The sequence below is a fragment of the Trichosurus vulpecula genome, chromosome 7 (assembly GCF_011100635.1).
Source record: "Trichosurus vulpecula isolate mTriVul1 chromosome 7, mTriVul1.pri, whole genome shotgun sequence".
Lineage (NCBI taxonomy): Eukaryota > Metazoa > Chordata > Mammalia > Diprotodontia > Phalangeridae > Trichosurus > Trichosurus vulpecula.
The window spans coordinates 54,512,277-54,584,365 of record NC_050579.1 but is presented as its reverse complement, the minus strand read 5'-3'; the positions used below and the strand labels follow the sequence as shown (position 1 = coordinate 54,584,365).

Below are 72,089 nucleotides of genomic sequence, written 5' to 3'. Positions count from 1 at the left end.
TTTTCATGAAATCTTTGAAATTATCTTGTTTTCCATCAATTTACTATTTGCCACTAAAGGTGGGGGCAGTCAGGTGGCACAGTGGATAGTGCCAGGCCTGGAGTCAGGAAGACTTGTCTTCCTGAATTCAAATCTGGTCTCAGACTCTTACTAGCTGTGTGACCCTGGGCAAGTCACTTAACCCCATTTGCCTGTTTCCTCACCTGTAAAATGAGCTGGAGAAGGAAAGGGCGAATCACCCCAGTATCTTTGCTAAGAAAACTTCAAATAGGGTCACAAAGAGTTGGACATGACTAGAAAACAACTGAATGATCATAACAACATCATCAGTGGAGCTAAAAGAATTAGGTTATCTTATTAGGTTACCTTATCCATCCCATAAAGAAGGGTGATGGACACTGAGCTCTCTCATTCATAAATACTCTCAGTTAAGAACATCACTGGTGCCATGCTACATCAGGCCAATACCTTAGTCGGTACCATATTTGATCTATCTCTAATGTTGGCACCATTGGCAGAAAATGGTCACCCTCCGTGTGTCATGTCAAAAGCTTCAGGATGAACCACAGCCATCTTATCCAACCTCTAATCATGATTGTGGAGTCCACAGATTTATCTAAATTTTCTAGAAGCTCTTTACATTTTTAACCCGTGTGAATGATCTCTTGGGGGGTCAGTCTGTCAATCAACAAGCACTTGTAAAAAGTGTATTATGTATCAGCACAGGGTACTATGCCAAGACCTGGGAAAAGAGACAAAAGTGCAACAGTCCCTAGTTCTGCCATTACTCTGCCTCGTTTACATTATAATGGGGCGGGGAGGACAACATGCAGGCATGTATAAAGATATACCAAACACACAGAAAGCAAGGATAAGGTAACCTTATTGGGAAAAGCATTAGCAGCTGGGGGGAGGGGGCCCATCAGAAAAGGCACCCTGACAAAGGTGATGCTTGAAGGAAATCAGGGACTCTAAGAGGCAGCTGTGAGGAAGGAGAGCATTTCACAGCACGGTTAAAGCAGTGGAGATGGGAGATGGAGATGGAGATGGAGGGCTCCCTGTAATGAACAGCAAGAAGAACAATATGGCGAGTCAACAAAGTGTATGAAGGAGAGCCATGTGTGAGTAGGCTGAAAAGGGGGGATGGGGAAAGATTACTGAAGAACTTCAAATGGTACATAGGGAGCTACTGGAGTTTATTGAACACATTGGCTTGGAAAATAATGGACTTGGAGACAGAAGCCCTGAATTCAAGTTTCAGCTCCTGCCTAGCATACCTGGGCAAGTCACTTAAAAAAAAATCTCTCTGTACCTCAATTTCCCCATCTGTAAAAAAGGAATAAATTGGCATCACCTAAAAATAAAAATGATTGACAGTCTATTCCTTTAAAGTTTACAAGATACTATATATACTTTGGCCTCAGAACAACCTTGTAAGATCCTATAAGTATCATTAATCCCATTTTACACATGAGGAAACTGAGGTTCTAAGCATTTTAATTTGCCCGTGATCTCACAGCTGGAAAGAGGCAGAGTCGGGATTGTAAATGCAGTCCAATAAACTGATAAGCTGGTAACTAATGAGCCACTGTTTTATGATACCACCGAGTCATACAACTTGGATTATTTTCTCCTAAATGAATTGCTTTACACTTAAATCAGCTTAAATGAGGGGTTCTTACTTTCACGGAGTGCTGGTGGGGTTACAGACCCTTTTTGCACTTTGATGAAACCTAGTTACCCCTTCTCAGAAGAAGGTCTTATTGAAAGAAATGCTAAATTTCAAGTCAGAAATTAGTGAAAATAAAGTAATGATTTTTCTCCCATTCGAGTTCACAGATGCCCTCAAAAGTATCTTCCCCAAGGGAGTCTTTGGATCTTAGGTAAAGAACCTTTGGCTTAAGCTGACCTGCCATCTGTCTGATCACTCACATAACTTCATGAAGCCTTCCCGCCAATTCACCATTAGGGCTTGGGATTTCACTACCCAGACCTCAAAAGGCTCTGCTCTGTGGTAGTACTCTGTTGACCTGGGGTTGGCAGAGATGGTAGCTACATCTAATGGTAAATTCCTAACCATTAGCAATGGTTTTTCTGTCAATGTAGTGAGCTTCTAATTGGTGTCTGTTTATGGCTGACTATCTGTGTAATGGGTTCACTTGAACATTTTTGTCTTGGCTTTAGCATGACTGCTACTTTCCTGATGTCTCTACTTTTTGGCCTTGCATTTGGACAAACGATGTCTTTTTGTGTTCCAACCGAATATACCATGCACATAGAAAGGAGAGAGTGCGCATACTGCCTAACCATCAACACCACCATCTGTGCTGGATACTGCATGACTCGGGTATGCTGGCGCATCGTTGACTACTTTTAAGGAATAATATAAAGGAAGTAAAAAGAAACCAATGTTATTTTTCATGTTGTCACATTTATTCATGTTACATTTCAGAAGCCAACAGATTTTAAGCCTTCATTCTGGTTTGGAAGGAGGTTTCGGAGAAATGACAACTCTGCTGCTTCCAGTAGACACCCAATAGGTGCTCACATTAGACTAATTAGCTACAGCTGGACACTTGACTTGACTTTAGCATAGTATGGCATTTTAGTCCTCTTCAAGAATCAAGGACAACAACCAACCAATAGGAGGCACACATATGATTGTCAATGGTCATAGTTCAGTACAGTAATGAGTGCATATATTGTTCATTTTACATTAGGTGTTACCTGCCTATTGGTATCACTACTAACTAATTGCTAACTCTGTGTAACTTGGGTCAGTGATTTCACTAATCTGAGCCTAGGTTTCCTCAAATGTAAAACTGAGTTAAATTGGGAATTCTCAAGACCCCTTCCAGCTTCATTAAGACTCTAGAATTCCATTTATTTTACTCTTTAAATGAAATTTATAGCATTTAGGACTAGAAAGGACTTTGGAGAGATCACTTCATTCAATCCGCTCCATTTTACCGATGAGAAAACTGAGGTCCAGAGAATAAATAGTAAGCAGCAGAGTCAGGATTTGAAACCAGGTTCACTTATTCCAAATTGAGCACTCTTTCTTGTAATCTTGAGAAGGATGTCTTGAGTGTAGATATTGCCATAAACTAGGCCCCCATATGCCTATAAATGGATCCACATTCCCATTGATACATGTGTCTCCAAGTCCTTTCCTCTTCTCCAAGTCTTATCCTTGTTCCTCCATAAATATTCTGCAGAGAGTTAACCCAATCTACTGAGGTCTTCTCTCGGTTTTTTTTAACCTTGCTTGGGTGGCCTACTTAGCTCTTAACCTTCATTCTTGCTATATCATTAATTCACTTGACACTGTGTTGATGATGATGATCATTAGTGATGATGATGGCAGTGGTTGTGGTGGTGGTTGATGACGGGCAGCCTAGAATAGTGGATGGAAAGGAACCCTTGGAATTAGAAAAACCTGGGTTTTTCATACCTCCAATACAGACTAGCTGTGTGACATTGGTCAAGTCCCTTAGCCTTTCAGTACCCTGGGTAATTCTCTAAGGCTGGAGGTTATAGGGAAGTTGCCATTCTATATTAGAGAGAGGATTTCCACACTGAGAGTTCTCCTACATCGTTGAGAGCACTGGTCCAAGAAGAAGACCTCTTCCTCCCACCCACAGCCAAGACAAAAGAAGAAACACTAGCACATCTGCATACACAATATATTTTCTCATTGGATTCTCAGGACAACCTTGTGAAGTAGGCCAGGCATATGTGATTATTCTCACTTTACGGATAAGAAAACTAATCTTCTCAAAGGTAAAGTGATTTGTCAAGATGTTGCATAGCTAAATGACCCTAACACCCAATTTCTGGTGCTTTCTCCCTCCTCAGATTACTTTGTACTATGTCAGGTTTGCTGATGAACATTTTGTAAGCCATTCCACCACTGCCCCAAGAAGATTATAAACTCATAGAGCACTAGTAAGGTTTCATTTTTGTGTTTGCATCCTCTGCCCTCCACCTTTTGCCTCGGCTCCTGGCATGGTGTTTATTATAGTAGGAACATAAATACTTGCTGAAGTGAATTGTAGAATTGAACCCAGACCTCATTCCTAGTGCAGTGCTCTCTCCAATCTATAACATGAGGAAGTTGAATAACTGTGTTAATCAGGTCCTAAGAGTCTCAGAGTCTGAAAGACCCAGGTTCAAGTCTTGCCTTTGCCATGTGCTGACTTTGTGACCCTGGGCAAGTCACCTAATTTCTTATGCCCACAGGTCATTCTGAGACTGAGTTGCAGGGAAGTCACCAATCTGGGAGCCTATGATATCATAGGTCTCATTAAGAAAAAAGCACTAGGGCTGGGAAGAAGGAGGGTTTTGAGGAATATAATCCAGATTGTGAGGCATGAACCCTTCTTTAACAGAAAGGAAAGGTCTTCAGCTTCCTCATATTTAGAGATGCTTGCTTGGTGGTGCAGTGGATGGAGTGCTGGGCCTGGAGTCAGGAGGATATTTTTCCCCCAATTTTCTAACATTTTTATTTAAAGGTTTGAGTTCCAAATTCTATCCCTCCCTTCCTCTCTTCCCGCCTCCCTGAGACAGTAAGCAATCAGACTGCTTATGTTATATATGTGCAATTACGTAAAACATTTCCATATTAGTCATTTTGTACAAGAAGACTTGAATAAAAGAAAAAGAAAGAAAGCACACAATAGCATGCTTCAGTCTGTATTCAATCAGTATCATTTCTTTCTCTGCGGGAGGATAATATGCTCCATCATTAGTCCTTTGGGATTGTCTTGAATCATTGTATTATTGAGAATAGCTAAGTCATTTGTAGTTCTTCATCAAACAATATTGCTGTTACTGTGTACAGCGTTCTCCTGGTTCTGTTCACTGCATTATGTATCAATTTGTGTAAGTCTTTCCAAGTTTCTCTGAAATCATCCTGCTTGTCCTTTCTTATAGCACAATACTATTCCATTACATTCATATATCACAGCTTTTTTAGCCATTCCCCAATTGATGGGCATCCCTTTAATTTCCAATTCTTAGCCACCAAAAAAAAAGAACTGCTATAAATATTTTTGTACAAATAGGTCCTTTTACCTTTTTTTTGGATGTCTTTGGGATATAGACCTAGCAGTAGTACCACTGCATCAATGCATAGTTTTATGGTCCTTTGGGCATACTTCCAAATTGCTCTCCAGAATGGCTGGATCAGTTCACTACTCCACCAACAATGCATTAGTATCCTAGACAGCTGTGTGAACCTGTGCAAATCACTATAAACTCTGTCTGCCTCAGTTTCCTCATCTGTAAATGGTGATAATAATAACACCTCCCTCCCAGGGTTGTTGTGAGGATCAAATGAGAGAATATTTGTAAAGTGCTGGCACATAGTAGGTGCTATATAAATGCTAGCTATTATTATTATTTATTATCATTATCATATTACTTTCAATATGCTACCACCATTTACGCTTAATTTGTAAAACTGCTGTCAAGTGATGATCACCTTTCTCTTCTCTCCCCAGGACAGTAATGGTAAGCTGTTCCTCCCCAAAAGCGCTCTCTCCCAGGACGTGTGCACATATAAAGACATCACCTACAGGACGGTGGTGATGCCAGGCTGCCCTCGCCATATCGCTCCCTATTTCTCATACCCTGTGGCTGTGAACTGCAAGTGTGGTAAATGTAACACAGACGACAGCGATTGTGTACATGAGAGTGTCAAGACAAACTACTGTACAAAACCACAGAACCCATATTTGGTGGGATTTCCTGTCTAAGAGAGCTATGCGATCTGCTGTCCATGGTTAAATATTAACTCCACTTCACTTATGTCAACCTAACTTAGAACACCCGGTGATTAAAACCTTCTTTATTTCATAACAATTGTGTATGGCTTTCTATTTCACTGCCCCTCCCCCCCAAGCATGCAGAAACATAAGAACTTCAAAGGTTCTTGAAGAAGGGGGAGATGGATTAAGCATTTATTAAGTACCTACTATGTGACAGGCACTGCAATAAATCTCTTACAAATAATCTTGACAACAACGCTTGGAGGCAGGTGCTATTATCATCCCCATTATCCAGTTCAGGAAATTGAAGCAGGCAGAAGTTAAGTGACTTGCCCAGGGTAACACAGCTAGTAAGTATCTAAGGCTGGATTTGAGCTCATCTTCCTGACCCCAGGCCCAGCACTGTATCCACTGCACCATCTTTCTACTTCAGCTAGGTGAGAAAGAGCTTTGGCCATCTCCAAGGAGTTACATTCTGAGAAAAAAAGAGGTGAAGTAATATGGAAGACACAGACAGGAGAGTCCCTAAGAGACAAGAGATCTGCTCATCAGGTCAGCCTTGTGAAGGGAGCTGCAGTGGAGGATTAGGATTTTTATTTTGCGTAGAGGAGGGTGCAGGTCGAACCCACTGCAGAATCCCAGGGAGAGAAGTGCTGTGGATATGCGCAAGAAGGTCACAGCCCTGGAGGGAGGGAGAGGAGGAGCAGGACATCACACCACTGTGTCAGGAGTAGGAATACGACAATGATGTGTGAGGAAGTAGGGCACAGGCAGAAGAAGTAATCCATTACCCTACTTCCTGGCAGGCTAAAACTTCACCCAAGACCAGTAAACAATCTATGAACCATTCTCTCTAATTCCTTTGGTGGGCCAACTGGCCTATGAAAGTTATACCCCAAAAGGTCAATTTACAAAGCTGAGTAAAGAGGCCATGATCATTTTACACGCGGACGTTTAAATCCTTTATAGCCCTTGAGTAACAGGAGATTTTTACCCTCCCCTCCTCCTCCAGTATTTTTATTAAATGAAGCTTGTCCTCTTTTCACTGCTGGTGTCATGAAGAACTCATGTCACTGCGATAGGATTTTAGGGAAAATGCTCAGTAGGAATAGTAAAGTGGCACTACCCTGAATTACAATCTGAACTGTCCTCAACAGTGAAAAATCTTTGCTTAGAACTTGTATTTTCTGTTTGAATACGTCAGGGTGATTGTGCACTCCTTTTTAAAAAATTGTTATGGACTTATCTTTTTAATCCCTAAGACGTAGCATAGTTTTTGTCATATGACAGGCACTTAATAAATGCTTGTTCTAATCAAATGACATAGTATAATAAAAACATTTTGCAAACCTTAAAGCACTATATAAATGTTATTGCTAAATGAATGAATGAATCTGTGCATACATGGAATGAATTAGATGGAGGGATAGGTATTGTGGTGCCTCATCTTCTGTTTCCAGCTCTGATAAAATTATTCTTTCATTCAACATGCATTTATTAAGACCTTACTATATGCCAGCTAAAATGCTGGGGGGCGAGGAGGGGGGAGAGACAAAACCACTCCTTGCCCTCAAGGGACTGGATGGTCTACTAGGGGAAAACATGTGCATAGGTAAGAAAAAGCCAAATGTAGACAAGATAGGGTAGTGGACAAAGTGATGCACTTAGTGGACCTGGATTCGAATTCTAGTTCTTACACTTACAGTAAAATAATAGTGCCTGCCTGCCTCCCAGGGTTGTTGTGAGGATCAGGTGAGATCGTATTTGTGAAATACCTTGCAAACCTTAAATTGCTATAAAATATTAATTATTACTATCATTATTAATATCATTATTGTTATCACACACTGAGGCCCGAGGTCACACAGTGATAACAGTAATGATACCAATAAATAACCAGCATTTTTATAGTAATTCAAGGTTTGCAAGATATTTCACATATATGACCTCGTCCGAGCCTCACAACAACCCAGGAAGGTAGGCGCTATGGTTAGCACCATTTTACAGATGGGGAAATTGAGGCCAATAGCGGTGAAGTTACTTGCCCAAGGTCACTGTAGCTAGTACCTGTCTGAGGCAGGATTTGAACTCATCTTCCTGATTCTATGTCCAGAATGCTAGACTGCCTCTAAGGTCCCTTCCAGCTCTAAGTGTGTCATCCTACGAGCCTAAGCATAACTTGATGGGGGTGGGGAGGAGTCGAGATCAAGAAATGTCTCATGTAGGATGCGGCGCCTGATCTGGGCTTTGACGGAAGCTGAGGAGTCTTAGAAGCGGCAGGAAGGATAGCGGGGCTTTCCAGGTCTCCAGCCACAGCACTCTATTGATTGCACCGTGCTGCCTCTATCAATGACATAATGGAAGTTTACATTCGAGTTTATCTTGATTAACGTGGTTTTCGAATGTCATGAACATATGTGCCAATGGGCAGTGGGGTGGGAGGCAGGATTCAGTACTCAGTTCTCTTCATGAATGTAGAGTCCAGGCTCTTTGGTTTGATTTTCATGGGTTCCAGGCCTGGACTCTTTTGTGAAGAGGAGGCATGCACCTCAGGACCCATCACTGTAGAAGTATTTTCATCGTTAGAGTAACTGTATTAACCTGCGTACCAGGAAAACATGATTTAGAAATTTTCTTTAGGCAATGGCTGTGAAACACCTGCACCAATGGGACGGCTCCTCCAAATTGGTTGCGCAGGCCCTGGCTGATTCTGGCTGGTGATCTCTTTGATGTTATCGGAAACACCTTTAAATGCTTTTACATTCAATCATCGGAAGGTGAAAACCCTCCCATCAAGCTTGATCCAGTCCACACGTGAGCCTCTTGCTTTTGTTTCTTAGGGTCCCGATGTGTGCCAGGAGGTTTCAAAGGGGCTCAGGAGTGATCCTTCAATAGCCCTGGTAAAATGACTCAGGGCCTATGTCCTACCGATGGTGAATTCACATTGACATCCTGTTGTGCAGTCATTCAGTAGTGTCCAACTCTTCATGACTCCCTATGGGCTTTTCTTGGCAGATACTAGAAAAGTTTGCCCTCTCCTTCTCTGGCTCTTTTTACAGATGAAGAAACTGAGGTAAAAAGAGGTTAAGTGACTTGCCCAGGGGCACACATTTAGTAAGCGTCTGAGGTGGTATTTGAACTCAGGTCTTGCAGACTCCCAGTCCTATGCCTATGGCGCCACCTAGCTGGCTTTTACATGTGCTCTTACCACTAGAGCTGCAATATGCTTTGCTACATTGTTACTTGCTAACTCATGTCACCGATGTGGACATGGCCCAACTACAACTTAGTACACGAGTCTTAGGGACCAAATGCTCCACACATTATTTCTTCATCTCTGGGAAATAGGTAATCTTACGGCCATTCCCATTTTACAGATGAGGAAACTGAGGCACATAGCATTTAAGTGATTTGCCCTGGGTCTCACAGCTAGTATCACAGGCAGGACTTGCATCTAATGCCTCCTCTTGTTGCCTCTGTTGACACAATGGAGTAACACATTTACAGCATGTTTATAATTAACAGTATATTGACACACCAAAGTTTGTGTTAATTAACATGGTTTTCGAAAGTCACGAACTTGAGTGTTCTCATCAAACATTCTGGAATGGGATATTAAAATTGTTGGATGGTTCTTGCCCTCCCTTGCCACTGGCTACCAAATATAGATAGACCTTGGCTCATCTTGAAAGATGTGATGAACTGGTGCTGACCACAAGAACTGAAAAGCACTTAAACATATACCTATACACACACGTTTATATACATATACATATATATGTGTTTGTGTGCATATGTGTGTATATGTATATGACTGGGGAATATAAGGAAGCCCGCTGTCAATTCCTCTTGTTTAAGTACCACAATGCATTAAATGGGTGGCCCCCACAGGAAAAAAATGCTAGAGACGGACCTCAGAGGTTACTGCCATGTTCCCCCTACTTTCCAATAATAAATATATAACAAGTTTTTTAAAAGCTGCATTTTCTTTTATTGAGTATAATCCACTCATACCAGCATCAGCTAGCTTGCATTGAATGATTTCCCAATATGGGGTTGCCTAAGTTGAATCCTTGAGGTGAAGAGGATACTTAAGCTAAGAAGTTGCCACTTTACTGGGTAGAACTCAACGATGACTATTAGGCAATGACTGTGAACACCCGCGCCAATGGGAAGACTCCTCCTACTCAACACACCAGAACAGTGTGCTGGGGCTAAATTCAGTGCTCGTTTAATCCAACCTCATTATCTATCCAGTCCAACAGTGACAAGAAATAGCTACTGTGCTTCATAGGTTACAAAGCACTACCTTTACAAAAACCCAGACACATGGTACAAGCATCATTAGCTCCACTTGACATATGAGGAAACTGAGGCTGAGAGGGTTAGTGATCCGACTGAAGTCCCCCGTGCTGGCACATAGTAAAGTGCTTAAAAATGCGTGTTGCCTACTTGCCTGAGTAGGTGATTGGTGAAGCCAGAACCAGAACCCAAGCCCTTCTGACTCCCCAACAGAGCCTTCTCTCTACTAAAGTATGTACAGGAGTGTGCTGGTAAACATTTACCAACCAGCTTTCTGGAAGAAACTGAAGTTTAGCCTATAGTATTAGCATTTTCTCCATCACTTTCTTAAGTCTAGAGTTCCAGGGCTCGGGACTTCGTAGTTCTGAAGTTTGTATTCAGTCAAAGGGTCACACTTGAGGACCTACAGGGCCACATGTGGCCTCCAGGCCACAGGTTCCCCACCCCTGGTAGACAATCACTAAACCAATGTCAAGCCCTGATTTGTCACATTTGCTGATTTCCAAGGTGTAAATGCTTCTGTACAAATCGAACAAGCAGCTTTTGCAAACTAACACCTCCCTTACATTGTGTATTAACACACATATATGTATGTATATACATATACATACATACACACATGTGTGTATATATACACACATATATGTATATATAATTTCCTAAGACGAATAAAATAGCCTATCAAGTGGGAGTTAATCCCTACACCTTCAATATTACTGTAAAAGAGTATTTCCATTTCATAGTTGATTCTGATAATGGGACTGTGGGTAGATACTTAGATTAACTGTCCCAAGGAGTATGAAGTTGCATAGGAAATCAAATAGGAGTCTTTTTTTAAGCCAATATGCAGTTACAGTCTATAGAAATATATTATGAAATAACTTACCAAATATTTGGCCATCATCAGGAAGGTTGGGTTTCGTGTTTCTACACCAAGGACTTGAGAGAGCCTCTGAGGCTGAGTTTAGATTAGCTCCAGTGAAGAGGAATGTAAAAAAAAAATTTAATAACCCAAGCACCCTGGTATATCCTAGAACACACCCAACCTGGCACCTCTCTAATCTGATGACCCCTGTTATCATACTCTGAACAATAGTCATCTCCTTTAAGGCTGAGATTTCACATGAGAAATGAAAATTACTCTCTCAGAATTATATGGCTGGAGGAATCCCCTGGGTGGATTGGTCTTATGGGTCAGCCCCTCCTGACTCTGGGCACATGGATGACTAAAAACCGAGGAGAAATGGTTATCCAGATTTTTCTAATGGGTTTTCCACTCCACAACTCTTGGAACAAAGACAGTTACCAAATGAATGTACTTTATCAAAATGAAGATATTTGTCTTCAGCTGTTGGATACATGTCAGTCTGGGCCTTAATTCACCTTCCCACCTTGGGTCACTTTAGGGGTATAAGCCACTGATGTCAGCTAGAGAGACATGTGGAAGGCGGCAACTAGCCTGTGACAGGGAATGAGAGGATTCCAAGGAGGCCAATCTTGTCAGCCAAGTATGTCAAGGAACTTAGAACTCTGCTGCCTCTGCCCATGAGACTGAGGAGCTTGAGTAGGCACATACCAGCCAGCTGGACACTTTCTGAAGTCCCCTATCCTTCCATTTTTGTGGAGTTTTAAAAATATCTTTGGTTCTTCCAATATACATTTAGTGAATGTACTCAGTCAAAAAATCGGGTAATTTTGATGTGAACGTGGGTTCAAATGCCAATGAACAAACTGGCCCAGGGGAGCTGTGGTCTTTTGTGTCTCTGTTTTCCAGGTTCCTGTCCTAAACACCTATGTTAGGAGAAAGTGCTCATTTCTAGGGCAAGGAAGCTCATGAGAGAATATGAGTTTATAATCTTTCATTTTTATTTATTTTAATTAGAGGGGAAATCTTTTGTATTTCTTGACTTACGAAGAAGAGTTTACTAAGTGAATAAATAAGAAAAGAATACAAAAATAATTAGGAAAAAATATGTAAACTCAAGTCCTGAGGTATTTCAAAGGTACAGTGCCGATAAAACACCAAATCTCTTACCCACAACATGCAATGGGCAGATGAGTTGACTTTAACTTCCTGTTCTTATTACATCCCAAAACACACAGGAGGGCTTGGGAGAAAAGCCCGTTCAAAGGTGTGGCAGCTGCAGCAGCTCAAAGAGGAGGCAGAAAAAGAGGAGATTGAAAAGTGCTACTGACATATGTTCAAAAAATCGTTGCTTAAAGAGCTAGGGAAATATCTTGCAATCTGAAGAACATTTAGCATTACAGGGCTACAGGATTGTCTGTGAAGCAGGCATTTGTTTTCAAAAGATGGGTCATGTGTACATACTATATATACAGACACATACACACGTATCTATGTGTATATATACACATCGTGTATATATACACCTTGCATATACATATGTGTCTATATATACCCACATGTCTACAACACATATCTACATTGTGTATACACACGGTATAAAACTTACTGAATAGCTACATTGTATATATACACATTGTACATACGCATTACATACACATACATACAATATAAATACACATTGTATCTGTATATATGTATATATGCATGTGTGTAAATATACATATACACTTTAAAAAAGAACAACATTCAAATTAAGCTGTCTTTGTTCATTTTAGTTTTGCCACTACTTTGGGCTCCAAGATTCTGGTCCATTACCTCCTGGGACCATATATGAGACAACACATCCATGGTGCTAATTAATTCCCACAAACTCTGTGAGATCCTCATCATCACCAGATTTCTGTCTCCTCTCCCCAGAAATCCCTGGGCCCTTACTGCTGGTGTTTGATTTTTAGAAGCTCATTTGCTTTCCCTGTCTTAACAATACCTTCTAAAAGTGAATCAAAGCTTTTTGGTTGTTTTTTTTTAAGCTGGCTATTCTTCCCCCCACCCCACCCCCGCCCCATGTGATCACAGAGAGAAGCAGGAATCCCCAACGAAGGGCTTTCAGCATGCCCTGCACATACCAGATGTTGTGCAGCTGCACATGGGTCTGACAAGACGAGGACAGGAAGGCTATGTACCACACTCACATACATGTGCAAATGTACACTGGAAACCAAATCATTTTAGACCTTAATGCCTTTCCACTTTAACAGCTGAGTAAGACGATGCCTCTTGCGACATTTAGTTATAAAGTCCTGGATTTTCGCTATCATGCAGGTGGAGTTTTACATTACATCTCTTGAATTACGGATCACACAGCAGAGGACCATGCTGAATATCATGCCAAAGATCTGAAACAAAAGGAACAGTATGTTAACGGACGAAAAATGGCTCCAAACTGCCCGCATGTCTAGGGAAAGTGAAGAATGAGGTCTGGTCCACCTGGGACCAGCTGGTGAGCGCAGAGTCTGGTCCTTTCATCTATTCTAGGGCAGGGTATCTTAACCTTTTTGGGGCAGTGTGGTAGAGCCTATGGACCCCTTCTCAGGATCATGCTTTTAAGTACTCAAATAAAAGACAAAGGAAACCAATCACATAGAAATATAATCATAAAAATGTATTGTCGTTGAGTCAGACTCTCCATGACCCCTTTTGGGTTTTTCTTGGCAAAGATACTGGAATGGTTTGCCATTTCCTTCTCCAGCTCATTTTAGAGACGAGGAAACTGAGGCAAACAGGGTTAAATGACTTGCCCACAGTCACACAACTAGTAAGTGCATGAGGCCATATTTGAACTCAGGTCCTCCTCCTCTGGGACCAGCACTCTAGCCACTGCCCTATCTAGCTGCCCTATAAAAATACATACATTTTCAAAAATCAAGTTCACAGATTCCAGGTCAAGAACTTTTATTCTGGACATGGTAGATATCGATATGGGAATTGGGGTTAAAGTTTGCTGTTTCTAGTAGCTATTCTCCTCCTCATAAATAACTGGCAATAATAATACAAGGAGGAGTCAGAAGACTCTTCTTCCTTCTTCCCCTCCTTCTCTCCTTCTTTTCCTCCTACTCCCATCTCTACCTCCTTCTCCTTTCTCTCTTTTCCTCCCCCTTCCTCTTTCCCTTCTCCTCTTCCTCTTCCTCCTCTTCATTACTAGGCATGTGACTCTGTGGGAAACATTCTCTTTGAGCCTCAATGTCCTCTCTGGTAACATAAGGTTAATAGCTTATGTTTGTAAAATACTTTGAACTTTTCAAAGCATATTCACATACATATATACAAACATCATTTCATAGGAATCTCACAGCAATGGAATCAAACAGGTAAGGTAGGAATTGTCCCCATTTTACAGATGAGAAACTGAGCCTCGGAAAGTACAACATTCACAAGATCATCCAGTGGGGGAGGCAGGTCTCATATTCAGGTCTTCTGAATCCATTTCATAACATCTCATTATATTATATTTGACACAGTGGAGTGAGGAAGACTGGGGTCATCCAGGGGTGTGCTGAAACTAATTTATACTGGTCCTTGAGAACTGACTTAAATTTTCAATATGAGCATTTACACCTTGGAAATGAGCAAACACTACAAGTCTGGGCTTGATACGTTGTTCTGTTGACTGTCCAGACTTAAAAAAGTGATGGAGAAAATGTTAATAATGCAAATTAAAGTTGAAAATGTGCCAGACATACATTTTTGTTTTTCAGAGAGCTAGTTGTTAAGTGTTTATCAGCACTCCCTTGGTTCTGATCCATACTAGCTGTGTGACTCTGGGCAAGTCACTCAACTCCTCAGCCTCAAAGACAGCTCTCTGAAACTATAACTTATGGACAAGCAGCTGGTCTATGTTGATAAAAGAATTTTACATACTACGAATTCTCTACAACGAAAAAACCATAGTTCCAAGACACCCCCGCCCTCCCTCCCCCACAAAAAACCCAATAACAAAACAAAGCAACCACAGAAAAGTGAGAACAAGCGTGCTAAAGGAAAATGGTTCATTGGTTTTTGGAAAGACTGATGAAGAGGATATTGATGATAAATGACATTCATACGGCACTTTGAGGTTTTCAAAGCACTTTCCGCACATTTGTGAAAGGAATTAGGATTTTGATAATAATCGATATGATATGTGGAACGAATACACTAATAGATTAGATTTTTCAGAATTGCCTCTTGTGAGAGAGCTCACAATGCAGCTTAAAATGCTCAAACTTTAACAAGGCTCACAATCACTGGCCTCCTTGTTCCTGAGTACATGAGGTGAAGCAAATTGAAGACTGTAGAACATGTTCCTGTCAAAGAGCTCTGGTCCTGTGACCCCCAAGTAAGGAGCCCGAGGACTCCAGCAATATTGCTTCCATAGGACTCCAGAACTGTTGCACTTTCTTCCATTTGTGAGTTTGTTGTGGGAAACCACTCTGGCCCTGGGAACAATTGTTTGTAATTCACCTTTCCTCCCTCTCTTCCTATTGTGATTTATGTATATAATCTTGGTCTTCACTTCAGCAAGGTGGAATTCTAATCAGGAGAATTCCCAATTTACAAATCTATTCCTCCAGATGAAACTAATTAATTAAATGGCTACCTGATTACGGGTACTTTGTCTCTGGCCTGCGTTTCAATCATTCTCAGGTTAGAGATTGGCTCAGTGAAATCCTATTAACATGTTGATCCTCAGAACATCAGAGCAAAATAAGTACTACAAGTATGATTAACTCCCTTTTACAGGTGGAGAAGCTGAGGTTTAAAAACATTAAATTACGTGCCCAGTGTCACACAGAAAGTAAAAGTCTGGGGTGGGATTTGAACCCCAGTCTTTCACATTCTATGTCCACATCCTACTACACTATGCTGACCCCTAGGGCTATTGCTAGGGGTCCCGAAAATAAGAGGAACCATCACCTTTTCAGTGTTGTTTTAGAAGCTGATCCCAACTCAAGCACCATATTTTTATTTTAATTTAAAAATAATAAAGATGAAAATGAAAATACTGTGTGTTCATGGCCACTTTTTTGGCATAAGTATCTATTGTTCTCTAAGTATGTCTATTGCTAGAGGAGGTTCAAATATTCACAGGACTAAGGGCAACAGTAAGAAGAATCTTGTCTCTCCATTTCTAGGCTATTGCTAAGTACAATGGTTGCCTTATAATTTCACAATGAAATTTACTGAATTCTTGTGAGATGGTATTCTTAATTCCTTATTTACCGGGGAGACATAGTCCGAATAGAACACTTCCTAGATGGTCGAGTAGATAGAGTGCTAGATTTGGAATCAAGAAGACCTGAGTTCAAATGCATTCTCAAAAATTTACTAGCTATGTAACACTGGCCAAGTCACTTAATTGCTGTCTACCTCAGTTTCTTCATTTGTACGATGGGGATGACAATAGTACCTACTTCCTAAAGTTGTTACAAAGATAAACTGAAATAATATTTGTAAAGTGCTTTGCAAACCTTAAGCCACTATATAAATCCTATCAATAGTATCTACTTCCTAAAGCTGTTGTAAAGATAAAATGAAATATTTGTAAAGTGCTTTGCAAACTTAAAGCACTACACAGATGCTATGGCCATGGTTGTTTTTATTCTATATGATTAAAGGGGAGCCCAAAGGCTGCTTCTGCCTGAAAGTATCTCCTCTGCTGACCTGCCAAGGTGGCTGTCCTTAGCCTCTTACTCAGAATCTCCTTTCGTTAGAAATAATGCTAGAATCTCCAAAAGGTACTTAAGAAAATGCCTAGAAAAGAACGAGCCTGGTCAGGTTGAGTTCCCCCTCTACCCTTCTTTAACTGGCAGAGAATCCTGGTTTTACCTTTTACTTCGTAGAGGTACAAAGAGTCTGGCTCTAACAAGGATGGTCAGAATCAAAGATGGTTAGACTCAGAAGGGACCTGGGAGATTGTCTAAATCAAAACTGAAGCCTAATGAGGCCACATGCCTTGCTCAGACTGGGATGAGAGAAAAAATGGTTTATTTCTGGTATAAGAAATAGAGCATCAGTAAATTCTAGGTGGCTAGGGAGTATCTAGGTCAAAGAGAGCAAGACCTAGATAATGATAATATGGGCCTGGGGCAGGTATTGGGGAAGTGGAGGTACCCGGGAAAGGAAGAAGTATGTATCTTTCGGGTTTATTTTTGCACAGCTTTCTTACCTGTGGTTACTAAGGCTGTAGTAGTTATGCCAAATGCTTCCTTTGTTTCTAACTTGGGGGGTGGGGTGTGAGGAAACAATGACTTCAAGTCTCTGGTCCTCCTAACCCTCTCCCTTCAACCTGCTCCTAGATCTGGTTAGGGTCCACAAACTACTGAGTCCAGAACAGGCTGGATACTCTGTGTCATGTTCTTTGAGACAATGTAGCGGTAAGAGAAAAGCCCTGGAATGAAGAGTTAGCAGAACTGGATGCCAAGGCAGCCACGGGGCACAGCAGATAGTGTGTTGGCACTGGAGTCTGGAAATGTGAGTTTAATCCTGGCTTAGACACCTATCAGCTAAGTAATCCTGGGCAAGTCACTTAACCTGCTTTAGTCTCAGTTTCCTCATCTGTAAAATGGGCTTGCTCACCTACAAGGTCTCTTCTAGCTCTGAACATATGATGCTCCTATAAGATCCCTCTTCTCTGACACCTCCTAGCTATGTGAGCCTGGGTTCAACCAGTTTGGATCTCAGCTTCCTCTCATTTGTAAAACAGGACTAAAAACACTGGAACACCTTCCCAGGCTGCTGTGAGGAAAGTGCTTTGCAAACCTTGAATGGCCACATAAATATGAGTTGTTATGTTACTTTGTGAGAACAGAAGTCAGAGGACGGGAGTGATGGCATGAGAACAATCGCAAGGCTCAGGGCCAGCTGGACTTCAGGCTCCCCTTCTACACAACTGCATGGCTGAGGAGACGTTGGTCAGCTGCCTTGCTCACTACCATACATTTCCAGCCTGCTGTTGCTCAGTCTTTTCAATTGTGTCCAATTCTCTAGGACCTCATTTGGGTTCTTCTTGGCACAGATACTGGAGTGGTTTTGCCATTTCCTTCTCACCTTTACAGATGAGGAAACTGAGGCAATAGGGTTAGAGACTAGCCCAGGATGACATAGCTAGGAAGTGTCTGAGGCTGCATTTGAACTCAGGTCTTCCTGACTCCAGAGCCAGCACTCTGTCCAACGAGCCCCTTAGCTGCCCGAGATCTCCAGCCTACACATTATAATATGATAATAATAATACCACAATCCAAATATTTATAGGATGTTAACTACGCACCAGGAATTGTGCTAAAAATTTTACAATGATTTATCTCATTTGATCCTCACAACAACCTGGGGAGACAGACGCTATTTAAGAGGTTGAAGAGAAGGCTTGTCTCCTTGCACCCCCACAGCTGGCAGACATTGGGTAATTTGCTGCCCAGCTGGCCCCTGACCTTTCCAGACTATTACTGCCAAATGGGTGGGGGGTGGAGGAATGGGTTAAAGGCTCCCCCCACCCAACTCCAGTTGTTGTTTTCCCCTGAGATCTATGGGATTGATGGGAAGCACCGTTGGATACTGAATGAAATGGACTGGATCAAAACAATCCTGTCTCTTGGGAATCCACAGAATGAAGACCCATCTAGGCTGGGGATTTCTAGAGGGTCCCATCCTGCCTGAGGGGAGCTTCACCTACTGATCCCACTGCTTTACGCTCTCCATCCTGTGAGGCAGAGATTTACTGACTCACCAAGGAAGGCCACAGAGACCTGGGAAAGATTACAGCTTTTATCAAGATTAAGAACTTGGAGTGTGCTTAGCTTAATCACAGGTGGGAAGGATTCACCTGCTATTATGTTGCCCTTGACAGTCAGAAGAGGCACAGAGTTGGAAGGCATACGTTTAGTGGTGGTGCTGGATTTCCAGAATGAGTAGCTACAGAGATGGCAGATGTACTTATGGAAGATTGGGTTACAGTTATTATTATAATTATTAATTACTAATAATATTAATGATGATAATAGCTAACATTCACATGGCACTTTAAGGGTTGCAAAGCACTTTGCATATGTTATCTAATTTGGGACATCAGTGCTTTTACTACCTCCATTTTATAGAGAGGGAAACTGAGGCATAGAGAGGCTCAAGAAACTTGCCCAGGGTGACACAGTCAGGAATTATTTAAAGTAGAATTTGAACTCAGGTCTTCCTGACTCCAAGTCCCCACTCTGTCCATTGTACCTCCTAGCTACGTAGTCTGAGGTGAGCACCACAGGACTGTGGATTGGCACATCAAATTGACCTTGTTCTTTAAAAAGCCCAGGGAACAAGAGCCATGACAAACTGTCCTGGATTCATCATTAATACCTTGCTTGGAAAGCTCTCCCAATTGAATACTAGATGGGCCAAGTGATCTGGGGCAGAAGGAGTTTGGATCACTCCTCAAGAAACATGAGATAGTCGATTAGGATGCTTTTCTCACCGTGACGCCAGCTATTCCAATCCCGACGATCCCAATGAGCTGGAGTTTAGCACTGATCACGTTCTCAATCTCATCTATACAGTTCTGTTTTGAAAGAAGATGGGCATTACAGTGGGTTCTTTTTTCTCAAGGTGTCTTCTGATGACTCATTAGCCTGACTTACTCTCTTTTCCTTCCACAGAACGTTAGATGATAAACCGTAAAGCTCTGCCTAGCTATTCCCCACATCCCAATTCACCAGGAATTTTGTTCCACCTTTAACTCATGCATCCTGGTACAGTCACTAGAGGTATCCTTATAGGCTACACCCTGTCTGTTTGAGGCAGGATTTGAAGCCAGTTCTTGTAACTCTGAGTGAAGGACTAACCCTAACCCTTACACCAGACAGCTCTCACATTACTGGAACATGTCCTCTCATCCCTCTTCAGGATGATAATATTTCTTTTATTCATGAAACAACTGAGAGTGCGGAGTGATTTCCCAGACCACAGAGCTAAGCTCCGAACCCTTCTTTTCCCCTATCTGAATGTATGTTTTCTTCCTCCTTTACATCAACAGGAGATGGAAAGACAAGAAAACTTACTTTGTGTTCTAGGAGCTCCTTTGGGCATGTAGATTGGACCTGATCAGGGCTTTCTTTTCACCAGCATAGAAACTAGAGGAGTTCAGAACAGAGAAGAAACAGACAAGTTTGGGCTTTTTAAAAATAACCAGAGAGCCTACCTGGTAGGCCCACAATGGCCACAGGAGCTACTATTCAAATAATTATGTCTAAAAAGAGGAGGAAAATTGGGATCAAACAAAAAACCAATGGAATTCTGGTTGTCCCAACCCCACAAAAAAGGCAAAGCCTCCATTTCACTGCATTAAATGGAAAAAAAAAAAGGATTCTCAGAAGTCATCTGGAATTGGATGACAGTAAGTAATGAGGAATCCAAGTGGTCTAGGAAATCAATTATGGTTTATGTGAAAACTGCTCCTTTCAGGCAGGCTGGATTACGGCACTGATTGGCCCCTGCAGCATGCTTGAGTGCCAGCAAAGCCTTCATCTGCCAGGATTTGTAATGATGGCAGCAAACTCTTGGTACCAGAGACTCAGGGCTTGACGTTCTGACCACAGACTGGGTCTCATCATTGAGAGACAAAGAGAGGAACCATGAAGGGCCACTGGTGGAACTGAGAGGATCTGTCTGGAGCATTCAAGCAGAGGGGCTTCTATACTGATTAAGGGCAGTGGGCAGTCTGAGTTACCATTCCAGAGGATTTGTGACTAGAGCTAATCCATCCAAAAAGGCCAACAAATTGAAGTCTGGATGGAGAAACAGGAATCCATCTCTCCTCTAAAACCTTCCCTGTCTAATGCTAGTTACTACTGGTCTCTCTCTCGACTTCACTTTCCCAGGAGCAAATTTTTAAAGGACTCCAGAGTCTGAAGAGGCCTTAAATATCAGCTCGGTGAATCCCCTCATTCTGTTGAGGAGGAAAGAAGATGAAGTGAGTTGTCTGAGGCAACTCACAAAAGGTGGCAGCAGAGCTGAGACTCCAACCTAGATTTTCCAATTTGTAGCCCCAGGTGCCTTCAGTTTTCACATTTCCTTAACCAATCATGTCATTTGGGAGTTCAAAATATATAGATGGAATACTCAAATGCTGGTCTAGGGAATAAGACATGAATGGGAAAATTTTGGAGCAAAATAGAGGAAATTAAGTCTATTTTCATAGTGAAATGACCACATAAGTATCTTTGTAGCATATAATTTAATCTGTAAAATTATATGCTAGTATTAATTATATTCATACATTAACATATTTATATGATGACTATACAGACTATGTATGTCACATAAATATCTAATGTATGAATATAATTAATATCAGCATATAATTTAACAGTTTATGAATGATTTAACAGATTAAAATTATATACTGGTAGTATTATATTAACTAACAGTTAATTTATATTAATACATAATTAATTATATGATAACATAATAGAATGTTACATAATTATTGTATATAATACATAAAATCTATTACTTAACAGATTAAATTGTAACATGTTAAATTGTATGCTAGTTTTAATTATCTAATAATTAACATATGATTTAATAATTTAAAAATTGTGGGGGTGAATATTGCTAGTGTAGAAATTATCTCCTGGAACCCTGTTCCATGCCTGTGTAACACCAGGCTTTCACAAGAACATAGCTTGGGAAACTATGGGCTCTTTATCATTTGCACTGCTATAGGGGTCTTGTTTTATAGCTAAGATCTTATGGAGTGTATTTTCTTAGATCCTCATTAGACCAAGGCCAGGGACCGACTGGACTCTAGGATTCTTGCTCTCTATGTCCCAGTGCATAGGACAGGATTCTGCACCTAGAGGGCGCTCAATTGATGGCAAAGTTTATTTGCTGGCCTGCTATTTTTTTTCCTCGTTCACAAGTCAGGTTGATGGTGGAAGACCTGGTTCAGCGATGATCTTTTGAAATGAGGTCAATTAAGTGAGAAAAAATAAATGTAACTACTTACTGATGAGTGGAAGGTAATGAGAGTTTGTTCATTTTATCTTTAAGGTAATCATTATATGCTTCTTCATACATGGTCTGAACTTCTCGTATAGCCTACAGAAAAGAGAGAGATGGGATAATGAGTGACAAATTTCTCATCATTTCCTTGTCATCAAAGGCAATTTCCAGCTTCCCTCCCCCCTTAAAAAAGGCTTATGATTTTTTACCTGCTATTCTATATGCTCAGCTAGATTTTATTTTAAGGGGGACAGAATACAGCTTCTGGAGTCTATAGATGGTCTTTTGATTCAACAAGTATTTTTTAAGTGCAACTAAGTGGCAAGTCCTGAGTTAGGTGCTGGGGACATAAAGAAAAAAGAAAGAAAGAGAGAGAGAGACAGAGAGAGAGACAGAGATAGAGACAGAAAGGAAGGAAGGAAGAAAGAAATAAGGAAAGAAGGAAGGAAAGAAAGAGAGAGACCCTGTCCACAAGGAGAGTACTGAAAGGATACAAGTGTAGACAAACAGCAAGGAAAATGGAGGCAGGAGAAAGCATGATGGGAAGCATCAGGAAAGGCTTCCAGGAAGAGGCACCACCCTAGTTAAACCTTGACGGAAGACAAGAGGTGAGGTGGGTGAAGGTTTGGAGAATGAGGACTAGCTTGTGCAAATGCACAGTGGGATATGGAGTATTGAGTTTGGAGAATGGCTAGTACTATGGAAAATTTGGTGTATATATGAATAATTAGAAGCTCATTATGATAGTGAGAGGTGATGAGGAGCTGAGTGAAGGTGGTGACTGTGTGAGTGGAGAGGTGATAGATGTGAGAGATGTTATGGAGGTAGATCAATAATACATAGCGAGGAGACTGAATATGGAGAGAGAGGGTATGAGAGAGAGGGAAGAGATAAGGCCACTCTGAGGTTCTAACCTGGGTGACTGGGAAAATGATGGTGCCTCACCAGAAAATGGAATTTTGGAAGAGAGGCATGTTAGGAGTGAGATACAATGAGGTCCATATCTAACATATTGAGTCTGGGTGGCACATCTGGGTGGTTATGTTCAGAAAATGGTTGTCAATTTGGGACTTGAGTCAATACAGAGACTAGAGCTAGAAGTATATATACAGGGCTGCTTACATGGAGACAATATCAACTGTGGGGAGTAGAGGAGATCTCCAAGAAAGCATGTATATAAAGAAGAGTAGAGACTTCAGAGTAGAATTCTAAGGGAACACCTTCACGAAGGTAGCAAGAGTTGATTGATGTTCCAGGAAAGGAGACTAAGGAGTGGTCAGACAGGAGGGAAGGGGACCAGGAGACAACAACATCACAGAAGCCAAGGGAAGAGTGTCCAGGAGGAAGGGATGATCAAAAGGTCAAATGCAACAAACACTGAGAATGGCCATTGGGTTTAGTAGTAAAGAGAATTTTGGTAACTTGGGCAAGCCAGAGAGTAAAAGATTGAGAAGCAGGTGGGTGGTGAGGATGTAGCAGAAGTGGGTACAGGTGATTCTTTTGAAGATTTTCAGTAGAATAAAACAATAGTATTAGCCAGTACTTATGCAGTGCTTTGGGTATATGTTATTTCAGGAAGAAGAGATATAGGACAGTAGCTTGGGAGGATGGCAGGATCAAATAAAGTTTTTTTTTTAAAAAGACAGGCAAAATCTGAGCATATTTGAAGGCAGTGGGGAAAGAACCAATGCATAAGTAGAAGATGAATATGAAGGGATGGTTGATGTGGCAAGCTTCTGGAGGAGATGGGAGAGGAGATGATGGCACGACAAAAGGAGTTGGTCTTGGCAAGGTCATGGCCAACTCTTCCTCAGAGACAAGAGTAAATGAATCTCTGGGTAAAGAGGATGAGAGTTTTAAAGTATGGAGCCAGGGGAGAAGAGGGAGCTTGTGTTGGTAAACAAAATGGGCTCTTAGCACTCAATTCAACCAAGTGCCCTTGAAGAGTTTGGCTTTTGTCTCCTTTGATTAATTCAGTGTATTTCATTGAGTCTTACTAGGTGCTAAGCCCCAGGCCCAAACCTCTATTAGGTGCTAACCCTATGTGGGTATGGATTGGTAACTAAGGTGCGGCCCAAGGTGGGGCTAACTAAGGGGAGGTGCTAACTCCAGAGCCAATCATAGCAGCCTAAGTTCTGGTCATTCAGATGACGTTTGATGACATCTGAAACGGTATAAGAGGAGAAGACAGAGCTATTTGCTCAGGGCTCTCACTCTTGGTGGCGTGCTGATGTGGAGACTCTGGGCAGCTGTAGTTAAGAGCCCTCCAGCTTGCCTGGATGTCTGGACTTGGTTTTCTTGGAAACTATGAATTGTGATTTGGTCCGTTTCTAATGTATCTTTGTATTTGTATTTGTTTGTATTTTGCTCTGAAGTTCAGGGTGCTGCTGGTTTTTTCCCCTGAACTAAGTGAATGGTATTTGTATGCCGGATTAAAGTGAGCTTGTCGACCCCTTAACATTGCTTTCCTTGGTAAAGCAGATCAAAAGAACCTGGGCTTTGGCAGCATTCTTATTGTTGGGCTTGTGTTGGTCTTTCACCCCCATAACAGCTGCTAGCCGGATTGTTGAAACAGAGCTTGAGACAGATGCCTGTATTTTGCAATAATCAAAAATAGCTTTCCTGGATTAGCAAAACATCCTAAAGGGCTCCTCTCCTTCCCGATAGTTTACAAGGGGGTTCCTCAATAAAGGAAAAAAATATTTGCATTCATGAATATAGCATAAAACTTGCTTCCTTGAAAAGGTCTGGAAGAAAATGTTTATATATCTGCCTTTGCTGTATCTTTCTTTGAAGTAAATATCCTTTGTTAAAAGCTAATTCAGTGTTAACAGCAGCTAAGTGGTACAGTGGATAAGCACATGGCTTGGAGTCAGGAAAACTAATCTTCCCGAGTTCAAATCCTGCCCCATACACTTACTAACTGTGTGACCCTGGGCAAGTCAAAATCCTGTTTGCCTCAGTTTCCTCATCTGTAAAATGAGCTGGAGAAAGAAATGGCAAACCACTCCAGCATCTTTGCCAGGAAAACCCCGAATGGGGCCACAAAGCATCAGATACAACTGAAAATGACTGAACAACAACATCCTACTTGACCTCTGAAGCTGTTGACAATGTTGTTCTCTCCTTTTGAATAGTCTCTCCTCCCTTGATTCTGTGACCCTGTTTTCTCAGACCCATTATGGGTCAGCATTAAGACTTAATGAAATTTGCTGGATCATTATTCACCTCTTGACTGCTAAGCTGGGCTCTCGCTTGCCTGGAATGTTCTCCCTATTTACACTGGCCTCTTTGAATCCAAGATCCTTCCCTTGAGCTCCTCAGCTCAAGAACCACCTCTGCTTGCCTGTAGCTGCTAGTGCTTTCTTCTAGCTCAAACGATCCTGTATTCATATGTCTTTACATGCTAGATTCCTGAGAAGAAAGTTAGCTCCTTGAGGATGAGGATGACTCTGTATCCCTAGTACCCAGGATACAAGTACAAGTGTCTGGTATGGAGTCATTGCTTAATAAATACTTGTTGAATTGAAATAAATGCCAGTTGATCTTCCAACTTCTTACGAAACTCAGAGTCACTCTTACTTTCTTCTACTGCCCCTCCCCTTAACAGTTCCTCTTTGGACTCTCCACAACCCCCTGAAGGATGTGTTTCAGTACCCATAATGCTTAGGGTGAGCTTAAAATCTGTATCCCTGACAAGAATCAGGCCAAGTTTTTCCTCTATGAGAATCGAGGAAGGCCCCTTCTCATTCTTGCCCTTAACTAGCAAGGACAATTATACAGGAGATGAGAGCACATGCTTCTCTCCTTTCCCCATAGTTCCAATCCCTCCTCTGTATCCAGAGTGAGGATGCCTCTGACTGTTGCCTGTTTCCTGATTTGATTGTTCCTTGGTTTTTCCATTTCCTTTTGGAGGCTGGCAATATTACCCACATACTTCTTTAAGCACTAAAAAGCAGATACTGCAAGTCACTGTTACTTACCATTCCTCTGCCTATAAATGCAAATACTCCAGTGGTGACCTCTGCAGCAAAGATCACCAGCAGGCAAGTGAAAAACTGCAGAGAGGAAATATGGATCTTATTAATTTTGGAACACTTTCTTTTACTCAAACTCCATTCTTAAAATACTTTGCAGAGTCCACAAGGGTTGGGACTGATTCAGCAGGAAGCATTTGCAAGATGAGCTTCCCTCCATAAGACATTAGGGCTTCTTTCTCTGGATTCTCTGGATAGATTTTTGCTTGGGCCCTCTTGGTTTTCTGCAATACAAACTTGGAAAGCCAAAGAGAGAGATGTTTGATCATCTCTTCCAGCTCAGGTCCTATGCTTCTGCCAGTCTAGATTACATGGCATCCTTTGGACAGCTCCCAAGCTTCCAAATCATCATTTTTCTCCAGATGCTACTCCCTGTGCTTGGAATCCTCCCTACCCTCACTTTTATCTGTTGATACCCACCGCCACCTTACACCCCAAGTCTCAGACCAAATATTATTTGCTTTGTGAAACCTTCCCTGATTCTCAGATGAAAGTGATTGTCCTCTCTTCTGAGCTTTTGGCCCTTCACACTCATCTTAGGAACTTATTGTATCCTACTTTGTTATAGCACTCTGTGTACATGTCTTATAATGCTTCTACCCACCCTGTACAGATAACATTTTTGATAGTAAACTTAATGGTAGAAACCATGATTTCTTTATTTTTATTTTCCCTACTAGCTAGCCCCGTGCATATAGTACATAGTAAGTACTTAATGATGAATGAGTTCATATTCAGACCATTTCTGATTCCTTTAATTCTTAGTGTCTGCCCCACCACCATATATTGGGGAGGGGTATTACTATATCCTGTATGTTCTTATCTGTGAACATGCTGTAACCTCCTAGTAGAATAAAAACTCTTTGAGGGCAGAGGCCATTTCATTTTTGTCTTGTACACCCTTGCACCCAGACATAGTGCCTACTACATAGTAGGTGCTTAATAAATGATTGTGGATTGATTGATCTCTTTTGTTCATCAGATGCCAGCATAGATCTACACCACTAGGACCTGCTGTCATCGTTAAATGGAACGTGGGAGAGAAAGAAGAATGGGGACTGTGAATCAGATGTCATTTCTGACAACCAGAGATTTGAAGGAGAAAGAAAGGCTAAAAACTCTGCAAAAGACTCCATCAGCAGCACGCTGTTTTCCAATAATCACTACTATCTCTGACTCCCCGTGGAGCAATACAGAAAATTTTCTCTCCTCTTTGTCCCGCCCCTGCCACAGGCAGTTCTGAATCCTGCTGCACATATCCTGAAATCATTTGATGTTAGTTTAAAAAGGAGGCTGCTCACTAAAAGAGACCTCAAGAGGGGTATCTGACCAAGCTGGTGATTTTATAAACTCATTGTTCTTGTAAATAATAATTGTGCTCTGGCTACAAGGCTGTCGTTTATGGAATATCTCATACACCGTGAAATGCTGTCTTTAAGGAACAACAATCATAATTCCATAGATTTGGTGGGGATTCTTCCTCCTACTTTCAAATTGATGATATGATCAATTAGTTGATTGAGACTTAAGTCTCTCTACCTTGCCCAGGCTAGTAGTATGGTGGCTTCTTATGGACCTGATCCCAATACTGATCAATGCAGAGGAGTTTCCCGGCTCCATTTTTCCAACCTGGGTCAGTTTGTCCCTCCTTAAGTAGCCTGGTGGCCCAGGGGCTGAGCATACCAGTGGCATAATTAGTGCAAACATCTGATCAGCTCTAGTCCTAGTATAACTCAGAACTCTTGAACTCAAGCAGTTTACCAGTCTCAGCCTTCCTTAGTAGCAGGGATTACAGGTTTGTGTTACCGTGCCTGGCCATGTCATCTCATTTAATGTCACATCATCCTTCTGAAGTGAGAAAGTACAGCCACAAAGGGAGAATCTGAGCTCCAGAGATGTATGACCTCCCCAGGCCAAGCAGTGAACCCATGGTGGAGTTGGGGCAGGATCCCTCCACTTACTGATCCAAGCAGGCACTGAGACTCTCGCACAGCTCCACAGCAGCCAAAGAATCCCACGGTCATCATCAGGGCACCTGCTCCAACAAGCACATATAGGCCTACCAGAGAAATGAAAGCAGAGGCTTCAGCAAAAGAAGGCTAAAGTGATTTTAAGTATAATGGAAGAAAAGTAGGGTCTGATTCTTGGAAACTCTCAGTACTGTTGATCATTGGTTATCAGCATTGTTTTTTCAGCTAATTTGGTTCTGCGTGTGTGTGTGTGTGTGTGTGTGCGCGCTTTGAGAGTGCATCCCCCTGCCTCCCTACTTGTGGGCCTGATCTTATTGCCGATGGGCACAGAAGCTTTTTTTTTGACATAGCAGGTGCTATATAAAAATACTAGCTATTATGCTTATGCAGCACTTCTAGCTTTTCAAGGCATTTTTGTGTGTATCATCTCCACTGATTCTTGCCGCTTTGTGAAGTGGGTAATCCATCAATCAATACATTAAAATGACAACTTATGTGCCAGGCATTGTGGTTGGCATTGGAGATAAAAGGACAAAGATGAATCTCAGTCCCTGCCCTGAGGGTGCTTAACATTCTTTTGGGAAGAAATTATTAAGTACATGTATAAATGAATAGGAGATGCCAGGTGTCCCAAAAGTCTGAGTACAGCTTAAATGTTAATGGCTTAAGTTTTCAGCTGTTAAAGTTTCATTCAGACTTTTGGGAAACCTTGCATCTTATTTTTTGGACTCCCTAAGTATAGAAAGTAAATACCCAAAGTAATTTTGAGAGGGCAGGGAATATGGGGCAGGAAAGGAGACTATAGGAGGGGGGCCCCAGAGATGAGCTTTGAAGGGAGCTCAGGATTCTCAGAGGCAGAGACAAAGAAGGATCCCACCCTAGGCCTGGGTAACAGTGTATAAACGCATGGAGACTGGAGATTGAATGCTTTTTGTAGATTGAAAAATAAAAGTACACAAAAATTAAATAATTTGCCTCGGGTCACATGGCTGGTGCTGTAAACTTAGACTCAGTCCAATGCTCTTTTTGTTGTGCCGTGATTGCTTTCTGGTCTCCTTAATGATATTATTAGCTCTCTGATGGCACAGACTCTACCTTATACTATGCTGTGTTCCCCTTAGCACACAGCTAGGCACATAGTAGCTGCTCAGTAATGAGGTGCTGCCATGGAGAAGGAAAACAAACAAATCGCTGGCCTGGTATAGCAAGCAAAGCTCTCTATGGGGATAGTGGTGAGATCAAACTTGTTATTCCCCTTGCTGACCCTTAGAGGTAATAACCCAGTGTGGGGGTGGAGCAGCCCTCCGCCCGCTTCTCAGAATTCCCATCATAACTTAGGTTTCCTCTTAAGTCTGTACATTTCAATTGCATGAGTCATCCCAAAGCTACCACCGACCTCTTTCCCAAGTATCCCGGTATAGTAGGAACCTGGCTGAGGGTAGGAGATGGGATCATAGGATTATGGGATTTAGACATGGCAAGGATAGAACTGAGTCTGACTTATAAAAAATAAGAGCCATTTCCCAATTGAGAAACAGTCCAAGGATATAAAGATGTAGTTGTCAGAAGAAGAAATCAAAGTTATCTATGTTGTTTAGTTGTGTCTAACTCTTTATGACCCCATGGACCATAGCATGACAACGATGTCCATTGGATTTTCTTGGCAAAGATACTGGAGTGGTTTGCTATGTCCTCCTTCAGTGGATTAAGGCAAATGGAGGTTAAGTGACTTGCCCAGGGTCACACAGCTAGTAAGGTCTGAGGCTGGATTTGAACTCAGGTCTTCTTGACTCCAGGCCCAGTGTTCTATCCACTGAGCCACCTAGCTACCTCAAGTTATCGATAGTCATATGAAAAAATGCTCTAACTCATTATTGATTGGAGAAAAGCAAATTAAAACAACTCTGAGGTACTACCTCACACTTATGAGAAAGGGCAAATGATGGAGGGGATAATTAGGTACACTAATGAACTCTTGGTGGACTAATGAACTGGCCAACCATTCTGGAGAATAATCTGGAACTAGGCCCGAAGGGCTATAAAACTGTGCCTGCTCTTTGACCCAGCAATACCACTACTGGTCTGCATCCCAAAGAGATCAAAGAAAAAGGAAAAAAGATCTATATGTACAAAAATATTTATAGCAGCTTTTTTATGGAGGTGAAGATTTGGAGATCGAAGAGATGCTCATCAACTGGGAAAGAACTGAACAAGTTGCGGCATATGATTGTGATGGCTGTAGTATTGTGCTGTGGGAAATGATGAGGGGGGTGATTTCAGAAAAACATGGCAAGACCTATATGAACTGATGCAAAGTGAAGTGAGAAGAACCAGGAGATCATTGTGCACAGTAACAGCAATGTTGTAATGATGATTGGCCATGAAAGACTTGGCTACTCCGATCAATTCAATGATCTAAGACAATTCCAAAGGACTCATGATGAAAAAATGCTATTTACGTTCAGAGAAGGAACTGATGAACTCTGAGTGCAATTGAAGTATAATTTTCTCACTTTATCCTTCTTGCTTTTTTAAAAAAGTGACTAAAATGGAAATGTTTTACATGATTTCATATGTATAATTGATATCACATTGCTTGCCTTCTCAATGGGTTGGGGAAGGGTGGAAGGGGGGAAGAGATTTTGGGACTTGCTGATAGTTATAGCCTGGTTGATATCTTGGAGATGAAGAACTGTAAAGCTGGGAGGGTCATGTCTTCCAACTCCCTTATGTGGCATTCCTGGCATGTAGTTATGCAGCCCCTCTCAAATGCTTCCAGTGGCAGATATATGGCTGCGTCCCAAAGCTATTGACAAGGCTCGAGCTTGGGAGAAGTCCATCACTAATATAGTCTGGTGAGCCCCCAAGGAGCAGAGAGCAACCAGGCTGCCTAAAAAGGTGCAAACTGGCCCAATATTGAGCTCAGCCCTAGCGACATAAGGAGACCTAGTGTCAAAACGAGCAAACAAATATGTTTTTGTCTAATGCAGGAACTGCAGAACAATGATTTCGTTGGATCACAGGAATTTTTAACCTAAGCGTTGGACTTCATGATGAATTTTCAATTAAATTCCATTATATTAGAATCAGTCCAATATATTTTTCATAGCCAGACTCTGCCAACCAACATTTCCAGCTTTGAGTTATTTACATTTTGATAAGCATGCTATCTATTCTTCATCTAAGTCACTTAGAAAAATGTTAAACAGCACAGATCTCTAGGGTATTTCATAGGTAATACCGATACTACTCTTTGAGTTCAGCCATTTAACCACGAAGCCACTTAGGTGTACTATCAGCCAGGCCACATCCCCTCTACCTAGAGCACAGACCATAAGAATAGCATGATTTTGTCAAATCCTTTCCAAAAATCTAGGCAAATGATATGGACGGCATTCCCCTTCACCTGCCAATTTAGTAACCTTGTCAAAATAAGAGTTTGTCTGGCAGGACCCATACATGATCAACCCATGATGGCTCTTAGTGATCACTGTATCTTCCAGATACTCAGAAACCATTCCTAAAATGATACATTCTTCAGTTAGCATCTAAAGAGGTTTTTGTTTGTTGTTTAGTCATTTTTTAGTCATTTCTGACTTTTTATGACCCTTTTTAGGTGATTCTTGGCAAAGATACTGGAGTTGTTTTGCCATTTCCCACTCCAGCTCATTTTACAGATGAGGAAACTGAGGCAAACAGGGTTAAGTGACTTTCCCAGGGTCACATGGCTAGTAAATGTCTAAGGCTGGATTTGACCTCAAGAAGGTAAGTCTTCCTGACTCTAGGCCCAGCACTCTATCTACTAAAGAGATATACTTTATTATTCTGGGAAATTCACTTATGTGGAGCAGACCATTCCCTAATGATGCTGGCTAATGTATTCCTATATTAATAATCATCATTATAATGACATTTTAATTTTGAAAAGAAGTGGCCAGAATGAGTCAGGGCCTTTAGAAGAATGAGCAACCGCTTTTCCCCCTTTGAGGTACACCACCAGGAAGCTCTCTTTAAACATTCCCAGTGATCATCAAAGTCTGACTGTAGCTTTCTAGATTCAACCCAAGGAGTGTCTGCTTTGGGCCTTGTGCTCTGGGCCTGCTGAGTTGTTCCTGTTTGTATGGGCAACCTCTTCATGGAGAAATACTGCTAATATCCTCCAGGTGCAGACATGACTTCATCAACTAAAGCATGTGATCTTTCTTTATAGCTTCTCGAGGGCTGATGGGGTCACACTGCCCACTCTGCACTAGCTCGTCCTAGGACCCTTAGGAGAACAGCAGCCCCAAAGAAGTTAGGAGGAGTTTAGGCAACTTTCTTTGAGAAATTGCTAAGTCCATTGAAAAGAGGGGGAAAAAAGTACAGAATGCCTGGGAAGTAATAAATGGCCGAATCATCCCTGCTGCTTTTCCCGCCTCCACCCCAACCTGCCCCTGCTCCCAACCTACCAGAAGCTCTCTTCCCTAGGTTAGCAACTAGCCCCCAAAAAGCTCTTCAATGGGGGAGGCATGGACCCCTTTGGCAGTCTGGTGAAATCTATGGATTTCTTTTAAGAATAATGTTTTTAAATGTCTAAAAGAAAATATATAGTATTACAAAGGAAACCAATTATACTGAAATAAAGATGTAATTTCCCCCAACCTGGTTCAAGGACTCTCTGGAGATCCAAAATGCTGCCTTTGGGACTTAATAGAGACACACAGAGAACGTAGGACCTGCAGAGGAGATCTGATAAACAGGAGCCAGTTATCTAAAGAGCTGCCTTCCACCAACCACCGCTCGATTTTCCCAAGCTTATTTTTCATTACACTGTGTTCCTTGTTGAATCTCCTTTCCCAGTGGTTCCTTAGAAACCTCTAATCCTTCAATCCTTCACTGGACACTGAAGTTGAATACCTGGCATCTTTGTGTCTTAGGAAAAGAACAGTACAGAGAAAAAAGAAGTAATGGGTGATACCAGAGAAACATCACTGAATTGTAGGGATATATGTGTGTGTGTTTGTGTGTATACACACATATATATTTAATATATGTACATACATTCATTCAATGAATCTTATTAAGTACCTACTATAAGCACAGTGCTGTGTGAGGGGCAAAATTTAAGCAAGGCATCATTCTGGACATATTAAGTAAAGATGACTTTTTTCAACTACAGTAGTGAAGAGGAGAAAGATAGGATGGTAATTGGAAAAAGATAGAAGATCTATTGAAGGCTTTTTTTTAAGGATAAGGGACACTTGAACATACTTCTGGCCAAATGGGAAGCAGACGGTAGAAGGAGAGAGAAAGAAAAAGAGGGAGGGGGGCAAGAGGGAAGAGGGAAAGAGAGTGGGAGACAGAGAGAGAGACAAAAAGGAGTGAGATGGGGAGAAAGAAAGAGGAGAGAGAGAGAGAGAGAGAGAGAGAGAGAGAGAGAGAGAGAGAGAGAGAGAGAGAGAGAGAGAGAGAGACACTAAATATGTAGGGGAGGACATCTAGAGCAAAGTCCTGGAGGAAGTAGGAAGTCATGGGCCTAAGGGGACAAGTAGGATGATTGGGGCTAAGCCTAGACTAGAAGGGAAGAAGGCTAGAACTGTTAACCAGATACTGAGAAATTTTGAGGAACGGATGAAGGGGCTGGAGAGAAATCACATCAAGTGGCTTCAATTTCTTGTCCGTCTTACATAATCAAGAGATTCACTTACTAGGAGGCAGATGGAAAGCCAAATAACCTTTGGATATTCATCTCAACAATTGATTCCAGGAAGCTATATTTCCTATGATAGTTATGACATATTTCCCACAATAGCTATGATATATTTCCTACAGCAGTCATGATATATTTCTTACAATAGCTTCTTGAACCTAACCAAACTCAACTCTTTTACCATGTGGCAATGAGATTTCAGTGGACTAACTGACTTCATTGCTTTGGAAAAGGGTTCTGAAAAATGCTTCATTCGGAAGGACCAGCAATCTCCTGGTCCTATAGCACTCAGTGATTTTTCAATATCTAGCCCTGATATTTTAAAACCTCATATTGCCTCAGAGTCCTTAAGTGGCATCTCAATGCAGTTTTCATTTTTGTTGCTAAAAGATAATTACATCTCCTATTTGAAATATTATTATTATTTTAAAAGAAAATTGGTTTTCAGTGGGTATGTATTTTTTTTGTTTACATATAGGGCCTGAAATGGAAGGGAAAGGGAACTGGAACTGTTTGGACAATAGGTTCCCCTTGACCTGAATCCTGGAATGGAGCCTCTGGCCATAAGTGTCAGCAAGAGGTCTAAGCATCAAAAGACCTGGACTCTTCAGTCTTAGGTTTATCATAAACCCACCGGGTGATCATGGGAGACCCTAGACAACTTAAACTTCTTGAACCTCAGTTTCCATATCTAAAAAAATTGGAATGGAAGGAAGTTGGACCTCAAAATCTTTTTCAGTCTGATATTCTGTGATTCTATAGTCACTCAGTTTCCTGAACAAAGAAAGACCTGAATCACCATGAGCAGCCTAGTCAGGTACTGCCTTGGAAACAGAAGAATAGGCAAGGAAGAAAGAAAGGAGAATAAGTGGAAAAACAAAAAGTACCACCCAGGGTCACTCTGTGGTCACTAAAAAGATACAGGATGGATACTGGCTCTCCAAAGAAATGGTCTAATAGCACCATACCTTAATCCATTATAGTGATCACTCATGATTTTGGTTTGCATTAGAAGATTCATAAGATTTTTCGGTTGGGATCAACCTTAGAAGTGATTTGGAGAATTTGGAGTTAGAAGACTTTTCTGTTCCAATCATGGCCCTCCTGCCAATTAGCTGCTAGACTTTGGTGAGTCACTTAAACTCTCAGAGACTTACTTTTTTCATCCATAAAACAAGAGCCCCAGACTGATGATTTTTAGGGTTCCTCTCAGCTCTAAATCCTGTGATGCAACTCAGGAATCATCTTTTACAGTATCTCTGACAAAGATCCAGATCCTTAAATATATTCACTGATGGGGTTCCTGGGCTGTGTGACCCTGGGTAAGTCACTTATCCTCCTTAAGCCTCAGTTTTATTCTCTCAGGTTGGTTATAAAGATTAAATGAGGTAATATCTGTTAGGTACTTTACAAACCTTAAAAGTGTTCAGTGTCACTAATTGTCATCTCTTAGGGAAGTGGATTTGATCTGGAGCAACTTTAGCTGTTAGAAAACTCTTCCTTGAAACTTCCTTCCTTCCTGTCCCTCTGTCTCCATTAGATTGTGAGCTCCGGAGAGAAGAGATTATTTTTGTCTTTATTTGTATTCTCAGCACTTAGCCTAGTGCCAGGCATATAGTAGGCACTAAATGAGTGTTGACTTGACTCGTAACATTTCTCTATTAGATCTTTCTGGCCTTTTGGAGCAACACAGAAGTCCACTTCCTAAGACTTGGATTCATTTCTTAATTCCACAGGGCTGATTCACCAGGTAAGTGGCCAGAGTTAATTCACCACTGTTCCTCAGTTTCTCACCTATAAAGGATAGATTAGTACTTCCAGACTGTCCTATATCTGTCACTTTAGCCAGTTAGTCACCCTCAAACCAATCTTGACCCTTGACTGTCTCTATCTAGTCATTCAATGAATTCCTGTTGAATATTCCCTTGTGACTTCTCTTGTATCTGTCTTAGTTTTTCCACCCAAACTTGACTTAGGCATTGGCCTCCAACTGGCCACCCTGTCTCCAGCTCTCCCTGCTCCGATCCATTCTACATAGCTCCAGCCAGATCCATCTTTCTTTCCAACCTTCTTTTACAATGCTTTCCTTCGTGGAGTCTATATTCTACCCAAGCTGGACTACTAACTCTTCCTTGATCTCATCCTGATATGTTCCTATATATTTTTGTACATGCCATCCCTCGTGTCTTCCTTTGCACTTACTATCTGCATGACCTTGGGCGAGTCATGATGGGACACAGTGCAGTACAAGGGTCAGAATACTGATTCTGGATTCAAAGGACCTGGGTTCAAATCCTACTTATAATGATGACTGCCTGTGTAACCATGAGCAAATCACTTAACCTCCCTGGGATTTATTTTCTCACCTGTAAAGTTTGGAGGTTGGGTCTATGATCACCTCTTGGTGAAATCCTTCTCTTCCTTCAATGTATGGTCCGGGGGTCATTCCCTTTACCAGGCCTTCCCTGATTCTTCAGGTAGAAGAAACGCCTCCCTCCCTGAATCACACAGGTCAGCTCCAGTTTTCCCAAGCACCTGTCTCAGTCTCTCTTATAATACCTACATGTGTTTAATCCCTTCTAATAGATTCTGAGTTTCTGCATCATTTTTCATTTTTGTAGCCTCAGTGGCTTGAATGTAGTTGAACTCTTAAAATATTTGTTTTGTTATTTTATTCCCCAGTTCAAAAATTTTTACTGGCTCCCACCGGTGACAGGATAAAGTTCCAAGCAAACCCTCTGTCACCTGGAATTCAAGGCCCAGCACAATGTGGTCCAGAGTCACCTTATCTCACACCACAACAGACTAGGGACCCTCCCCTCCAGCCAGACTGCTCTACTTACTATCACCCAACCATCCTCTTCACATTCTGTCCTCCACGTTTCCATTCACTCTCCTTCCCCTGTCTGATGGGCTTTCCTCCTCTTCTCTGCCTAGCCAAATCCTGCCCCTTTTCAAAGCCCAGGACTAGCCCAACTTGCGCTATTAAAGTTTTTCCTGATTTCCCCAGCCCACAGTAAGCCCTTCCGTCTCTGAACTCTCGTAACCCTTCTGAAAATCAGGTCCCTCATGTGTAAAATGGGTGTAGTAACAGTATATACCTTACAGAGTTATTACAAGGATCAACTGAGAAAACGCATGTAAAGTGCTTTGCAGTGATCTGCTGTTATATCAGTCGTTTCACTCATGTACAACTCTTTATAAGCCCATTGGGATTCTCTTGGCAAAAATAATCAAGTGGTTTGCCATTTCCTTCTCCAGCTCATTTTACTGATGACGAAACTGAGGCAAACAGGGTTAAAGGACTTTTGCAGGGTCACACAACTAGGAAGTGTCTGAGCGCAGATTTGAACTCAGAAGATGAATCTTCCCAACTCCAGGACTTTCCTGTACTCTATCCACTGTACCACCCAGCTGCACTATTTGCAAACATTATGGTGCCATATGAAGTTAGATATTGTGATTATTGACACTTCTACTTCTACGAGAAGTTACCCAGTAATCTGTCCATGTTTTCTCCACAGAGTCCAGGCTGGAATGGATCTCAGAGTGTCCATCCAATGTACCTCCTACCTGAAAAGAATCCCCACCACTGCTTCCATAACAAACCGTTATCCAAACTTTGCTCTAAGAACTAAGAGCTCACAGTCTTCCAAAGGCAAGCCATTCCATTTCTGGAAAGCGCTCATCATTCCAGTTTTTCTTGACCATAAGATCATAAATCTGTCTCTTTATACTCACCATCCGGTGCTCCTAATTCTCCCCTCTGGGGCTAAAACAGATCAAGCATAATCTTTCTTCCATTGACAATCCCTCAAATACTTGGAAGTCATAATCATGTCTCCCCACTAAATTGTCTCTTCTCCAGACTTAGACGTATCTACAGTTCCTGGAGGCCAGCTTGGATTGACATGCTCTCAAGTCTCCTCACCATTGTGGTCACTCTCCTCTTTATACCTCAGAGTTTGCCAATGTCTTTTCTAAAGTGTGGGGCCCACTCAATATTCCAAACGTGGTTTTATAGAGATAAAGTACAACCTTGACAGTCTTGGATACTCTTCCTCCTTTCATGCAGCCTATAGTTGCATTAGCCACCATATAAAACTATTGGCTCTGGAGCCTGGAGTCCACTGAAACCTCTAAATCTTTTTCACATGAGCTCCTATATAGCAGGCATTTAATAAATGCTTGTTTGACTGTTGAGTCCCATCTAGTCGATTTTCAACCCTAGTGTAAGACTTCACATTGCAGTGGTGTGGTAGATAGGTGAATTTCCGGCCTTAGAGGCAGGGAGACCCAAGTTTGGCTCCTGCCTCGGATGCTCATTGGATGTGTGACTTCCCTTAACATCTCTGTGCCTCAGTTTCTTCATCTTTAAGATGGCGATAATAGCACTATTGTGCTAAGATGGGGAGAATAGCACCGTAATAGCAAAGAGGAGTTGTGAGAACCAGACTATATGGTATATATATAAAATGCTATGCAAAGTGTAAAGCATTAAATACCAGCTATAATTGTTATTGTACTATTTTGTCTTTGTACCTTGATAACACTGATCACTTAGATTGTGACTTACATAGATGCTTATAAGTGTTTATTGAGATCACACATGTATAACCTCAAGCAGATTGCTTACCATCTCAGGGAAGGGGGAAGTGAGAAAGGGAGGGAGAAAATCTGAAACTCAACATTTTTTAAAAAATGGATGTTAAAAATTGTCTTTACATGTAATTGGGAAAAATAAAATATTATTCAAAAATAAATGTTTATTGAGTTGAATTTAACTAAATTTTAAGTTTGGTTGAATTTAGTTAAATTTAAATCCTATCAAATTTTGGCTCACTAGATTTGAATTCATCTCAGTTAGATTTTATATTCCCTAACTAAATGTGACCTTTTGAAGTCAGGGTCGATACTTTCTACTTTTTTGGAATTTCCCACAGTGCCCAGTACTTTACAAATTAGTTCCTCAATAAATACTTCATTGACTCACTGCTCTGTTATTATTTGCTAAAATTAGAGTATGGGCTAATAATGCCAAATATCTAGAAGAAAACCAAAAAGACTTTGCCAACTCCCTGGATATTTCCCAATATCCAGATGGTTAGTGGCACATGGGTGTAGCCTGTGCTTTTTACATATCCCACATATGACCCAACTTTTAAAATAGAGTTGTCTTTAATATTCTTGGGCAATTTCTCTGTCAAGCTCATAGAAAAGTGTATTTTTTTTTTAGAACTTCATGTTCTTCTTCTGAAAACTTTAGGAGAAAGTACAGGAGGAGGTAGGCAGACTTTACCAAGCAAACTTCCAAATACGATGACCATCTTATGCTTTTCTGTGAGAACCAAACAATCTCTTTTTCCTTCCTGAGGTCCTACCCAAGGGTGGACCCCCTGCCTCTGGGCACAATTGTACTTTCCAAGCATTTAGCCTCAAGGCTCAGGACTGGAAAATCCTGGCAGTCAGAGTCGAGGGGCCAGCTTGTCTGGAACACAAGAATAGGCCAATGTGATTCCTGGGCACACCCTGGATAAACACTGCTCCCTCAACCCCATGCTGAGGGCCAGACAGACAGCACACTCAGGAACAGCATGCTCTGGGATTTTGTAGCAACAAACCAAGTCCATAACTCCACGTTGCTTTGCCCTGACAGAGACAAAGAACCTTCTTGCTTTCTGATTCAGGATAGACAGAAGGTTAGCAATCAGGTTGCTTGTGTGAAGTCACGTACCCTATCCCCGTGTCTGGACTAGCACTCCCTGTACCTACTCAAGCCCTGCCCATCCTTCATGGCCCAGGCACAATCCTACGTCTGCTCTAAGGCTTTTCCCAAACTCTCTAAGGCCACAACCCTCTCTTGCTCCTCCAAACTCATGGTGCTAACTTCTTGGGCCCTTCCTTTGGCTCTTTAATAACTACTCCCCGTAAAACATTGGATGACATTCAGAGGAAGCCAAACTAGAATGATTGCTGTTTGTCCTTCATTCCAGAAGAGGACCATGACATCAGGGAGGTGATGCCATGACATGCAAGTGAATTGGATTTAAGTGAGGAAGGGCTGTGCAAAGTCACCAGCTTAACTTTCTTCTCCAGAGCCAATTGGGTCCAGTGGCAAGATATAGATCAGGATGACTGGAGATGGCCCTGGATGCACTGGGAGACCTTGCCCTTTGACTAAGGCTAGGTAAGAAATGAGGCAGAGAATAGTCTCTTTACCTAGTCAAAAAAAAAAAAGTAAGAAAGAAAAGAAAAAGAAAAAAAATTAATTTGGGAGGGGAAGACCCTTAAGTTTCTGGTCAAAACAGAAACAATTGGTATTTACATTTATTCTGAGCCAATCAGGGCTTAAACAATGACTAAATGGGGCTTGGCCTGGGACCTATTGTTGGCCAATCAACGAGAGCCAGAGTGATCTGGGTTTAAGGCATGGTCCTTAAGAAAAAAAAAAGTTTGAGAGATCAAAATTTACATTCCTTTGGGCAGAGCACCCACTGGTAAGGGTATGATACCCTATGTGGACAGGGATATAAGATGACTGTTGACAAGTACTTCCAAGGTTCCCTTGGGGAGAGGCATGAGGCTTGGGATCATAGGATTCAGAGCTGGAAGGAACCTCAAAGACCATCTAGGCCCACCCCCTTATTTTAGAGATGAGGAAACTAAGGATAGGGGATTAAGTGACTTGTCTAAGGTCATGAAAGTAGTTCCAGAGGCAGAATTTGAACCCAGATCTTCTGACCCCAGAGCCAGTGTTCTTTCTTTCCACTGTATTCTAGTACCCTTTTCTCATTGTTTGGCTCCAGAGGGCAGACACAGGAACAATGATGAGAAGCTGTATCGAGGCAAAATTTAGGCTGGATTCAAGAACAGTGAGAGTGATTCAGAAGTGTGAGGAAGCGGGGTCTCCCACAGTGGAGGCTTCCCAGGTGGTGGGAGCAGGAGTTTCTGTTTGAGTCTTGCTTGGATTGCTACTCAGCTCCTCTGGGACTCCGGGATTGAGTCTGTGGGAACCACATTAAAGGGGACACCTAGTTCCCTAAGAAAGCAGGGAACTATCTGTTCTGCTGCTAGCTATGCTGCCAGGCAGGCGATATTTAGACTATAAAAACTGAAATTAGAACTTTACGGAGACCTTGGGACGCTATAATCTTTAGAGCACTCCTTCGGACTCCTCTTATCTTGTACTTTCTTGCTCCAAAGCACCATCACTTCCCACCAGCTGGTCTGGGTGCAGGGAAGCTGCCCAGGCATGGACCTCTGTGTCAGGTGTCATGGGACACTGGGCTGTCCCTTCCGCAGCCTCAGGCTTCTTCCCAGCAGTTTATGGCAGCCCTCAGGGAGAAGGAGAAAACTAGAAATCAAGAGTGCCACCTGTCTCTTTTCTTCTGTTTTAATTACTCTGGAAAACTAGAAGAGCTAAAGGCCAGGGCAGGGCTGAATGAGAGTCCCTTGGGATTGTCTGGCACAATAGGGTTTGTTGTATTTTACTTATATCTCCAGCATTCAGCACAATGCCTGATGCTTAATAAAATGCTTATTGATTAATATATTTACCTTATTTGGTCTGTGATACAGTGGAAAGAAAAATGTCTCTGGAACCAGAGGACTGGGGTTCAAATCAGCCTCTGATATCTACTCTCCGTGTGACCTTTGGCAAGTAACCTCAGGCCTCAGTTTCCTCATTTGTAACACAAAGGGGTTGGACTAGACAGCCTCTAAGGTCCATTCCAGAGAGAGATCTAACAACCCCTGGGGGAGGGAGACGCCTCATCCCCACTTTTCTTTGATTTTGTTGTTCCTAGTAGGGACATCTCCTTCCACCAGTGAGATCCTTGAGGGGCAGGGACCGTCTTTTTCCTCTTTTTGTATCCCTAGCACTTAGCACAGTGCCTGGCACTTAGTAGATGCTTAATAAATGTTTACTGATTGCTCGTTCAGCAGTTCATAATAATTGTTGCCTGGGACACTGAAAGGCGAAATACCCAGGGACCTGTAGTGAGTATGCATTAGAAATAAGGGTAAGCACGGGTCTTCCTGATTCTGAGGTCAGCTGTCCATCTATTGTGCCACACTGTCTTGAAATTCCCATTTTACAGGTGAGGAAACTGAAACTCAAAGAGATAGTAACTTACCTATGGGCACACAGTAACCAAATGTCAGGGGTGAGATTTGAATCTAGCTACCTCTTGACTTCAACTCCAGGGCTCTTCCCATCATTCCATCCTGAAGCAGTTGGAATTAAGGGTTGAGAACCACTGGTACAAATCCTTCCTCATTACAGTCTGTCTTATAGATTGCACTTACTTGTGTCGCTGTCCAGTCCTGTAATTAGACCATAAGCTACCTGAAGGCAGGCAATGTTTTGTCTTCTTTCATCTTTCTGTCCCTGGTGCCCTGCACACTCTGTTTATCTCTCATTGCTTAGAGTTGACTCTACCAAGAAGAACAGGAGAGGCAGTTATGGGAGCTTTCTAACTGAGGGGTGGGTCTACCTGCATGGGACTGGATGTCTGGGCAGCCAGGTTACTGCCTGAAGAAGAAGCTGAGTTCAAATCTGGCCTCGTCCGGTTACCAGCTGTATGACCCTGGGCAAGTCACTTCACTCTGCCTCAGTGTCCTTGACTGTAAAATGCGGATAATAACAGCACCTGCCTCCCAGTGTTGTTGTGAGGATCTAATGAGGTAGTAATTTGTAAGCTCTTAGCACAGTGCTTAGTACGTTAGTAAGAGCTGCACCAATGTCAGATGGCCTCATGACCCGGTGCAGCAAAGTGAGACCATTCTTTGTCTAGCTCAAGCACCCAATGCCCTGTTATTTGCACTGGTACCAAACGAGGGGATGCAGGATGATACAGATGTAAAAGCATTGTTTCTGAAGTCCAAATACTGTACAAATACAAATACTAGCCGAATACAAAGTCTGGGTTCAAATACTGGCTCTGATACTACCTACATTATGGTGCGCAGCTCTCTTAACCTCTCTGAGCCTCAGTTTCTCTATCTGCAGAGTTGGGGCTTGGACCAGATGGCCTTTAAAATCCCTTACCACTTTACAGCTATGACTCTACGACTGCCTCATAATCTGAACCTGAGCCTTGTCTCTCACTGGTCCTCTCAGACCTTGTTGTGATTTTGGTGTGTCTGCTTCAGATCATAGCTCCCATCTCCCTTTTCAGCTCCAAAACCAGTCGATGACTCTTGATCATGTCCTGTTCCCACTGACATCCTGCCCCCTAAGAAGATAGGTAACTCCGTCCCTATCTCTTTCGCCCTACTAACCCAACCCATTCTCCCCAGACTGAGGAAGTTTCAGATCATCAGCCCCATAGAACCTGCTCAACCACGAAGGCTCCAGACCAAGCCTTATCCTGGCTGGGGCAGGGGGAGCTGTGTGGCTTTGCCCACTATGTAATGGGAATGCTGAATGACGTTGGATCCAACTGGAGAGAGGCATCAGGAATGCATCCCTTGTGCCTCACCAAAGAAAGGTTCAGACAAAAGTCTCTCCTAAGCCTGAGGAAACCGGCTGAATATGTAGCAGCGAAACAGTGCTGAGGGCTGGCCCCATAAGAGAGAGCTCTTTTGGCAAAAGAGTTAAAGAGAAGTCTCCCCTGAGGTGCCTTGGTGAGGTCCCAGGGCACCACCTTACTGCTCACTGGAGGGCACAGTTCTGCCTGTGATTCATTTGGTCCGCTCCCTCGGGTGGCCACCTCCCCTGCCCCCTATCTTCAGGAAGCTCTTTCTCTGGTCACCGCCAAACAGCTGGATGTTCTCCTACACCCTTGACTTAAAATAACTATGCAGATGGGGTGTGGCACCCAGAATGAGGGCAAGAGAAAAACTATTTTCTAACCCCCAGCTGGACTGCTCTTAATGAGAGCCCATTAGAAAGCCAGGTGAGAACATGTAAGAAGTCTGTCCCATGGACTGGAGCCACATGAGGTTAGAAACATTTTGGTAGAGGAGGTGGCATTCAGAAAATAATTTAAAAATATGGTCAGTCACTTATTGATGAATATCTGACTGTTAATGACTCCTACAGGAGAATGGTTATGGCCACAGCCCCACAAAGTACTCCCTTCCCCAGAGCAGTAATGGGATGGAAGGGAAAGAACATTGAACTTGGGAGGCAGGAGGGACCTGGGTGTGAATCCTAGCTCTGGCAGTTAGTAGCTGAGGGATCCTGAGACTGTCCCTGGTTAAGCCTCAGTTTCCTCCTTTGTAAAAGATTTAGAGCTGGAAAGGATCCTGGAGTCTTGGGTCTGGAAAGGACCTCTAAGACTGCCTCAGACCACAGCTGAACAAAAAGCCACTCTACATGGAAAATGGTCATCCAGCTTTTGCTCGAAGACCACCAGTGAGAAGGAACCTGCTACCTCTCAAGGCTATGGGGATGGCTATCATTTTCTTCCCTTGCTTCTAATTCTGCTCTTTCCCCCTTACATGTAAACTCTTTACCAGTTGGGATTGTTTCCTTATTTGGACTTGTATCCTCAGCCCCCAGCCCAGTGCTCATTGAAGGCTTGTTGCCCGAAAGACTAATTCCTCCTATTTCACAGTCAGCCATTGGGTCCTGCCCTAAGTCACAGGATCAAGGATTTGAAGTTGGAAGGGGCTTCAGAGACCGTCTGGTTCAACTCTTCCTTTTTATAGATGGAGAAACTGAGGCTATAGAGGTTAAATGACTTACAGAATCATAAGATCATAGATCAGAAACTAGAAGAGACATCAGGTGTCAGAAAATCACAGATTATAATAATAATTTTTTTAAAAATAGGTAGCATGTTCATGCAGTAATGCTTACTGTGTGCTAGTGATGCTTTTATATACTCATACAGTGGCTGCCATGTGCTAAATGCTTTACAGTGATTATCTCATTCGACCCTTGCAACAGCCCTGGGAAGTGATTACCCCCATTTTACAGATGAGAAAGCTGAAGCAAATGGAGGTTAAGTGACTTGCCCAGGGTCACACAGCTAATGAATGTTGGAGCATACAGTCTGCTCTGTGCCCTACGGCTCCTCCAAGCTGCCTAAGGAGATAGAAAGGACCTAAGACATACTCTAATCCAATCCCCTCATTTTTCAGATAGGGAAACTGAGGCCCAGGATTGTCCAAAGTCACAGGTAGGATTTGATTCAGAAGCCAACATCATACACTCGCTTTTCACCCAGGGGACCAGACATCCCCTGAAAAATAATCTGGTGTAAAACTCTCATTTTACAGAGAAGGAAGCTAAGGCCCAGATAAACAAAGGACTTGTCCGAGGTCACAGTACTGTTCATTTCTAGCCAAAATATTTAAAAAGAGCATGCTAATGGTAATTTACATTTATATAGCAGTTTCATGTGTCTATACAGTACTTTCTACCAGGTAGTATTTATCTCCATTTTACAGATGGACAAAGTGAGGTTTGGAGCAGCTTACTTGCCTATTATGACCTAGCTAGCAGTGTGAGGCAGAATTTGAACCCAGCACTTCCTGACTTCGAATCCAGAGTTCTATCCACTCTGCTCCATCATACAAAGTCTTGACTGTACCAGCCTCAGACGGACTGACTGGTGACTCGGCTACCTAACAAGATAGCTTTCCCTCTCACACCGGGGAGCAGAACGGGTTTTCCCACGTCAATATGATTCTTTGGTTCACTTCCTGGGAGAAAAAAAAAATTTCCCATTTAGATCGGTAGAATGTGACAAAGAGATGGCTAGATGGGGCCATAGTGCCCATAACACTGAGTCTGGAGTGGGGAAGATCTGAGTTCAAATACTACCTCAGACACTTAATAGCTGTGTGACGCTGGGCAAGTCTCTTAACTTGTTTGCTTCAGTTTCTACAACTGTAAAATGAGGCTAATGTACCTAACTCCCAGGGTTGCTGTGAGATAATATCTGTAAAGTGCCTGACACATTGTAGGCACCATATAAACGTGAGTCATTAGCATTACAAAGACCAGACTTTACCTTTGACCTTATCTTGTCAACATAATTTAGACTGACTAAACTGAGGGAATTATTGATGATGCTGTTGGGACCTTGAACAAGTTCCTTAGACTCTAGATCTCAGATTCCTGGCCTATAAAAGAAGGGAATTCAAAGGGATGCTCTCTAAGGCTTCTGCTGGTTCTAAGGCCATATGACTCTCTGGCTCCTGAAAAGCAGCCTGGGCAAATATATCCTCAGGATGTTGGGCCGTTGGGTAATTAGTGAGGGCTCTGGTCACTGCTGGCTCTCCACCCCTCTTCCTGCCCTCTTCCTCAGAAATTAATATGGAAATGACTTCAGAGAAGAGGCATCAATCCCACTGGCTACGCCACCACACCCTAAGGAATAGGGGGCTTGGTGAGGGTAGGCGCTGGGGTGGGGTGGCTTTCCACCTGACTTGGGGGCTCTCACCTCCTATGTGTACTATCTCCTCCATTAGAATGGGAGCTCCTCACCAGCAGAGACATTTGTATCCCCAATGTTTTGCACACTGTAAGTGCTTAATAAATGCTCATCTATTCAGTCTCCCTTTTCCCTCCTGGAAAAGAACAAGAACTCCAAGAGGTGGAATGGAAACAGAGCAAAATTGGCTGTCAGCAGACCCAGATTCACATGCCCAGACTCTAACGCTGACCACAGGCCAGCACGTCCTACAATTTCTCTGATCCTCCATTTCTTTATCTTTAAAATGGGAATGATGATACTTTGCCGCTGCCTACCTTGGTGCGAAGAAAGAGCTCCTTGAATTTGTTTTTGCTATTATTAACCCTCCCACCTTCCCCATTGTCTATACTGAGTTGAGGGAATCTGAATTCACTTACCCATGTAGAAATACTCAGGAGTTTTACCCTCTGAAGACAAATCCTTTACTATGCCTCCAAACCGAAGCCACAGGCCAAAAGCAATGACGGCGGATCCTGCCAACTGAAAGATAAACAAGACTGTTAATAATCTGATCCAGTGGGTCCACAAAGGCAGCTGAAGGTGCTGCCTGGGTAATGGAACATCCAGGAGACAGATGGGAAAGCCAAGAACATCATCCCCATCAAAATCAATAACACCGGCCCACGTTCTCTATAGGGCTTTAATGTTTGCGAAGCACTTTCCATACATTATCTTATTTGATCGTCACAACAACCTCGGGAAGTAGGTGCTATTTTTACCCTCATTTTGCAGATGGGGAAACTGAGGCAAACAGCAGTTATGTGTCTTACCCAGGGTCACATAGCTAGTAAGTGTCTGAGGCCAGATTTGAACTCAAACATCTTCCTGACTCCAGGTCCTAACTGCCTCCTTGGCAAACAGAGGTTAAAGGACTTACCCAGAGGGACACAGCTAGTAAGGATCTGAGGCCAGATCTGAACAGCTCACATGGCCAGAGAGCAGTTTACAAGATTTACAAAGTGCTTTCTGCACAGCAGCCCTTCAGAGTACGGAGTGCAAGTGTTATCATCATACTGATTTCATAAAGTTCACCAAACAACTGGCTGAAGGTTCCACAGCCAGAATCCGAACTCTTGAATCCAAGTTCAATGGCTCCACTACACCATGCTGCACCCAGAACGTGAAAGCTTCTTTTTTGTTTTTCATTAGGAATTATTTGGGGCAGCCAGGTGATGTGGTAGATAGAGCCGTGGACCTGGTGTCAGGAAGACTTATCTTCCAGGGTTCAAATCCAACCTCAGACATTTACTAGCTGTGTGACCCTAGGCAAGTCACTTAACCCTATTTGCCTCAGTTTCCTCATCTGTAAAATGAGCTGGAGAAGGAAATGGGAAACTACTCCAGGATCTTTGCCAAGAAAACCCAAATGGGGTCATGAAGAGTCAGACACGACTGAACAACAACAAGAATTATTCCCCCCCCCCACCTCCGAGTCCTCAAGTCTACATAGCTGGCATGCAGAGCCTGGCAAGAGGCTTCTCAAATAGACATGAGCTGTTTGTCATGTGGTCCTATTCATTGACACCATGGAGTAAGAAATGTCAGCAGACACTTTCAGAGCCACAGGGTCACACTGAGTGAAATAATCCCCCAAATCCTGGAGTGAGGAGATGTGGCGGGGGGGGGAGGAAGAGATTCACTTTTCTAAACCAAAAGAAAACAAAGCCACAAAATAGCCAACCCACACCTTCTGAGTCTGCAGTCCCCAATTAGAAAGTTTCCTCAGATGGAGCCCATTCCCCTTTCATCCCTCTCCACCCCGAGCTACTGCCCACTACACTGACTAGTGATGATGTTGCAGGCAGGGAGACAGCCCAGGCATATTTTTTTTGGTTGCTATTTTGAGTTTCCATGGAAAGTGAGAAAGGAAAAAATAATTTTCTGAAAAAAAAAAAGAAAAAAAAGGCATGGTCTGTGTGCCGTGTGGCCTGAAGTAGAGTCTGAATTGCTGGCCCAAGCAAAACCTGGGCAGACTCTGCAGCTGGTAGAGTAATCACTTTGCTTCCTTTCTTCCACCAATCTGAAGCCTTCTGTGAGGCTACGTCTGAGAAGCTGAAGTTGGAAGTCTTCCTGGCCCTGTAGGCCTTGCCTCTCCAGGACTCCAGGATATGAAGATTGGCCAGTGGCCTCAAGGCTGCTAGAAGGCATGCCCTGTCCTCCAACAGCCTGCTTGAATTTCAGTGAACCCATCAATTAACAGAAATTTATTGGGTACCTACTGTGTGTAACATACAGTGGAAAAGCTTCCCAGATGAATTAAAGGCTACCTCACCCTCAGGTCAGAATTTAAACCTTGCGGTCATACCCACACAGGGTGAACTATTTGCAAAATCTTATTCTCTCAAATATACATGAACACATACACATATGCCTTTTTCTTTTTTCTTTAATAGTATTTTTTCCAATTACATGTAAAGATAGTTTTCGACATTCATTTTTGTAAAATTTTAAGTTCCAAATTTTTCTTGCTTCCTCCCTAGCCCCTCCCCAAGACAATAAGCAATCTGATATAGGTTATCCGTGTACGATCATGTTAAATGTATTTCTACATTAGTCAACACATAAACTTTCTCTCTCCCTCTTTCAAACATATATGAACACAAACATACATATGTTCTCTCTCTCCTCTCCTCTCCCTTCCTCCTCCTTCCCTGTCTCCTCACTCTCTCCCTCTTCCTCCTTCTGTCTCTTCCTCTCTCCTCCCTCTATCCTATCTCTCTTTCTTTCTCCTCTTGTCCCTCCCTCCCTCTTTCTCTCTCTCTCTCTCTCTGATCTTTCTGAAATAGAAGGCTATTTATAAGAGATTCAGGAAGTGCCTGGCCTACATTGAGTAGAAGTAAAGGTGGATTTCAGCTTAATGTAAAGGGGGAAAAACCTTTCTGTAACTATAATAACTAGACCTTTGGTTCCCTCTCACTAGAGGCCTTCAAGCAAAAGCTGGATGGATATCCATTGTCAGAGGGTGTTGCAGAGGACCTTCCTGCTTGGTTTGACTACATTTCCTCTGATGTTTTTCCCAACTCTGGAGTTCTGTGATCTTTGAGGCCTACTTCCATGTTGGCACCCTCTTCCTCCTCATTCCCCTCCCCCAAGTCCAATCTCAAATCTAAGAAGGTGACCTAAGAAAAGAAAAGTAATATTGCTACAGTAAGGAGAAGAAAGGTGAGAATGGCCAGATCAGGAGGAGAGCCCCAGCCCCAGCGCTGGCCCCGGACCCAGCTCCAGCCCCCGCCCCAGCCACTGGACTCTTCAGCACTGAGAAAAAGGCTAATTGGATAATGAATATGATATATAGCTGTGGGAGCAGAGACTGCCTGCTTTTTAATATGATTTTTGTGCTTGACAGAATTTGATTTTAAAGCATGGCCTGGCGTCTTCATTTTCAGTCCATGAAAATAGAGGATAGAACTGAGCTGGACAGAGTGTGGTTTGGAAGGAGGCAGGAATGGTATTATGGGTTTTCCCCATGTAAACAGAGGGTTTATCCCCAAGGTTTGTACCCTCCCTGGCCAGGACAGCAGGCTACTGCTATGGACTCTATGAGGGAAAAACTTTGTGGCCAAAACCAACATATTTTAGCCTGTGGAATTATTTCAGGGAATGACAAAGTTTCAAAACTATAGCGCAGAAGTGCTATTGATAGAAGATCCATGTCCAAACCTGCAACCGCAGAGAACCCTGAAGAGGAGGGGGGGGGGGGTGGAGAGGGAGCAAGTGACGAGTGCAGGGAGATCCCACCTCGGGGCCACATTTTTGGAATCTCTGTACACAAACTCTAATTTATAGCTGTCTGGGATTATTCCACCCAGACGGAACACATTTGTCCACTCTGGCACTGATGTATTTGATGCGGAATGGAAAATCAGAAGAGGGGTTGCCGTTTAAAGCCACCAGGCCATGATGGGAGCTCTGCTCTCTCTCACTCACCCCCTGAAACCACAAGGATATCCTCCAGGGTCAAGGGAATGGTGGCTGGAATGAATTTCATCACTGTATGACAGAAGGGAGCTGGCTTATTGGCGTGACTGCTCACCAGAGTGCACACGGACACCTTGGGCTGTCCTGACCAGGCCCTTTTAAACTTGTGGTGAGGGACAGTGCTGATGTTCCTTTGGTCAGTACTGTCTCACAGTCATGGAATCATTTTGAGCGCCAGGCTTGAAGTCAGGAAGACGTGAGTTCAAATCTGGTCTCTGACACTTCCTAGCTGTGTGACCCTGGGCAAGCCACTTAACCTTGTTTGCCTCAGTTTCCTCATCTGTAAAATGAACTGGAGAAAGAACTGACAAACCACTCCAGTATCTCTGCCAAGAAAACCCCAAATGGGGTCATGAAGAGTTAGACACGACTGAAACAACTGAGCAGCGACAAAATCATTCTGATAACTCGGCTTCCGAATACTTCTTATATCTTCTTATAGAGGCAGCTAGGTGGCACGGTGGGCCTAAGTCAGGAAAATCTGAGTTCGAATCCTGCCTCAGACACTTACTAGCTCTGTGACTCTAGAGAAGGCTCTTAACCTTCGTCTTCCTTGGTTTCCTCGTCTGTAAAATGACAGCAACAGCACCTTCATCCAGGAGGGTTGGGAGGATCAGATGAAATAATATTTGTAAACCTTACATATATAAATGTAGCTATCATTATTATATTTTTAAATGAAAAAAAATTTTTAAATGATGCGCTGGGCATCAACCACTCAGATCCATGTTGGATGGACATTGTATAAAGACTAGAACCAGACGTGGTTCTGGTGCAGTTGACTCCAACAAATCCACAACCACGACAGGGCAAGGGCCTGTGATTCCACCAGCCGGAGAATTCCTTTTATGGGAGCTCCCTCCATCAATGCAGATCAACATCTGTCTTTGGCTCCGTAGTAAGCAGGAGCATTTTGAGGCTCAAATGAGATAACGGTTGTAAAGAGCTTTGCAAACCTTAAGGCACCACATAAATATCGTTAAGGTGGTTATTATTCTTATTGGCTTCCGGTTGCCAGACCTCCAGCCTAGTAATGACTTCATTCCTTCTCCTAGATGGCTAAGCTCAAGCAGGGTTCACAGAACCTACAAAGGGGCAAATGCTTAATAACCCAGCGGGGGCATTGGAAGCCAATGTGTGTGCACACACACTTCTAAATTTAATCTCATTATTAACACTTTCCTAAGTCTAGACAATCAATGAAACAATAAATCCAGCCCTGACCTGTAGCAATGCTGATCTCTGAAATGTTCCCACTAAAAATTGAACAAAGAGCCCTTAGAGGCTGGCTCCAGCTCCCTGGCAATTCTAAGTCCTTGGGAGTATCTGAGAGTAAACTAAAGCTGTGACTTATTTGAGGTCACACAGCTAGTATCAGAGGTGAGATTTTCATGGGAAAACACATTTAGAGCAGGAAGATGCCTTGGGGCTATCAAGACCAACACTCTTCTTTTATACATGAGGGGAAACTGAGGCAGATAACAGTTAAGTGACTTGTCCCAAGTCACATGGCTAGTCTTCCTGACTCTAAGCCCTGTGCCACATGGCTGCTCTAGATATTACCAATTTCAAGCCTTAATACTCCATCTACTATGCAAGGCTGCTTCTTAGAACTGTGTTCCTGGGTTTGTCTTAGTAGGTAGATTCCCAAGTATTTTATACTGTGTGCAGTTATTTTAAATGGGATTTCCCTTTCTATCTCTTCCTGCTGGATGTTGTTGGTAATACATAGAAATGCTGATGATTTATGTCGGTTTATTTTATATCCTGTAACTTTGCTGAAGTTAATTATTTCAACTAGTTTTTTAGCTGATTGTCTAAGTAAATCATCATATCACCTGCCAAGAGTGAGAGTTTTCTTTCCTCATTGCCCATTCTAATTCCTTCAATTTCTTTTTTCTTCTTTGAATACTATAGCTAGCATTTCTAGATTCCTGATCTATTGGAAAGACCTTTAGCTTACTCCCATCACAAACAGTGCTTCATGATGCCACTTATAAAAAAAAAAAGACGTCTACAATGAACCAAGTTAATTCTTAGAAAAGTCCATAAAGATTCCAGTTCAGGACCATAGTATGTTTGGTACCCATCAACCCCCTTGTGGCTCCCAATCAAGGCAAGCTTAGTAGTATTACTTGGGATGCAAACATGATATGGATGAAAGAACACTGGATTTGGAATCGAAAGGCCTGGGTTTAAGTCCCAATTCTGCCACTTACTAGCTGTGGATAAATAATTTAACCTCTTTGAGTTCTCTCATCTGTAAAATGGGATGAATAATGCTTATATATCCAGTACTTATATAACCAGGGTGAAGGGACTGTCTTGTAAATGCTTGAGTAATGAATACATGTGGACTGTTATTGTTAGGAAGAGGGCTGACCGAAGGACTCAACCACGCCAGATCCTTCTGCAATCTGATTCCAATGCCTCTCTTCAGCATTCTTCCTTTGGGGGAGGGTTGTTATTTCCAGAAGGCCAATTATAAAATGGATATGTTGCCTAGGAAGTCTGGAGGGCCAGGTAAGGGGCCTGCTCCCATGAATACGTTAACATGAGAATGTATTGGATCCACCAGCTATCACCTTGGAAAGCAGATGGCAGGGACACAAGGGAATGCCATGCAGAAGAGAATTTTGTTGGGAAAAGTGAAGAACCTGAAGCAGCGAGCAGGGGAGGTAACCTCAGGTGGGACGTTGAAGGTGAACTTCCCCTGGCAGCAGCCTAGAGCCTCCAGATGACTACTTTAAGAAGAAGACCTCACCAGCTCATAGCAAAGATTTATTAAGTCCCTACTATGTGCCAGGCCCTGTGCTAAGTGCTGAGGATACAAAGGAAAGGCAAAAGACAACCCCATCCCCCACCCCGCTCTCAAGGAGCTTACAACATGATGGGAGAAGACAGCATCCAAACAAGATATATACAGGATAAATTAGAGATAATCCACAGAGGGAATTCACTAGCATTTAGGGCAATTGGGAAAGGATGTTAGAATTGGAAAGAACCATAGAAGATATCTGGTCCATTGACCTCACTTTACAGATAGGGCCACTTAGGCCCAGAAAGGACAATTGATTTGTCCAGCACTATGCTTTGTACATAGAATAGGGATATAATAAGTTTTTGTTGAACTGAATTGACTTACCAAGGTTATGCTGCTCAGGGCTCTTGCCTTTGGTCCTGCTCCCATGCTTACATTCATCCCCATTTCTTTGCCTGGAATGCTCTTCCTCCTCTAGGAATCTCTACCTCCTCCTCCTTCTTAATGTCTTTGCTGAGCCCTCCAATCTTAGTGCTCCTTCCCATCCAAGAATTTCATATTTTGTATTAAATTGTGAGCTCCTTGAGGGTAAGGACTGACTGTCTTTGTATCCCCAGCACTCAGTACATTTCCTGGAACATAGTAGGTGCTCAATAAATGTTTTTTCAGTTGGGTCCAACTCCTTGTGACTCTATTTGGGGTTTTCTTTTTTTTCCTCTCTTTTTTTTTCTGGAGGGGGGAAGGCAGGGCAATTGGAGCTAAGTGATTTGCCCAAGGTCACATAGCTAGTATGTCAAGTGTCTGAGACCAGATTTGAACTCAGGTCCTCCTGACTCCAGGGCCAGTGTTCTACTCACTGTGCTGCCCCCTATTTGGGGTTTTCTTGGCAAAGATACTGGAGTGGTTTGCCATTTCTTTCTCTAGTAATAAATGCTTATTGATTGATTATCTGTGCATATGTTGTTTTTTACCAGTAGCAATGGGACCTCCTCAAGATAAAGAGCTATCTTTGTGTTACCAGTGCCTAGAGAGGCATCAACAGTGGAAGAGATGGAGAGCTGGCCTCAGTCCATCAACTAACATTTTTAGTCTCAGAATGAGAAGACCTGGGTTCAGGCCCTGCTTCTGACATATACTGGCTTTGTCACTTAGCCTCTTAGTTCTCAGGATGACTCCCTAAGACTGTGAATGACCTGCATTGGTAGAGCGACTTTCTTTATCTGGGAGCTCCCAATACCAGTTCAATTGCAAGTCTTGGCCCTATCCCTCTTCTCTATTTCTAGAACCTAGAACTGAGTGAGATGCATAATAGGTGCTTAATAAATGCTTCTTGAATTGAATACCTTAGGGAAAATTTATGGTAGAAATACTCTTACTTTTGCAGGGACTTCTGTGATTTCAGCATGTCAAAGAGGTAGGCTACTGGACACACAAAATGGACTTTGCTACCATTATTTGGGCTCAAAGGATCCTTACTTACAAACAACCAATGCCCAAAAAACCACCAGCATTTGAAAATGAGACAACTGTAAGTGGTTGGGAAAATTACGTTCTCTGTTTATGCAAGCAAGAGAAGGAAGGTGGAAAATCCTAATGGAAAGATATCAGTGGAGGAACTTGCCAGCGCCCTCTAAACCAAGAAAGGATTGTATATTTTCATGCGTAATTTATAAGAAGAAGCTGGATCTCAAGAATTTCAGTAGCTAACCATATTCCAAAGAATTTTCAGAATATGAAATTACAAATTGCAAGCATATGTCTTTAGAACATGAACTGCCTCTTCAAAAAGTTGTTGTTGGTAGTGTGTGTGTGTGTGTGTGTGTGTGTGTGTGTGTGTGTGTGTTTTTTAAATCAGAAGAGAAGAATCCCAGAAGGGATTAGAAAGCATTTAGGCAAAGTGGATAAACAAAAATATTTCCTTTAGGTGTGGCCCTCTGCCCAAACCATGTCAATTAGAATGAAGAAGAATTTCTTAAAGGATTTCAATTTCATTTTCCCCTTTCCTGAGGATTCTTGACGAAGTGACTTTTTTGAGTTTGTTTAATATCAATCGCCAATTAACCTCTTCAGAATTTCTTGAATAAGTTCCCTTCTTTCTACTCACATAGCCACCACCCTCATTCAGGCAGGCCCTTATCATGTCAGGATAGACTTACAATAGACTTGTCTTGGTTCCTTTGGTATCTCTCTGCCCCATTTCCTTCTCCTTCTTCATTACCACTGGCTGAGTAAAACACAGCTCTGAACACATCATTCAAAAATCTTCAGAGGTTCCCCATTGGCTAGCAAATAGAGTATAAACTGCTCACTTAGCCTGGCATTATGGCCTCTCACAGTCTGGCCCCAACCTTCCTTTCTATATTCCTATTGAGACTGGATTGTTTAACGTAGGCTCTGGGCCACCCCCTTCCTTCTCGTCCTGTTTTCTTCCATCTTCTTTCTTCATACCATTTCCTGTCCTCAAGGGGTTTATAATATAATTGGGAGGGGGGGAATAAGACACATACACAATGGATTCTCCTTTGTCATCTCCACCTTTTGAAATATTTCCCTTCTTCAAAAGGGCAAACTCAGATGGCACTTCCCTTGCTGATGCCTTTTCTGATTTCTTTCATCTGACAGTGACTTCTACCTTCCATGAGCTCTAACATTAAGTACCTGGTCTATGTGATTATCATATTCTATTTTGTGCTATACTTATTTGTGGGCATCATCTCCCATTCAAATGATAAGCTCTTTGGGGAAAGGACTGTACTTTTATTTCATCATTACATCCTTATCTTTATTAAAATGGTTATCATGGTGAGGATCATGGTGGGGATGAGCAGGCTCCAACATAGAATCAATGAGGAAATCTCAAGAAGAACAGGAGTAAAAGAGGCCAGCAAAGAAATGTACAATAGGAAGAAAAGATGAGCTGGTCATGCTTCGAAGGTGAGGGATGACCGGCGGCTGGCCAGAATGTTTCACTGGTATCCCAGTGATGTTGGGAGAAAATGAGGAAGGCCTCAAGCATGTTAGGTTGAACCCTAAAGCAAATGTATGGGACAACATGGACAAGAGTCATGGGATGGACAGGAACAAACGGGTTGTGATCTGCATCCCTGGGGGAAACTTCCAAATGGATGAGATCACAAATGCACTTGAGCATTCCTAATCTAGCCCAGCACATTATGTATTGTTGCTGAATTAGGTCAAAGTGAAGGAAATCCAAGGATGCTTTATGATTCACAAGCATGGTTGCTTTGTGAATCCAGGCAACTAAGTGATACACAGGGTCAGGAGTCCAGGAAGATCTGAGTTCAAAATCAACCTCAGATACTTCCTAGCTAGGCAACCCTGGGCAAGTCACTTCACCTGTCTGCCTCAGTTTCCTCACCTGTAAAATGGGAACCACAATAGCACCTAGTTCCCAGGGTTTCTATGAGGATATTCTTCACACACCTTTAAGTGCTATATGCATGCCAGTCATTATATTGTCTTAAAGGGACATTTATCCAACGGTGCTATATCGGGGCAGTCACGTATCCTTTGTGAGGCTTAGTGATTTTTGCTGCAAAATGAGGAAGGTGGAGCAGATGATCTCTGTGGGCCCTGCTAGCCCTAACATTCTGTGAACAATAATCAGTGCGGTCACTTGTACTTTGAGCTCTTTGAGGATAAAGAGTACAGCAAATGGATTTGTGGGAGCAGAAACTCTGCCTTCTGGCTTCACATGGTAATTTATCCATCCTCTTCTAGAGCAGCTGATCCATTTTAATCATGAGGCCTAACGGCGTTACTCCAATCGGACAGCCAGCAGGGCCTTGAAGGTGCCATTCACAGGACCAATACAGCACCAACATTTCTCTGGAGGTGCTTTCTCTAAGGGATGTTTGCAAAAAATTTCTAAGTAGAGGTGATGGAATTTCCTGTGCCTGCATCTGGCTAACTCATCTGAGCATCTTTATGAGGGACTGGAGGTGGAGAACCTGAGTTCTAATTCTGATTCCGCTACTTCCTAGCTATGTGATCTTGGCTAAGAAATAGAAGGGATTCTTTCTTGGGTACAGATTGCACTAGATGGCCCCTAGAAAGAGTCCTTTTCCAGCTCTGAGATTCTAAAATCGATCTCAGCTTCCTCACCTGTAAAATAGGCACACTGAACTCAATGATCTCTAAGGTTCCTTGCAGCTCAGAATTCTAAGATTCTTTGAACTTCCGGGTCAGCAGTAGTAACAGAGAACAATCAGGTGCCCTGGAAGCAAGAGAATATTGACAGGAAACACTAGATCATGGATTCAAGCTTGCCCAGAAAACGTTGCACAAATACTTCTGGGAGCACTTTAGAAACCCTCAGCCAAATGTAATCGACCAAATTCCCCAATAGAAAAAAAATATGGGTCCCTTATAGCTGTCAATTTGTAATCCTATGATTCTGTGAAGTAGGTATTTTTTTTTTATTCTGACCCATCATTTTGGAAATTCTTTCCACCAAAGTAGGATAATAGACCTCTCACAATTCAGTAGTCATAGTTATCTTGGAACCCTGAGATGCTAAGTGATCTGCCCAGAATCACTAAGCCAATATGAATCAGGGGAAGGATTTGAACCCAGGTTTCTGGCTCTTTTTCTACAACACCTCAAGTGGAGGCCTACTACAGATGTTACCATTGTCCTTTTACAAGTGAGTAAATTGAGGTTCAGAGAATTTAAGTGATTTGCCTGTGATCACACAGCTGGTGGATATCAAGAGATGGGGTGGGAGCCAAGTCTCTCCCAGCTAACAGGCCAACGTTCTCTTCATCACACTCCATCATTTTACATACAGCTTAGTCCAATCTATAGCCTTGGTCTCTACTGTGGATTCAAACAAAAGCGAAAACATCATCTCGGGCCTAGAGCTGTCATCATTGAAAGCTTTTAAGCTGATAATTGCTCTTATAGGGAAATCAGAACAGATGTGGGAGTTGCATCACAGAGTACTCTACCCAGTTCTGGTCGCAAGAAGCATTAGGGGCTACAAATCAGAAGCACATTTACCCTAGGACCTAATGTGGCATTTTTTCAGGGAAGAAGAAAAAGTAGGTTTTCATCCTATTATTATGCAGTATCAAAATCGGGGAGATGGCAGGAGAGGGGTGTGGATGTGGAAGATTTGGGAGAAGTAAGGTAATTTAAAACAACAACAACCTAGAAACAAATATCATATTGATTTCACTTGGAAAAAAGTCCAAGGGACCACTCAGCTCAATTTTTCCCAGCAAGTCTAGGTGAGGCAGAGTCAGGTAAGATGCTAGTGGTTAGTTGACCCTGGAAATACCAAATGCTGAATGGACCCTGAGCTGCTAAAGGTATGCTCCTCCACGTGGTCTGCATGAGGCTTTCTGTGAAGTTCCTGGATGCAGCCTTCAGGTAAGGTGATATTTACATACAATCTCCACTTGATTCTCTGTATTAGGAAGGCAGCAAGGGTGCAGACACCAAGTCTAAATCATTGCTGTATGGCCTTGGGGTGCAGGATATGACTACCTCCTTCTGTTTGATATTGACCACGGATTCTTAACTTTTGGGGGGCTGTGGACCCCTTTGGCAATCTGGTGGATTCTATGGACTCCTTCTCAGAATAATGTTTTTTAAATGCATAAAATAGAATGCATAGGATTACAAAGGGAACTACTTATATTGAAATATGGTTATAAATATAGGTATGTATAACCAAATGCATAGACCCCAGGTTAAGAATACCCGATCTAGACCATTAAAATTGTTTTAATTTAATTTGCATTCCTTGAATATGCATCATTTGGTAATAGAGTAGAAGTGATAGTGGTGAGTTTGATGGTGGGGGAAGGAGGAAACAAGAAACTAAAAAGTTAGCTTTAACCAATTCACAAACTGGATAATTGACACTTGGATAATTGTGAATTAGTTGTATTTATTTATGAGATTGATAACAGCATCTTTCTTGAAGAAAAGGGGAACAGGGAAAGGACTAGCAAACATTGGGAAAAAGGGACTCTGGTTGTGAGAAATTCTTTAATGAGCAATACTGAAACATCCCATATTCCCAGAGAAAGACATCAGTTAGCAGATAAAGCCTAGAATCAACGTGATATCAGAGAAACAAACCAACTTAAAACAACAACAGCAAACCTGTCCAAGTCAGAAGAAGGGAGTCAAATTCTTTCCATTCCCTACACTGTCAGGATAAAGGGAGGAGATCACATCTTTTTTTCATTCTATGACACTCTGACCCCCATAGCCCCAAACACAGCACCATGTATATTGTGGGTTATAGATGAAGAAATGAGTGCCATCAAGACGGATTGTGAAAACCCATTCACTCTGTAATTGATGTCCCCCCTATCAGCTTTTTTCCATATTCTCCTATTAGCAAGAACCAGGCATTAAATTGTGTATGTGTGTATGTATGTATATATATATATATATATATATATATATATATATATATATATATATATATATATATATGTATATATATATATATACACACACACACATATACATATATACATACATATGCACACACAGGCAGCTAGGTGGCACAGTGCATAGAATGGTGGTCCTGGAGTCAGGAAGACCTGAGTTCAAATGTGACCCCTGATACTTCCCGGCTATGTGACCATGGGCAGGTCACTTCACCCTGTTTGCCCCAGTTTCCTCATCTGTGAAATGAACTGGAGAAGGAAATGACAAACTACTCCAGTATCTTGGAAAGAAAACCTCAAATGGGGTCATGAGGAGTTGGACAGTACTGAAAACAACTGAACCACAATAACAAAGATATGGATAGATAGATAGATGGAGTTTCTTGTTTTCTAGAATGCCTATATTTTTGCTATTCATGATTGTTTTCACCATTTTTAGCCGTGCCAGGAGTGAAAGCAAGTAAAGAAAAAAATGTTTCAGGAAAGTATTGGTTTAGACATGAGCAGGATTGTTGATGGCAACAGATCTCTGTGGTCAGCCCAGTTAGCATTATGTAGGCAAAACATATGCTATGAAAAAGCCAGTTTGGACAGTGTTCATTAGGAAACATTGGCTTATAGCTTGGGTTCTGATAGTCTTTTCCTCTATAGCATTTTCACAGTGACTCATTCTGCCTCACCACATCCTTATGAGCTCAGTAAAGCCAGCAAGGCAAGCGGTATCGACTCTTCTGCAGAAAGGGAGATGTTGAGTTGAAATGGCATGCCTCAAGACGGGCAGGTTAATGGCCAAGTTTGCTTAGCCCCCAGACCTTCTGCCTCCCCTTCTGGAGCTCCCGTTACTAGGGAAGGGGTCAGAATCCCAGGGCACACCTGCCCCCTCGAGCTCTCTGCCAAGAGGCAGAGGCTTGGAGTTGTGGTCTGCTTGGTGTCCCTGGCTGCATTTCTGCCAGTTGGCTCCTCTGGGTAGGATGCCCACGTGAGCTGATGAGGTTGCCAAGGCTCTCCTGCTCCTCGCACAGGAGAACTACCACTGCCCCCATCTGTCCCCTGACCTGCTCTTGTGAGTTGCCATGGACAACCATCCTCTTTGCCAGTTTGTTTCTCCCCACTACCATGAAGCCAGGTAAAAACAGAGAGAAGCACACACTTCTGAATGTTCAACAACTCTTACACTGGAACATATTGCTTCTTTAGAAACCCTGGCCTAAATGAATCCATTTACTTCTCCCCACTCTAGTCCAAACACCATTCAGCTGTCAAACTGATCTTCCTAAAGCATAAGTCTGACTATGTCACCTGCCCCCTTCCCCATTCAGTAAACTTCAGTGGCTCCCTATCACCTCTAGGATCAAATAGGTTTATTCTATTTATAAAATTATTAAATTTATATTATATTTATAAAATTATCAAATTTTTATTATATTTGATTTATTCTATGTATAAAATTGTTTGTATTTTATTATATTTACAAAATAGTTAAATTTTTATATTTGATTTATTCTATTTATAAAATAATAAAAATATTATATTTATAAAATAAAATATTAAAAACGGAGTTCAAGGGCCTTCATAACTTGGCCCTCTTGTATCTTTCCAGGCTTCTTACACTATACTTACCCCTATCTCTTGTGCAATCCAGTGACACCAACCTCCTTGCTGTTCCTTGAACAAGATGCTATCTCCAGACTTTGGGCATTTTCCCTGGCAATCCTCCATGTCTGGAATGCTCTCACTCCTTGTCTCTGCTTCCTGGCTTCCCTGGTTTCTTTCAAGTCTCAGCTAAAATCCCACCTCCCACAAGAAGCCTTGTCTGATCTTCCTTAATGCTAATGCCTTCTCCTCTGTTGATTCTCTCCAATTTATCTTGCATGGAGCTGGTTCTACACAGTGCTTTTCTTACCTGCCCTCACTGCTCAGCACAGAGTAGGTACTTAATAAGTATGTGTTGACTATGTATTAGATATGGAACAATTTTTTTCTGGCCCTGACTTATGATTTCATGTGTAGGGAATTCCAGGTGTGGAGACTCCCTCCACTGGTTCAGATGTGTAACTGGTCTGTAACTTGTACTCAATGATTGCTCAAGGTTACGCAGTGAGTATATATCAAAGATAGGACTTAACCAAGTCTTCCTGACTCCAAGGCCAGCAGCCTTTCAGGCTTTGGGGATACAAAAATAAAAAGGAGACTCTTTTGTTTTTGTTTTTGGGGTTTTTTTTTTCTTGTTTGTTTTGTTTTTTTTTTTTTTGGTTCTGTTTCTTCTTTCTCGTGATTCATTCCATTGGTCAAAATTCTTCTCCACGACTTGACTAGAGCATAAATTAATTCAATGCGAAGTTATACATGACAGTTATATGAGACTTCATGCCGTCTTGGGGAGGGAGGGGGGAGGGAGGGGAGAAAAACTGGAACTCAAAACTATGTAGAACCGTGTGTGGTAAACTAAAAATAAATAAAACACCTTTAAAAAAAATAAATAAAAAGGAGAAATGGTCCTTGCTTTCATTATTGTGATTTACAGTGAAAGAAGAAATACTGGGATGGGAGTCAAGAGGCCAGGATTCAAGATCTACCCTGAGCACTACTTGTGAAACTTTAGGCCAGACTCTTAACCCTCTCAGACAGTTAAGTGGCTCAGTGGAGAGAGCACTGAGCTTGGAGACAGGAGGACCTGAATTCAAATCTGACCTCAGACATTTACTAGCTGTGTGACCCTGGGCAAGCCATTTAACCCTGTATGCCTCAGTTTCCTCATCTGTAAGATGAGCTAGAGAAGGAAATGACAAACCACTCCAGTGTCTTTGCCAAGAAAATTCCAAATAGGGTCGCAGAAAGTCAGACACAACTGAACAACAATAGCAACTTAACCCTCTATTTCTCAGATTCCTCCCCCGAGGCATGATGGAATGGAGCTGGACAAGGTCTCTTCTAGCCCAATAATCCTGAGATTATTTTATCATCTCTATGATATCAGTAATAGAAATGGTAATGCTATATGCTAAGGTTGAAATCTAATGTTACATAAGACAGGAAGAATATTACTTCCCAGACGTCAATAGCTTGACATCTCATTATTTAGTTATTTTGTTTGTTTGTTTTTTAAGCTCTCTCTGGCTTGTTTGAGTGACAGACATTTCCTGGCATTTTCCAAGATTTCTGTACTTGAAATGTCAGGCCACAAAGTTTTGGGCTTTTAAAAAAATTCTCTTTAGTTTTTCAAGAATAAGGGAAAAGATGCAAAATGGTGCTTCATGAGAGAGTCCAGAATTCACACAACAAGCATTTTTGCTTTTTCCTTTAGATCATTCCAAAAATATTGCTGTTATAATAATTTTCCTATAATCTTTCTTTGTTCCAGCAGACTGTAAGCTTTGTGAGGGCAGGCATTATTTTTCTATTAGTCTTTGTCTCCCTAGTGCAGGGCTGGTGGTGGTGGGGAGCCTGTGGCCTTGAGGCCATATGTAGCCTTCTAGGTCCTTGAGTGCGGTCTTTTGATTGAGTCCAAGTTTTACGGAACAAATCCTTTTATTAAGGGGATTTGTTCTGTGAAGGTTGGATTCAAAGGGCCCCACTTGAGGACCTAGAAGGCCATATGTGGCCTTGAGGTCATGGGTTCCCCATCCCTGCCCTAGTGCCTAGACCAGTGCATTGTAATTGAGGAAAATCAAGGCAATCTGGTTAAACTGCCAAGTAAAGGAAGGGAGTAATGAATAACAAGGTTGGAAAGGTAAGGTGGTGTCAGGTTGTGAAGGGCCTTAAAAGCCAAACGGGATTTTCTATTTAATACTAAAGGTAAAAGGGAGATTCTGGAGCTTAGGGAGGAGGGGAGAGATGTGGTCACATCTGTGCTTTAGGACAATCACTTTGGCAGCTATAATAGAGTACAGGATGGAGTGTTCTGAGATTTGAGACCGAGAGACCAATCAGGGGGCTATTGTTATAGTCCAGGTGACAAGTGACAAGGGCCTGAGCAAAGGTAATGGCTGTAGAGGGTGAATGCAGGAGACACGGTAGAGACAGAAGTGGAAAGTGATTGGATATGGGGGATGAAAGCGAGTGAGGTGAGAATATCCTTGAGGTTGTGAACTTGGTTGGTGGGGCTCTGAAGAAAGATACAGGTGTTTAAAAGAGGTATGAGTTCTAGGGAAAAGATAATGAGTTCTGTTTTGAACACAGTTTTGTTAGAGATGCCTATGGCACCTCTAATTTGAAGTGTCCACTTAGATGATAGAGATGGAGCCCTGGAGCCCAGGAGAGAGACTAAGGCTGGATCTCTTCCAGCAAGGGACCCAGCATGCTTTGCTTTCCTCACTCCTGGACTTTCTTCAGAATCTTCCTCCTCCTTGGGCACTTCTGCCTTCCCACATTAGGTGATCCAGGAGCTTAAATCCTTGACTGCCTGGATCTACCTAATGCCTTTAATTTAGCCAAGCCTGTCCTCTGCAGGACTGATATGTTACCTATATCTTGATTTGAACTCAGAGAAAATTCAGTTGTTGCTAGGCCACTGGAAAATACTTCTAAGATATGTAGGATAATTCTGCTTCCTTCTCATCCTTAAAAGGGTACAAAAGTGAAGATGAGCTTATGGTCAACCAAGCAAAATGCTTTGAAGCTTTTGGAGAGAGTAGTTCATTACTGTCAAGGGTCCCAGTCCTACACTAGTGCAAGGCCTTCCTAATGAGTTTTCCAATCTCTAATCCAACCCTTATACCCAATGCCAGAAAAATCTTCCTTATGTGTAAATCATGTCACTCCTCTGCTCAAATACCTTCAGTGACTCCCTATTATCTGCCAGGTGAAATTCAAATTCTGTTGCTCGGTATTCAGGGTCCTTTACAATCTGGTATTTCACAATCTTCCTACCATGTTACTTCCCTTGTGTTCCGGCCAAACTGGACAACTCTTGGCCCCAGGGCCACACTATACTTTCCTGTTTTGGTGTCTTTGCTCTGGCTTTTTGATATTCCAGGTCTGGAATACCCTTCCCCCACCTTGTCCTCTTCACCTGTCTGGTTCTTACCCCTCCCTTAAAGGCCAATTCAAAAGCTACTTCCTTCATATAGTTCCTACCCAGCGGTCATGAGTCTTCCCATCAGATTTCACACAATACTCTTATTTCGTAACTTTCTAGCGTAACTACCTAGTATCATGAAATTTTTGGTATCTGCTTTGGTATCTTATTCCCCAGTTAGGGTGTAAACACTTTGAGGGGAGGAGCTGTGGTATATCTACACTTTGATATTCCCCCCCACCCTTCTCCCCCAGCCCCTACCCAGACCTTAGTACAGGGTTTAGCACACAGCAGAAGCTTAATAATATGTTTGCTATATTGTATTACTGGCATTTTTTACTCCCAGATCTTTCAGTAAGCAAGTTATAAGGCCACAGACACAATCTCCTGACACTACACTGTAGACAGATTATGTAAGAGGAAGGTAGGATGTGAGTTGAAATTATCAGGAAAAAGTAAAAAAAAAAATCTTTCATTTCTAATCCAATGACTTTAGTGACTCCAGTGTAAAATATTAAAATTAATTAGGAGATCTTGCTTGGAGTCCTGGAAAGAGCATGGACTTGGGAGGCAGGAGATCCTTGAGTTCAGATCTCATTTCTGACATTTCTTGGCTATGTGGCCTTGAGCAAGTTTCTCAACCTCTCTGAGACTCAGTTTCCTGTATTGTAGAAGAAGGATAATACCTGCAGTGCCTGCCCCCTCACAAGGCTGTGGTTAGATACAAATGAGTTGTGTTTTGTAACACTTGATGTGCCATATAAAATGCTGTTGTTGTTGGCGGCGGTGTTACTGGTACCATTCTTTCTTCTCCACCTCAACGAGCCTGATAACGACTTGCTCTCTATCCCCGTTGCCCCACTAACAGGGGTCAAAAGCAAAGTGGAACGGCTCTGTTTGCCATATATGGCGTCTGACTTTCATCAACTGAGGAGCTGTTTCCTGTTGGGTCAGTAGAGCCCCAAGAGCCCAGGGTACACAGCACAATGTGAGGAAAATGCTGAGCTCACAACAATATACCAAGGAATAAACAGCTCCTAGGTTTGTCTTTAAATCACCGTAAGTGGACAGGGTGGGTGGTGGTGTGTTTTCATATTGCTATGCAACAGGGGAAAAAAAATAAAGGTGATTTCACCAGCGGCCCCAGGAATACTTTGTTCTATCAGATTGTGGTGTCTGAATTTAGACATGCTGGAGGGAGGGCTTTCATGTCAGACATCAGCCACAGTATCAGAAAGTAATTCCAGGCTGGTGATTGCTGGTTGTTGGTTTTTTCCCCTCTTGAAATTCCACAGCGAATATATTTAGAGGCGCTCGGGAAAGGGAGTATGCTGTTAGAGTGGGTTTGATAGAGTTCAATGTTTATAAAGCCGGGATCAGAACCTTGGGAAACTCAAACCAAACTGCCAGCAGGATACAAAATGATTTATCAAGTTGTGGATTAAAAATGACACCTCCCAGAGACTCAGGGCCAGCCGTGTCACCGGAGTATGGGGAGAACCTAAAAAGGAAGAAGTGCCCCCTGGAGAGTCCTCTGGAGAGCCTGTGTCTCAGGAGAGCTCAGGGGTACCTGAGTATATATGTAAATAAAAGAGGTTTAAGCACAGTCACCCCTCTCAGTTTTCAGAAAAATAGTTCAATATCATCCTATCGCCCCAATCCCATTGTTCAGGAAACAGTCATGAGGTGAACTAGGTCAGGATTATTCTGGATTTTGGTCTCCTGCACAAAATGGAGGTAATTTGTCCCAAGTAAAAGCTCCTTGCCAAGTCATTTATCCTCTTTATCAGAATGTGTTATATTGTTAGGCTGGGCTGGATTGGTGGAGAACAGGGACCCTGCTTTCTCTTCTAGGATCAATCTATGTAATAAATTTTAATAAAGGCACCTAATAAGTACTTTCTAAATTGAACTGAATATCTGAAAACTGAAAATGAACCAAGAGGCAAAAAGCAGAATATAAAGACAGTCAGTAAGACAGAGGGATAAAGGACAAAGAGAGTTGTAAATGGATTGCGATCTGCACTTTCGGAGGGAGTTTCCACATCAAGATCACAGAGCCATTAAAATACTGTAGAACAAGGCAGACTGAGTCAGGCTTACTAGCTAAGTGGCAGAGTACAGATTTTTCCCAAGATGCAACTAATTCAAGTCATTAACCAGCCTTGCTGTCAAAAGGCATGCTATATTTATTCTCTCTTTTGTGGTTTTGTTCATCATGTTCTCTCTTCTTTTCCCCCTCCCAACTGGCAATGCCCTTTGCTGTCTTTTATCCAGTTCTTACTGATCCTTCAAAGGGCCAGGTGTAGGGCATGAAGTTTTGGACTTGGGGTCAGGAAGACCTGAGTTCAAATCCAGCCTCAGACACTTACTAGCTGTGTGAGCCCAGGCAAGAAACTTCACCTCTGTTTACCTTGGTTTCCTCATCTGTAAAATGGGGATGATAGGGTGTTCTGAGGATAAAATATTTGTAAAGCATTTTGTGAACCCTAAAATAAATGCTTTTATCATTATTTTATTATTAACAGTAATAATTTTTCCATGAAACCTTTTCTGTCTACTTTAAAAGCACATTGAAAGGGAAGTCAGGAAACTTCACCCACTGACTGTTCTGATCTTTGAAAAGTCATTTCTTTCCCCCTTCTGGGCTTTTTTTCCTTCATATCAAATTAGGAGATTGGCCCAGATTCAGCAGTTCAACAAACATTCATTAGGTCCATACTATGTATAAGACAGCATCCCTACCATGTAGGGACACAAGACAGGACTCCCTACCACGTACTCTTCTATCCCGTGACACTGGCCTCCTCTCTGTGCCATGAACAAGACACTCCATTTCTTGGCTCCAGGCATTTTCACTGGCTGTCCCCCATTCCTGGAATGTTCTCCCTCCTCATTTCCACCTACTGAATTCCCTGGCTTCCTTTAAGTCTCAACTAAAATCCAGTCATCAACAGAAGCCCTTTCTCAACTCCTCTTAATTCTAGTGCCTTCCCTCTGTTAATTATTTCCTATTTATCTTGTATGTGCATCTAGATGGGGCAGTGGATAGAGCACTAGGCTTAGAATCAGGAAGGCTCACGTTCGTGAGTCCAGCCTTAGATACTTATAAGCTGTGTGACCCTGGGCAAGTTACTTAACTCTTAACCTCAGTTCCTCAGCTGTAAAATGAGCTGGAGAAGGAAATGGCAAACCATTTTAGTATCTCTGCCAAGAAAATCCCAACTGGCATCACAAAGAGTTGGACACGTTATCTTGTATATAGCTTGTTCATAAATATTTGCTTGTTGTCTCTCCCATTTGATTGTGAGCTCCTTGAGGGCAGGGACTGTCTTTTGCCTCTTTTTGTATCTGTGGCTCTTAGCACAGTGCCTGGCACATAGTAGGCACTTAATAAATGTTGATTTATTACCTCTGGCAATTCTGGCTATGGGATCATGGGTACCATTTAACCATATTCAGTACAACTCTAGAAAGTAAGTGAAGAGAAGAGTTTTTGATCTGCATTGGTAGAAGGAATTTCTGTACCTGGGAGCTCCCTACGTCTATGAAATTACACATTTGACCCTGTCCCCAAATGTGCAAAGCACTGTTGGAGATTCAGAGATGAAAACAACAGTCCAAATCCTCAAGGAGCTTATCGTTCAATAGGTGGGGATAAGACGTGTGTAGACAAGTAATAAACATAGTGGAAGTAGGATCAGGTCAGAGTCAAGATCCAGACCAAAGTCTGGAAATTTGAGGGAGGATCATAGGGTCCAGATCTGGAGTTGGAAGGCACCTTAGTCCAACCTCTAAGTAGATTGGAGAAGATAGGCCAAGATAGGTTAAGTACCTTGCCTAGACAAAAAGGACAGATGTGAGCATTTGAACTCAGATCCTGAGACTCCTTTTCCACCCCAACATACTGCCTCCAGACCCCTTTTACATCCAACATGCTATGAGTCTATATTCCAACAGTGCAAGATCTCTACTTGTCTAATCCTTAATGTGCAAACCGACACCACATTTCTATTTACTAATAAACTGTATGGTGTTATTAGTTTTGTTGTTTTTGTCACATAATCTCTTTTAGTTTTTTTTTTAACAAAAGAATCACAAAATCCTTAAAGGCAGGAACTCTGTTTTTATTCTTCCCTTACATGCCTTTGAGATATTCTGGTGGGGTGACTATAGGACAGGCCTGGAAGTCAGGAAACCTTAGGTTCAAGTCAGGTCGCAGACACATGAACTGTGTGACAATGGCCAAATTACTTAAGCTTTCAGTGCTCCCAGATAACTCTCTAAGTTTCACTTAAAGAGAAGTTGCCCAGCTTTATTTCTACATCAGAACGCAAATGTTCTCTACAGTGAGTGAATTTGGTCAGGACCAAAAAACCAAACCCTTCTGGTAGGTCAAAGACCCATTCCAGCCATATAATTGGTACTCTGTAAATATAAATTAATAAAACTTTTTTTTGCAGATTTACCTTCCTAATTATACTCTTTTGAGGCAGATTTTAAAATTAATTTGTTTTAATGAAGAGAAGGGGAAAGATGGTCCAGAAAAGTTTTGCAATTGGGATTAAAAATGTGTAGCAGACAATCCAGAGTGGATAATTTACATCTGGATAATTAAGGCTTGACAACACATTTCATATCAAAATTCAAAAAAATCTGGAATTTTGTGTCCTGATAAGCATTTGTTCATAAGATGAACTCAGTGAAAATGCCTCGGCTGGCAGAAATCTTGTGTTTGACATTTTAGGATATATCAACCCAGTTATAGGCTTCCCTTCCAAACCTGCTGCTGTTGGAGGCTCCTGCTGAGGGCAGCCTGAGCCAAGGGAGAACATGGTCTTCCGGGAATTACTCTGCTTTGGCAGATGCAAGTAGAGACAGCCCCACTCCCAGGGGCCCATTTAGTAATTAGTCACAACTGGGAGACGAAGGTCTTTCTAAAATTGAACAGCTTCCTTAAACCAGAAAGAATACTTTCTCTCCATACCTTCCTCGAAGACTGGGCAGTTTCAATGGCTCAGGTCACTGCTGCCCCATTCCAATCTCAGAACAACTTAAATTATTTAGTACTTTAGTGTTTATGAGACACTTTCTTCCCAACAATCTTCTTAGGTAGGTCCTACAGACATCATCTCCATTTTATATATGAGGAAACTGAGGCTTAAAATGTCACCATCATATGTAGCTTGGAAGTGTCAGAATCAGAATCCAAACCCGGACCTCCTAACTCTGGACCCATAGTTCTTTTTTTCTATATCATTGCTGCCTCTCAGAAGGACAAAACCAAACCAAAAACAGCCCCCATCCCCACTAGAGAGCCTGTTGTCCTTTGGAGGAGTCCCCCTACCTGATGGAAATTTACATCTTGGCATAACCCTAAAAAGACTTGCTAAGAGACAGAGAGAAAACATTTAGATCCCATTTCGATTCCTCCAAGATGTAGGCATAGGATGGGGCGATGAAAGATCTAGGAAGAGTCTTGTCTTAGTCGTGTCTACAAGAATTTGAAATACCCAAGGCGTCACGACCCTCTGCCAGAGACCCAGTGCCTCCACCTATGAATTGGGAACCATATTTGGTTCTTGCTCCTCCTATTGTCGATGCAATAAACTTCAGAGTTGGATGAGATCATCTCTGAGAATCAAAAGGTGCTGGGTACATTTGAGGATTTCGAGAGACCTGGTTGGCTGCTGGGACAAGACTGTTTACCTTGGGAAAACCCCCTTACACAAGCCTCTGGTCCCCAGCCAGCACTTACTCCTCCCTCCTCTGGACCTAGGTCTACGGTGAACCAATGTCCCCCTGCACTGCACCCCCCCCTGCCCAAAACAAGAGATTTCCCTCCAGATTTGGCTCTGTTTTCATGTTGTCCCTCAAAGGGGTATTCTGCACCTGCCAGGATCCTCCTGTCCCCTTGATCGGACCCGGCCTCCCGAGGGGAGGGAAGGCTGGTAAGAAGAAACTGACGGACAAGCAGGTTAGAGGGTGGGAGGGGAGGCGGGGCTGGTGAAGGTAGAAAACCCACACCAGGTGAGGAGAAGCAGGTGGTGCCCCATTCAGCCAGAACTGCCTGGAGGACTGAGGAGGGATGGGGGAGCGTTTAGATAGAGGCAGGAAGCAATCCCTGCCCCAGAATAAAACCTCAGTTTAAAATCGCTCTATTCCATTCCCCAACGTTTCTGCCTACTCCGTCTGTTTTTTTTTTCCTTTATGCCTCTCCATCCCTCTCTCTGATTCTCTCCTTCTCTTTGTGTCTCTGTCTTATTTCCTCTTTAGATTCGCGCACACACACATACATACATGCACACACATACATGCAACCACATACATGCACACGCCCCTTTCCCCCCCACCCCCCCCATCCTCGCCGCTGTCACTCTCGATCCCACGCCCGCCCGGACCCGGACTCAGCAACTGCAGTCCCTCCTTCCCTCCCTTCCTCCCTGGGGAGCCCCCCTCATTCGTCCTGCTCCCCTCAACCTGGGAGCGCCCATCCCGCTCCCCTCTTGGGGCTCACCCAGAAAAGCAGGTTGAAGGCGAGCAGCATGTACTTGATGCAGCGCAGGCCCCCGAGGACGCGCCCCATCCTGCGGCCCCGGCAGCAGCGGGATCCCGAGTCCCCAGGCCGGGCTCGGAGCTCAGCTGGAGCCCCGCGGGGAGGGGGCGGGGCCACAGGGAGGGCGGGGCGTCGGGGAGGAGAGGGATGGGGAAGGGGGCGCTGTGTATGTAAAGGGAGGGAAAGGAGAGGTTGAAAGGGGAATGGGAGAGGGGTTTGGAGAGAGAGGAGGGGGAACCAGAGGGTGTAGGAGAGTGATGGAGAGAGGAGGGGCGTGGATTAGGGGAGAGGAGAGCTCCAGGAACGGTTTCGGGGCCAGAATTAGCAAGTGTTACGCTCCCTCTGTGTTCGTAGTGAGGGACTGTCTCTTTCCATACCCTCGCTATATGAATTGCTTCCTTAGACACCCCATCAATGATAAAAGGAGCTTTTGGCAAGAAAAGGCCTCCAGGGGGACTCTTTTGATCAAGAACTGTTATCCTCCTTAATCTGTATGAGAAATTGACCACATCCACATCCACCATTAGACCAGGGGAAGGTGGTTTCTGGTAGAAGAGGACAGTAGGTCGATTCAACAAGCATTTGTTAGGTACCTGCTCCAGGCCAGGTATTGGGGATTCAAAGTCAAAAATGAAAGCCCCTTTCTTCAAAGATCTTACATTCTTTTGGGAGTAAGTACCGTGTACATACACGGCATACACAAAATAAAAGACCTGTGATTTCACTGGTATACGGCAATCCTAGGGCAAGAAATTTCCTCTATGAGGGCAAGTCAGTACTTTATGTGCAGCTTAGTCTAACAGAAAGTTACAAGGAACAATGAGAGGTTCAGATCCTTGCCCTGGGGTTAGAGAGCAAATATTGTATCAAAGGTGGCACCTGAACCATCATCCGGGTTTTGAGGCCAAGCTGGCTATGTAAGAGATTCATATAAAGAAAGTATAATGTAATTTTGGGGAAGATGTCCCAGGAACTGGTGAGAATTGGGCAGTGTGCTTGAGGCTGGAGTTAAAGTGAAAAACCATCCCTGACATCAGGGAACTTCTACTCTATTGGGTGAATACATGTAAACTGATAAGTATATGTGTGTATGTATGTATGTGTATATATATATATATATATATATATATATATATATATATATACATATATTATATACGATATCCAGCATTTATATAGAGCTTGAAGGTTTGCCAATTGCTTTATAAATATATTTTATCCTCACAACCACTGAGAGGTTGGTGTATTATTGTCCC

The 72,089-nt window shown here is 42.5% G+C and overlaps 2 protein-coding genes across 2 annotated transcripts in view; one reads left to right on the top strand and one right to left on the bottom strand.

Moving 5' to 3' along the window:
• Window positions 1-5,759, top strand: part of TSHB (thyroid stimulating hormone subunit beta) — a 10,738-nt gene extending 4,979 nt beyond the window's left edge. The window contains exons 2-3 of the mRNA XM_036768846.1: window positions 2,185-2,347; window positions 5,505-5,759. Coding sequence (XP_036624741.1) covers window positions 2,185-2,347; window positions 5,505-5,759 — 418 coding nt within the window. The remainder of the gene's footprint in view (window positions 1-2,184; window positions 2,348-5,504) is intronic.
• Window positions 5,760-13,018: 7,259 nt separating this feature from the next.
• On the bottom strand, window positions 13,019-70,885 carry TSPAN2 (tetraspanin 2). Its single transcript, XM_036767776.1, is given in 9 exon segments — window positions 13,019-13,337; window positions 19,436-19,519; window positions 20,019-20,090; window positions 21,968-21,999; window positions 22,002-22,059; window positions 25,947-26,021; window positions 27,962-28,059; window positions 46,468-46,570; window positions 70,795-70,885. Coding segments are annotated over 9 exon segments (657 nt in total). The 5' UTR covers window positions 70,864-70,885; the 3' UTR covers window positions 13,019-13,271.
• Window positions 70,886-72,089: the final 1,204 nt, after the last annotated feature.